The sequence below is a fragment of the Odocoileus virginianus genome, unplaced genomic scaffold (genome assembly GCF_023699985.2).
Source record: "Odocoileus virginianus isolate 20LAN1187 ecotype Illinois unplaced genomic scaffold, Ovbor_1.2 Unplaced_Scaffold_4, whole genome shotgun sequence".
NCBI lineage: Eukaryota > Metazoa > Chordata > Mammalia > Artiodactyla > Cervidae > Odocoileus > Odocoileus virginianus.
The window spans coordinates 1,288,589-1,360,677 of record NW_027224266.1 but is presented as its reverse complement, the minus strand read 5'-3'; positions in this window follow the sequence as shown (position 1 = coordinate 1,360,677).

Below are 72,089 nucleotides of genomic sequence, written 5' to 3'. Positions count from 1 at the left end.
CCCTCTCCAGCATTTATTGCTTGTAGACTTTTGGATAGCAGCCATCCTGACTGGTGTGTAATGGTACCTCGTTGTGGTTTTGATTTGCATTTCTCTGATGATGAGTGATGTTGAGCATCTTTTCATGTGTTTTTTTGCCATCTGTATGTCTTCCTTGGAGAAATGTCTGTTTAGTTCTTTGGCCCATTTTTTGATTGGGTCATTTATTTTTCTGGAGTTGAGCTGGAGGTGTTGCTTGTATATTTTTGAGATTAATCCTTTGTCTGTTGCTTCATTTGCTATTATTTTCTCCCAATCTGAGGGCTGTCTTTTCACCTTGCTTATAGTTTCCTTTGTTGTGCAAAAGCTTTTAAGTTTCATTAGGTCCCATTTGTTTATTTTTGCTTTTATTTCCAATATTCTTGGAGGTGGGTCATAGAGGATCCTGCTGTGATTCATGTGGAGACATTATTTATGGTACACGTTATCTTTTGATCACACATAAAATTAATACATACAGGGATAAAAGTCTGTCAAATCACTTGATTTCCTTTTAGCAACTATGATGTATTTAGGACAAATTAGGAAGGACTCCAATTGTCAGGTACATAATAATTTTTAGGATGCTAAAATCTTAGAGCTAGGCAAAAATCTTAAGAATATCTAGTACCAGTCTTTATTTGCAAATGAGGAGGCAAAGATTCAGGGAGGTTAAGAGACTCACCTCAGCTACACAATGTGTAGCTAACATTGTGGCTTATCAGGGTCTAGAATTCAGAGTTCCAAGCTACCCATTCAGTGATCTTTCTATCATATCACACTGTCCTGAGGTCACACTTGGTTCTACCACTACCTTTGTAACACAGAAATATTTCATGCCAAGCCACCAAAAGCATCAATACAGAGGTGCTCTGTGAACTTCTTTGAATCAGCCTGCAAGAGGTAAGACTTCAAGTTCATGTCAACTGCTTACACCGTCTCAGAATTATCAGTTCTTTCATCACCACTCAATAAAAGAATGCATAGGGAGCCCCATCATTTAAATTTGTACATCCCCTACAGTGTCCTGGGCTTGTTCACATTCTCAAACCCAATTCAGAGGTGCAGGCTTGGGCAAGAAGACCATCTACTGATCAAATAGCACTTAAGTAATTTTTAAAATTCAGCTCTCGAATATCTTTTAATAATCACTTATCTTTAGTGATTATATTTCTACAAGCTGCTTTCTACTTCTAAAACAACTTTATGTGATTAAGAAAAAGCTTTGACTGTATTTTGGCATTTATCTATATAGGACAAAGATGTGAACATGACTGTGAGGTGAACAAACTGAATTTGAGCAGCCTAAATGCAAATAGAGAGAAAAGTTACTCGGATCAGTTCAGTCACTCAGTTGTGTCCAACTCTTTGAGACCCCATGGACTGCAGCACACCAGGCTTCCCTGTCCATCACCAACTCCCAGAGCTTGCTCAAACTCATGTCCATCAAGTTGGTGATGCCATCCAACCATCTCATCCTCTGTCGTCCCCTTCTCCTCCCGCCTTCAATCTTTTCCCAGCATCAGGGTCTTTCCCAGTGAGTCAGTTCTTCGCATCAGGTGGCCAAAGTATTAGACCTTCAGCTTCAGCATCAGTCCTTCCAAAGAATATTCAGGACTGATTTCCTTTAGGATTGACTGGTTTGATCTCCTTGCAGTCCAAGGGACTCTCAAGAGTCTTCTCCAACACCACAGTTCAAAAGCATCAATTCTTTGGCGCTCAGCTTTCTTTATGGTCCAACTCTCACATCCATACATGACTACTGGAAAAACCATAGCTTTGACTAGATGGACCTTTGTCAGCAAAGTAATGTCTCTGCTTTTTAATATGCTGTCTAGGTTGGTCATAGCTTTTCTTCCAAGGAGCAAGCGTCTTTTAATTTCATGGCTGTAGTCACCATCTGCAGTGATTTTGGAGCCCCCAAAAATAAAGTTTCTCACTGTTTCCATTGTTTCCCCATCTATTTGCCATGAAGTGATGGGACTGGATGCCATGATCTTAGTTTTTTGAATGTTGAGTTTTAAGCCAGCTTTTTCACTCTTCTCTTTCACTTTTATCAAGAGGCTCTTCAGTTCCTCTTTGCTTTCTGCCAAAAGGGTGCTGTCATCTGCATATCTGAGGTTATTGAAGTCATCTTTAACAACGTCCAAAAGCTATGGCAAACTGAAGTGGGGTTTGGGCAGATAATGTGGATGCAGTCTAAGAGAAGTAAGACAGCAGAAATGGTGAGGTGGGGGAGATAAGAAGTGCAGAAGATTGTATCAGTGACCCCAGTTCTCCATTTCTACTTGTATCCACATCTTCTGTCATATACCTTTGCAGTCCTTTCCAACAGAGCTGGGACATGATTCCTTACCCCGGCTTTAGTTACAGTGACATGCTTTGACCAACGGGATTAGCAAATACGACAGAGTTGTGAAAAATACTTGCCGGATTTCTCTTCCTTGTTCTTGTGCTTATGCCTTCCCCGTGGGAAGGACACACCTAACTTTGAGGCTCCCGGGGTAGGATGAAAGACATGTGAATCAGAACTGCTGCAGCCAAGGTATTCTAGATTGTCCTGCCTAGAGCAAAGCTCATCCAACACAAGGATGTTTTTGTGTGACTAAATGAATGAATGAATCAGTGTAGGAAACTGAAGTCTAAAGCAAGATCAGACTAATGGCTAGGCCAAAGAAAAATCTGGAGCCGAAACTGTGAAAGCCAGGATATGAGTGTATGTGCAGTGAGGATAGAGGGCATGAAATTCGGGCAGCCTCTAGCAAGAGTAGGCACAAACCAGATGAAGGGTACATATCTGCAAGGAAACACTGCGGGTGAGGATTGTGTGGTAGAGTGGCAAGAGGGAACGTTTGAGAACTTTTTCTTCTATAGAGATTGTAGAATAAAGTAGACATAGCTGAGATCAAGCCTTATTTAGAACAAAGACAAATTTTCCTGGATTGGATTTGGAGATGTCTTAATTTTTGGCTCAAAGATTCCATGCCACCTGCACTTTCCATAAAGAGAAAGCCAGGGTTACTGAGAAGAAAGATAGCAGTTCTCTTGGAGGTATGCCTAGGGTCCATCTGCCCTTGGAAATATGATTACAAACTGTGGGCACTGTTCATGTATTCCTGTGTTCCTCCTGTATTCCTACAGGGAGATTATCCCTTCACCTCACCTTCCTGAGGAAAACAGGGGAGGGAGTCACTCTTGGTTACTCCTTCATTATTGAGAAAATGAATCAATATTTGGGTAGGTCTATAAGGAGGAGCTTTATCTTTATCATTTGTCACATTGTTCTGCTTCCTAAAGGTACTGAGCAGAGGTGAGACATGTAAGAGACAATGTCTCTTTAAAAATGTCTGACCATTCAAGTTCCCAGTTTTCACTTTCTGAAGCATATGGAAAGATGGATCCCTTCTATGCCAATAGATCTCAGAGAAAGTCTGCTAAATGGCTAGGATACTGCTCACTTGGAGCAGAGGTGCTCACAAGAAAGTGGTGAATGTGGATGTGATATAAGACTTCAGCTGTGAGTCAGATAGGAGCTGTGCTAAGTCTCCAAGGAGAGCTGGTTCCTTGGAGGTGATTCCTTCATCTACAGGGCTGTTGGAATCACCACGTGTCCACATCAAGTCTTTTGACAGTAGGATGAGTGCTCAGTGAACACCTACACAATGAGCTCAACCAACTTGCCATTGATAGACATGTAAAGGAATGACTTTTCTCTTTCACTGCTCCTTGTCTCAATACTGGAGGAGGTGTAACATGCTGAGAATACAAAAGTTGGCTCAAACAGACCATAGAACTTGCCCCTTCTACAAGCCTGCGAAAGAGTGGCTCTCAACTCTATCATATTTGATGCCCTTCTACCCAGGTTTGTGTTTGTGTTTGTGTGTGTCTGTATGTGTGTGTGGTATAACACACTTTACAAAAAATGTACTATTTCAACCATTTTTAAGCACACAGTTCAGTAATGTTAGCATTCACGTTGTTGTGCAGCCTATCTCCAGGATTCTGGCAAAACTGAAACTCTAAACCCACTAAACAATAACTCCCCATTACTCCTGTTCCAAAATCCTAGCAACCATCATTTTGCTTTCCATCACCCTAAAAGATATACCATACACATTAGCAGTCATTCCCTATTTCCCCCTAATCTCCCCTCTTCCCATGCCCCTGGAAGCGACTGATTTACTTTTGGTCTGTAGATTGGCCTGTTCTAGACATTTCATATAAATCAGTATCCGTCAGTATCAGTTCAGTCACTCAGTTGTGTCCAATTCTTTGTGACTCCATGGACTGCAGCACACCAGGCCTCCCTGTCCATCACCAACTCCCGGAGCTTGCTCAAACTCACGTCCATTGAGTCGGTGATAACATCTCACCTCTGTTGTCCTCTTCTCCTCTCGCCTTCAATCTTTCCCAGCATCAGGGTCTTTCCCAATGAGTCAGTTCTTCACATCAGGTGGCCAAAGGATTGGACCTTCAGCTTCAACATCAGTCCTTCCAATGAATATTCAGGACTGATTTCCTTTAGGATTGATTGGTTTGATCTCCTTGCAGTCCAAGGGACTCTCCAACACCACAGTCTTCTCCAACACCACAGTTCAAAAGCATCAATTCTTTGGCGCTCAACTTTCTTTATGGTCCAATTCTCACATCTTTACATGACTACTGGAAAAGCCATAGCTTTGACTAGATGGGCCTTTGTTGGCAAAGTAATGTCTCTGCTTTTTAATATGTTGTCTAGATTGGTCATCATTCCAAGGAGCAAGCGTCTTTTAATTTCATGGCTGCAGTCACCATCTGCAGTGATTTTGGAGCCCAGAAAAATAAAGTCTCTCACTGTTTCCATTGTTTCCCCATCTATTTGCCATGAAGTGATGGGACTGGATGCCATGATCTTAGTTTTCTGAATGTTGAGCTTTAAGCCAACTTTTTCACTCTCCTCTCTCAATTTCATAACAGGCTCTTCAATTCCTCTTCTCTTTCTGCCATAAGGGTTCTGTCATCTGAATATCTGAGGTTATTGATATTTCTCCCTGCAATCTTGATTCCAATTTGTGCTTCATCCAGCCCAGCATTTCTCATGATGTACTCTGCATATAAGTTAAATAAGCAGGGTGACAATATAAAGCCTTGACATACTCCTTTCCCAATTTGAACCAGTCTGTTGTTCCATGTCCGGTTCTAAGTGTTGCTTCTTGACCTGCATAGAGATTTCTCAGGAGACAAGTCATGTTGTCTGGTACTCCCATCTCTTGAAGAATTTTACAGTTTGTTGTGCCTGCACAAAGGCTTTGGCATAGTCAATGAATCTGAAGTAGATTTTTTTTTTCTAGAATTCTCTTGTTTTTTTCTATGATCCAATGCATGTTGGCAATTTGATCTCTGGTTCCTCTACCTTTTCTAAATTCAGCTTGAACATCTGGAATTTCTTGCAGGTTTGTCTTGTAGGATTTCTTGTAGGTTTTTCTTGTAGGATTTCTTGTAGGTTTTTCTCTTTCATCACTTAAGTATGTCCTGCCATTCCCTTATGGCCTGAAGAGTTTCTGTGGAAAGATCAGCTGTTATCCTTATGGGAATCCCCTTGTGTGTTATTTGTTGTTTTTCCCTTGCTGCTTTTAATATTTGTTCTTTGTGTTTGACCTTTGTTAATTTGATTAATATGTGTCTTGGGGTGTTTCACCTTGGGTTTATCCTGTTTGGGACTCTCTGGGTTTCTTGGACTTGGGTGGCTATTTCCTTCCCCATTTTAGGGAAAGTTTTCAACTATTATCTTCTCAAGTATTTTCTCATGGTCTTTCTTTTTGTCTTCTTCTTCTGGGACTCCTTGAATGTTGGGGTTATGACATTATCCCAGAGGTCTCTGAGGTTGTCCTCATTTCTTTTAATTCTTTTTTCTTTTTTCCTCTCTGCTTCATTAATTTCTACATTCTATCTTCCCTTCACTTATCCTATCTTCTGACTCAGTTATTCTACTGTTGGTTCCCTCCAGAGTGCTTTTGATCTCAGTTATTGCATTATTCATTATTGGTTGACTCTTTTTTTTTTTAATTTTTTCTAAGTCCTTGTTAAACTTTTCTTGCATCTTCTCAATCCTTGTCTCCAGACTATTTATCTGTAACTCCATTTTGTTTTCAAGATTTTGGATCATTTTTACTATCATTATTCTGAATTCTTTTTTAGGTAGACTCCCTATCTCCTCCTCTTTTGTTTGGTTTGGTGGGCATTTATCATGTTCCTTTACCTGCTGAATATTTCTCTGCCTTTTCATCTTGTTTAGATTGCTGTGCTTGGGGTGGCCTTTCTTTATGCTGGAAGTTTGTGGTTCCTCTCTGTTGTGGAGGTTCTTCCCTGTGGGTGGGGTTGGATGAGTGGCTTCTCAAGGTTTCCTGGTTAGGGAAGTTTGTGTCGTCCTCTCTTTGGAATGCAATGGGGTGTCCAGTAGTGAGTTTTGAGGTGTCTATGGGTTTGGTATGACTTTTGGCCACCTGTATTTTAATGCTCAGGGTTATGTTCCTGCGTTGTTGGAGAATTAGCTTGGTATGTCTTGCTCTGAAACTTGTTGGCTCTTGGGTGGAGCTTGGTTTCAGTGTAGGTATGGAGGCTTTTGGATGAGCTCTTGTCGAATAATGTTCCCTGGAGTCAGGAGTTCTCTGGTGTTTTCAAGTTTTGGATTTAAGTCTCCTGCCTTGGCTTTCAGTGTTATTTTACAGTAGCCTCAAGACTTCTCAATCCATACAGCACCAATGATAAAACATCCAAGTTAATGGTGAAAAGATTATCCATAGTGAGGAAACCCAGTGAGGTTCACTGAGTTACATGGAGAAGAGGAGGAGGGAGATAGAGGTGACCAGGAGGAGAAGAGGGGGAATCAAAAGGGGAGAGAGCAATCTAGCCAGTAATCAATTCCCTATGTGCTCTCCACAGTCTGGAACACTCAGAGAGGTTCATGGAGTTACATAGAGAAGAGAAGAGGGAGGAAGGAGATAGAGGTGACCAGGAGGAGAAGAGGGGGAGTCCAAAAGGAGAGAGACAGATCTAGCCAGTAATCAGTTCCCTAAGTGTTCTCCACAGCCCAGAACACCCAAAGAGATTCACAGAGTTGGGTAGAGAAGAGAAGGGGGAGGGAGGAGATAGAGGTGACCTGGGGGAGAAAAAGGAGAGTCAAAAGGGGAGAGAGCAATCAAGCCAGTAATCACACTCCTAAGTAAAAATGGGTACTGAAGATTGGATTCTTAAAGGTACAAAATTGATAACAAAACCAAAAAGTGAAGATTAAAAATATAGAATAGAGGTTAAACTCTCAAAAATACAATATTAAAGAAACAAAACAAAATCACAAAAATTATAAAAAATATATATATATGAAATTTGCTTTAAAAATAGGGTCTTTTTTTTTTTCAATCTATAGATTCAATGCAATCCCTATCAAACTACCAACGGTATTTTTCACAGAACTAGAACAAATAACTTCACAATTTGTATGGAAATACAAAAAACCTCGAATAGCCAAAGTCAATCCTGAGAAAGAAGAATGGAACTGGAGGAATCAACCTGCCTGACTTCAGACTATACTACAAAGCCACAGTCATCAAGACAGTATGGTACTGGCACAAAGACAGAAATATAGATCAATGGAACAGAATAGAAAGCCCAGAGATAAATCCACGAACCTATGGTCACCTTATCTTCGACAAAGGAGGCAAGGACATACAATGGAAAAAAGACAACCTCTTTAACAAGTGGTGCTGGGAAAACTGGTCAACCACCTGTAAAAGAATGAAACTAGAACACTTTCTAACACCATACACAAAAATAAACTAAAAATGGATTAAAGATCTAAATGTAAGGCCAGAAACTATAAAACTCCTAGAGGAGAACATAGGCAAAACACTCTCTGACATAAATCACAGCAGGATCCTCTATGACCCACATTCCAGAATTTTAGAAATAAAAGCAAAAATAAACAAATGGGACCTAATGAAACTTAAAAGCTTTTGCACAACAAAGGAAACTATAAGCAAGGTGAAAAGACAGCCCTCAGATTGGGAGAAAATAATAGCAAATGAAGCAACAGACAAAGGATTAATCTCAAAAATATACAAGCAACTCCTCCAGCTCAACTCCAGAAAAATAAATGACCCAATCAAAAAATGGGCCAAAGAACTCAACAGACATTTCTCCAAGGAAGACATACAGATGGCTAACAAACACATGAAAAGATGCTCAGCATCACTCATTATCCAAGAAATGCAAATCAAAACCACAATGAGGTACCATTATACGCCAGTAAGGATGGCTGCTATCCAAAAGTCTACAAGCAATAAATGCTGGAGAGGGTGTGGAGAAAAGGGAACCCTCTTACACTGTTGGTGGGAATGCAAATTAGTACAGCCACTATGGAAAACAGTGTGGAGATTTCTTAAAAAGCTGGAAATAGAACTGCCATATGACCCAGCAATACCACTTCTGGGCATACACACCAAGGAAACCAGATCTGAAAGAGACACGTGCACCCCAATGTTCATCGCAGCACTGTTTATCATAGCCAGGACATGGAAGCAACCTAGATGCCCATCAACAGACGAATGGATGAGGAAGCTGTGGTACATATACACCATGGAATATTACTCAGCCATTAAAAAGAATTCATTTGAATCAGTTCTAATGAGATGGATGAAACTGGAGCCCATTATACAGAGTGAAGTAAGCCAGAAAGATAAAGACCATTACAGTATACTAACACATATTTATGGAATTTAGAAAGATGGTAATGATAACCCTATATGCAAAACAGAAAAAGAGACTCAGATGTATAGAACAGACTTGTGGACTCTGGGAGAAGGCGAGGGTGGGATGTTTCAAGAGAACAGCATCGAAACATGTATATTATTTAGGGTGAAACAGATCACCAGCCCAGGTTGGATGCATGAGACAAGTGCTCAGGCCTGGTGCACTGGGAAGACCCAGAGGGATCGGGTGGAGAGGGAGGTGAGAGGGGGGACCGGGATGGGGAATACATGTAAATCCATGGCTAACTCATTTCAATGTATGACAAAAACCACTGCAATGATGTAAAGTAATTAGCCTCCAACTAATAAAAATAAATGGAAAAAAAATAAAATAAAGAAGCAAAATTAAAACTAATGTAAAAAAATATAGGGTCTTTTTTGCCAGGTAATTGTAGGTTATAAAAATGAAAATCAAAGGAGCAATAATGAACTGAAAGATAAAAAAATTTTTAAATGATAATAGTAAAATATATCTAGGAATTTCTCTGGAGCTGTTGAGGGCAGTGTGGGGTCAGTTCAGTTTCAGATAGTTCCTTGTTCCAGCTTATACTTCTTCTCAAGGTCTATAGGTCCCTTCCAATGTAGTCAATGCTAACTACAGGGTTTTAATCTGTTGTACCTGTCACTTCCAAAGCCGTTCCCTCTTCTTTGTTTATTTTGGCTTCCTCTGTTTGCAAGTCTCTTCAGTGTCTAATTTCTGCCCTGACACAAGGGGGAGAAGGTGGTCACTTATTTAGACTCACTTGTTCAGTCGTGCTGTGGGAGGGAGGAACACTGCAAACGAATATCACTGGTGTGTGGGGGGCATGCTTGCAGTGTCTGGGCCACACTGGGTTTGCCCCCGCTCATGGCGTGTGTGCTTTCCTGGTCTACACTGCTCAGGCTCCAGGTTGCTCTGCAGGGGAACTGTCTAAAGCAGGCCCTGGGTTGTGTGCACTTCCCAGGTCTAAGCTGCTCAGGTTCAGGTTCTTGGGTACTCCACAAAGGCACAGACTCTGTTGGGCCTGCGTTTTGTGCCCTTCCCAGATTTGAGCAGCTGAGGAGACCAGGGGTTTGGCAAGCACACTCTCCCAGCTGGGTGGTGCATATTATCACCTCCCTGGTCCCAGCGCTCAGTTTCCTGGGTTCACAGTGAGAGCACTGTCTCAGGTGTGCCATGTGTCTCCTCTGGGGAGCTGATCTCTGACTGTGACCCTCCTGGTGGATGTCAACCATCCAGGATCCCAGGAAGACTTGGTTAGCAACTGGGAGCCTGCTCACAGTTTGGTGGAGGATGCCATCTCTGGGGCCAAGATTGCCCCTTGCCTTCCAGCTCTGGCTGTCACCTGCCTGCCTCTCTGCCTCCAGCAGGGGGAGCGGGCCGTCCACAGCCGGCTAGCTCTCCTCTGGTGTTCGCTCAATGCTTTGTTCTGTGAGTGGACCAGGCTGCAGGAAAGTTCTCTCTCTCTCTTTTTTATTTCCCCTCTCTGGTTATCCCACAGTCTGGGTTGCTATCTCACGTTAGCTCCCTCAGATTGTCCTCAGGGCATTCAGGCCTGGTCCTTACTCTAAGCATGCAGCCCATGCCTCCCTGTTCAGCCCCCGCTCGCTGCTGGCGGACACAAGCATCTGGGCTACTTCTCCACTGGGAGTTGCATTTAGGCGCGTGATTTGTGTTTTTGTTTTTGTTTTCTTCCCAGTTTTGTTGCCCTCTCAGATTCCAAAGCTCCCCATAGACCTACCGGTGAGAGGGTTTCCTGGTGTTTGGAAACTTCTCCTCCTTCACGACTCCCTCCCCAGGATGGGTCTCCATCCCTAACTCTTTTGTCTCTCTTTTTATCTTTTATATTTTGTCCTACCTCCTTTCAAAGAGAATGGGCTGCCTTTCTGGGTGCCTGGTGTCCTCCGCCAGTGTTCAGAAGTTGTTTTGTGGAATTTGCTCAGCATTCAAATGATCTTTTGATGAATTTGTGGGGGAGAAAGTGGTCTCCCCATCCTATTCCTCCACCATCTTAGGACCACTCCTTGCCACATTTTCTTAATCTCTTCTGCTTCTGTTAGCTCCACACCATTTCTGTCCTTTATTGTACCCATCTTTGCATGAAGTTTTCCCTTGGTATCTCTAATTTTCTTGAAGAGATCTCTATCTTTCCCATTGTATTGTTTTCCTCTATTTCTTTGTATTGATAACTGAGGAAGGCTTTCTTATCTCTCCTTGCTATTCTTTGGAACTTTGTGTTCAGATGGATATATCTTTTGTTTTCTCCTTTGCCTTTAGCTTCTCTTCTTTTCTCAGCTATTTGTAAGGCCTCCTCAGACAACCATTTTGCCTTTTTGCATTTCTTTTTCTTGAGGATGGTTTTGATCACAGCCTCCTGTACAATGTTAAGAAACTCCATCCATAGATCTTCAGGTCCTGTCTATCAGATCTAATACCCTGAATTTATTTGTCACTTCCATTGTATAATCCTAAGTGTTTTGATTTAGGTCATACCTGAATATAACTGAAAGTTTTTCTCTTTTGACCAACATTTCATTTCTTCCAACCCTGTCAACCGCCACTCTAATCTGGGTCTTTGAGATCAACTTTTTTAGATTCTATATCAGATTGTATACCTTAACAAAAAACACATTCTACAACCTAAACATATGCAGTTTTAATTTATCAATCATATCTCAATAAAGCTGGAAAATGTTTTTTAAAAAATGGAAAAATTAAAAAAGAAGGAGAAATATTTTATATCATCCTCTGTGCTCCACTGAGATGAATTTCAAGGGTAATATAACCTAACTTCTTAGTAATTTTTTAAAATCTATATAATATCTTAAGATCTAAAGGAGAAAAAAAAAGAAGGTAATTTATAATATAAAATACATTTTAAGTAAATGTTTGGGCACAATCATACTGCCGTGAGTCAGATGCTTACTTCTACTTATAATAAATGAATTTGGATTTAAAAAAATAAGAAGTTTTAAATGCATATTGCTGAGTGAAACAAGCCTATTTGAAATGGCTATGTTCAGTATGTGTTAAGGGTTCTAATTCCAACTGTGTGACATTCTGAAAAAGGCAAAACCATGGAGACTGTAAAAAGATCAGTGATTGCCAGAGGTTAGAAGGGAGAGAGGGATGAATAGTGGAAAGAAGGATTTTTAGAGCAGTGAAACTTTTCTGTATGATACTGTAATGGTGGATACATGTCATTATACATTTGTCAAAATCCATAGAACAATGTGCATCACCATGAATCTTAATATAAATCAAGCATTTAGGGTGATAATGATGTGTCGATTTAGGTTCATCAATTATAACAAATGTACCATTCTAATGTTGGGTTTTGATAGTAGGGAGGAGGAGGTATATGAGAATTCTCTGCATTTTCTGCTCAGCTTTACTGTGAACCTGAAACTGGTCTAAAAAATAATGTTGATAGTTAGCAACAATAATATCCAAGAGCCCAAACCAGATAATTTTCAATTAAAATAAAGAAATTGGACAATAAGCAATTGAATGTTGCTGGAACTTTTAAAATTTTTGTTATTTTAAAATAAAGGCAAAACAGTTACGTTTGTGTATATAACTGGGATCTCAATAGTGGGGACAGGTTCATAATGTAGACTGATTTAGATGTGTTGTGTTGGTCACTCATATATAAGTGACATTGCCATTGATGGCATGATTTTCCAGATTGGTAAACACTTTATGATAGAATTAAAAAAAAAAAAAGAGTAAGTTCACTCTTTCTTCAGTGTTTATGGTAGAAACATTTACATTCCTAGAAAATACAGTTATTAAAGTTGTATAAATTATTTTTAAATTAAAAAATGGAATTATGCTGTACATTTAATAATTGTCAACAGGTTTCTGCCACGATGAATGTCCAGTGGGACATTTAAAATAGTGCAGGAAGAAAGACAATTTTTCATGAGTTAGGTGTATCCCACACACTGTCTATCAATTCTGACCTCCTCCTACTACATGTCAATAATGCTCCCCCCAAAACCCTGGGACCGTACACCCACAAATTTCCTTAAAAATAGCAGCTGTCTGAAGTGATGTCATTTACGAATAATCAAACTAAAAGTTCCTTTAAAACATGATACTTAGATAAAACATTTCCATTATTAATGTTCCTCAAAATGGGACACATTGAATTAAGCTAAAGAACCAAACCAAAAATTCCCACACAACAATAGTAAGAAATATTTGCAGTATCCACCGAATAAGTATGTAAGCTTGATCTCTGAAACCGACACCAATGAATTGCATTTCAAATCCAACAGATTTTAGATAAATTTTGCATAATTTAAAACAGGTAATAATTTTTTGCCGTTCTTTGACACTGCTAAGAATTTTTGTTAATGGTAATAATTTCATTGCATACGAGATGAAAGCAAGAGGAGACAAGACTTTTGAGACTACTGATCCTTAATGCTGAGTATAGAGAATATCTTTTCAAAGTTCTTAAAAATATCTTTTTAAAAAACTTTCTATTTGGAAGTAACTTCAGCTTACATAAGAGGTTGCAACCTTGCAACCTTGCATAAATAGTATGAAAAAGTCTCATGTACTCTTTATCCAGATTTATTAGTTGTTAATATTCTTCTCCATTTGTTTTATCATTTTCTCTGCCTCTGGATGGGTTGATGGAAGGATAGATAGATGTTGTTATATTTTTTCTGAATTATTTCAGAGTCTGTTGCAGAAATACTGCCCATTTACTCCTACATATATAAATCTATATTCCCCAAGAGCAAGAATATTATCTTACATAATCATATTACCAAAATCAGGAAATTTTACATGAATACAGTACTACTATTTAATCTCTAATCCACAATTCAATCTTGCCAATTGAATAATGCCCTTTATAGCAATTCTTTTAAAATTTAGGATTCTGTCCAAGGTCTCACATAACATTTAATCGTCTTATTGCTTTAGTCTCCTTTAATCCAAAACAGTTCTGTTGCCTTTCTTTGTCTTTTATAACATTGACATTTTCAAAGAATTATTGAATGACCCTTTGTTTGGATTTGTCTGATGTTTTCTAATGATCATGTTCAGATTATGTGTTTTTGATAGTAATACCCAAAAGGTAGTGTTGGATTCTTCTCAGAACACCCCATCAGGAAGTGTATGTTGTTGTTTTGTCTAATTTTAAAGTGATTAGAGAGTATCTTCACTAGAGAAAAGATGTAGTAAAAGAAAGTTTATTTACCAATAAAATATGCTGCTCAATTTGGTGCTTTTTCATATGTAAGCAAAAAAGTAAGATGATCTAGCCTAAATGTAGTATTTTCTTTGAAAAACAAAAGTCAGTCCCTAATCAACATAACTTATTTAACACCACCTTTATTGACATGAGCTGAGAGTTTTGATTTCAGATTTAAATTCTGGTGACAGTTAATATGCAGCTTCCCTGATAGCTCAGTTGGTAAAGAATCCACCTGCAATTCAGGAGATCCTGGTTCTATTCCTGGGTCAGATCCTTTGAACAAACTAAAGAAGAAGAAGAAGAAAAGACTAGAAAAAGAAAACAGGTAATTATCTAAATCCTTTTCCTGTCACAATAAAAAAAGGACAAGTTAGTAAGAAAAGTCACTAGGCCAGTGGAATCTAAACATGTACAATAGATGAGCTAATGTAGATCAAATTGCCATTATCGCTACTGTAAAAATGATAGACGGTGTTTAAATGAACACAACATGATAAATATGAGTGATAGTTAGCAATTAAAAAAAAAAACCTTTTGGGGGCTTCCCTGATAGCTCCACTGGTAAAGAATCCAGCTGTAATGCAGGAGACCCCGGTTCGATTCCTGGGTGGGGAAGATCCCCTGGAGAAGGGATAGGCTACCTACTCCAGTATTCTTGGGCTTTCCTGGTGGCTCAGCTGGTAAAGAATCCACCTGCAGTGTGGGAGATCTGGGTTCGATCCCTGGGTTGGGAAGATCCCCTGGAGAAGGGAAAGGCTACCCACTCCAGTATTCTGGCCTAGAGAATTCCATGGACTGTATAGTCCATGGGGTCACAAAGAGTTGGACACAACTGAGTGACTTTCACTTTCACTAATATGCATGATGATATGTCCTGTCAAAAGCCTAGATGGAACTTGGCTATTTGTCAAAGGATATTGCTTTACAGGATATTACATGCATCAGAGGGAAAGGAGACGACTTCATGAGACTATGTATTGGGTCTTTGTGAAGGGTAGCTGCAAAGTGCTTTCTGCAGCTCAATGAAATGAAAAGGATGAGAATCATTTTTCTCTTATTTTGCTTCCATCTGATTCTGTTCTGCTAGCAAAGTACTTGAAGGAAAGCATCTATTAATCTTGGAACAACCACTGAATTTAATTACCATGTCTAATGTTAGCTTGTACAAAGTGTTATAGGGATATGTTTTCTTCCATAAGAAGTACAGTACAATATGTTCTTCTATTTCAAATCCATTTCACTTAATTCCAGTGCTCTGACAGGAAAAAGCAACACTGCTGCCGACCTTCATATTCAGGCTGCTCTCACTCACTGAACTACACACCTGAGAAAAATCACATCCCATTTGCCTTCATCTCAACATGCTGCTATATAGCACTATTTCCATTTGTTCTCCTCCTTCCCCCAAAAAAATCAGAATGAGGAGCGCATGAATAATCATTGAATTGCAAGAGACCATGATGAATTTTATTAGTGTACAAAGCATATTGCATGAATTTACCAGGGGTCTTTATTCTGAGCTCACATATGCTCTACAAAGCTGTTATTTTAAACTGCTCATAGAGTGGTGCTGAGTGGCTCATTCCACTTCCTTGTATGGCTATTTGCTTTTGCGGCTGGGGTGGTGGGTGGGTATTAAACTCCACATGCTGTGATGAGAATCTATACAAAGTTTATGCTTTTCTGCACATTTTTAGGAGATGCAAGTGGAAATGAAAACAGAAAGCCATATTGATTCTCTCTGGGAGCCTCTCGAATTAAGAAGCTATTTAAAACTGGAAGGTTATTCGATGGTATGTTTGGTATTTGGGTACAGGGTCAACATGTACTTTGAAAACAAGAATATTAACAGTTGTGAAATGGTGACCTCTCATCTTCCGGAGGAGTGAAGGAAAGAAAGTTAACTATAATCACAATCACATCTTCAGAACTTATTCTTCTTCTAATTTCATGTTTGTACCCTTTGACCAACATCTTTGTACCCACTGGCCTGAGCCAACTCCACCTCAGGCTGGCCCACCAAAAGCACCCAGCACACAGTCTATAGAGGGGACATTCCTACACAAGGACACTCCTTCAAGACTGGGAAAGGTAGCTATTTCACCTAATTCATAAAAACTAACACAGAAAGTCAAAAAATGAGGAGACAGAGGAATATGCTCCAAATGAAAAAGCAAGACAAAACCCAGAAAAAACCCTAAATAAGTTATTTACCAGTTAAAATTTCAAAGTAGTGACAATAAAGATGCTTACTAAACTTAGGAGAAGAATGGAGGGACACAGTGAAAACTTCAACAAAAAGTTAGAAAATATAAGAAAGAACCAATCAAAGCTGAGGAATATAATAACTGAAATGAAAACTACACTAAAGGAAATCAGTAGTAGATAGGATGATATGGAAGACTGGATTAGCCATCTGTGGTGGTTTAGTCGCTAAGTCGTGTCCGACTCTTGTAACCCCAATGGACAGTAGCCAGCCATGCTCCACTGTCGGTGGAATTTACCAGGCAAGAATACTGGAATGGGTTGCCACTTTCCTACTGCAGGGAATCTTCCCAACCCAGGGATTGAACCTGGATCTCCTGTATTGCAGGTGGATTCTTTACCTACTGAGCTGCTAGGGAGGCTCAGATTAGCCATCTGGAAGACAGAATAATGGAAATATACAAAAAGAAGTCATACAACAAATGAACAAATATAACAGAATTGTCACCTGCTCATAGACATATAGAACAAGCTGAGGGTTGCCACAGAGGAGGGAGGGGGTAAGTGATATAGGTGAAGGATTTTTAGAGGTACCTATTTCCAGTTATAAAATAGAGTTGTCTTTTAGTCTCCATAGGAAATTGGTTCTGGGAACCCCTGCAGAAACCAAAGCTGGTGGAAAGTTCAAGTCTTGTATATAAAATAATATAGTGCAGTTGTCTCTCCATATTCACAGGCCCCTCATCCAAGGGTTAAACCAATGGCAGATTTCAGTTTGTGGTTGGTTGGGTCATTGGTTGTGGGATCCACAGATCACAGCCTACAGATCTGGAGGGTCAACTGTAAAGAAGTCACAGGGATGTAATGTACAACATAAGGAATATAGTTGATAATATTATAACTTTATGATTACAGATGGTAACTAGACTTATGCTGATCATTTCATAATGTAAAAAATATCTAATTACCATGTCATATACCTGAAACTAATATAGTATTGTAAGTCAATTATACTCCAATAAAAATAGTGCCTACTTCATAGGGTTGAATGGATAAATTATAATCCTCATAAGCAGATATCACCTCTACCCAAAGTGATCTCAGATTTAGTGCAATCCCTATCAAAATCCAATAATGTTTTTTGCAAAAATAGAAAAGCCCATTCTAAAATTCATATGAAATTTCAAAGAAACAAAAAAACCAAACCAATTTTGAAAAAGAACAACAAAGTTGGAAGTTTCACACTTTTTGCTTTCCAAACTTACTATAAAAGCTACAATAATCATAATAGTGTGGTACTGGCATAATGACAAACATATAGTCTACTGTAATAAAATAGAAAGCTCAAGAATAAACTCTCATATGCAAATTCAAGTGATTTTTGACAAGAGTGTCCAAGATCATTCAATGGAGAGAGGACACTCTTTTCAAGAAATGGAGCTGAGAAAATGAAATCTACAGATTAAAAAAATATAAGTCCAACCCATTATCTTACACCACATAGAAAAATTAACTTAAGATGGATCAATGACCTAAACATGAGAGCTAAAACTATAGAATACTTAAATAATAATATAGGAACAGTAAAGCAATTAATGTCCAGCTAAAAATTAAAAAAAACTTTTAAATAATAATTTAGGGGAAATCTTTATAGTGTTAGATTTGGCAATGATCTTTTAGATATGACAATGAAAGTAAAAATAGATAAATAGGAATACATCATAATTAAAAACTTTTGTGTATCACAGGGTACAATCAACAGAATAAAATGGCAACACACAGAATTGGAAAGTTATATATCTGATAAGAGGCTAATATCCAAAATATACAAAGAACTCCTACAACTTAGGAAAAAACAAACAACTAAATTTTAAAATGGGTAAAAGAATAAACTAGACATTTCTCCAAAGAAGATACACAATTGCAAATAAATTGCACATTAAAGGATGTGCAGCATCATTAACTGTTTGTGAAATGCAAATCAAAATCACAATGCTATACCAAGCAACACCAAAATAAAAAAGAAAACCCTGTAGCTTTTTTCAATCAAAATTGAGTACTTTGCCTTCTGGGTCAAATTCATAGCATCGATACGATCTTTACTTGGATTGTTAGTTTCCTTTTTGTCTGAAGAAGTTTAATTTGGTCTTAATATACAGTAATATGACATGGTTTTAATATTGAAAGGTACTTTGTCATTATATCTTTGTATGATCAAGAAGAAAAATTGTTAATATGGTACATATTATTAAGATACTCTATATTTTTTAGAGAAAAAGCAAAAAACCAAAAACATTATGAATCATTTATTTCTAAAATTTTCTATTTAATATTTTCAGATTGTGTTTAATGTGGGTAAGTGAAAAGCATGGAAAGTGAAGCCATGAATGAAGGGGGAATACCATAATTTAGTAGTATATGATAGCTCTTTAGCTACTAGAATAGTAAACAGTAAATGTCCTGTGAGCAGGTATAGTGTCTTACTCTTCTATCTCCTGAATCATTCAATGTAATAATACCTTTCACTTAGTATGTACTCAGCATGTACTTAGTGTACAAGTGCATGAGTGAATGAAGAATGGATGAATAAACAAACAAAGGAATAAAGAAATTAGTTGGAGAGATTAAAGAACAGGATATCAGTGACACAGTCAACCTGGAAATTGTAACTCAAGGAATTATGCCATTCCACTATTTCATTAGAAGAAGATTTTGATATTTGGTCAGCATGACTAATATTGTTATAATTAATTAAGCTCAGACTTGTCAGTGATCCAAAAATAAAAACTGATGACTTTTTTGGTAAAATCTTTCTTTCCCTACACATAGAGGGAAAGAGATTATGACTATTTAAGAAAAGATAAGAAATAGAAACAAGCAAAACCTCTAACACACACCAAGGACTTCCAAGAGATTTTATCTGATGCCATACCTGAAATGTATAACTGTAGAACCAAAATAAATTATATAATTACCATTTCCCCAAATAAGGGTTGAATATGTAAGTTTTATTTTATTAGCTGCAAATGATAGTGGGAAATGTGGAGGGAACGAGGCATGAAGATTTTCCTGTAGAGAAAGTACTTCTTCCTCCCTAACCAATTTGTCTGTGTTCAAAGTCACGTTAACAGTCTTCCTACCCTTCATGGTTGCCCAGTCATTTGAAAACATATGAGCAATCTTGCCCTAGTTCACTGTTAAAATCAAGTCTCCCAAGATATTTATTAACTACAAAGGGAATGATGGCACCTTTAAAGTGGATAAATCTAACAGACCCCATTTTAGCTAAGCGGTCAAAATTAACATCACCAGTAATGGGACGTACTGACACCATGAACCCTTTGATATAAAACAAAGAAGAACACAACATCACTCTGTGGCATTCTTGCCAAAAATGCTAACTTCAATCTCATCAGGAGAAAACACCAGACAAACACAAATTGAGAGACATTCTAGAAAATTACTGATCAGTCCTCTTCAAAAGTGTCAAGATCGTGAAAGGGAAGGAAAGACTGAGGACTGTCACAGATTAAAGGAGACCAAGGAGACATAACAATTTAATGATATTTGTGATCTTGGATTGAATCCTAGACCATAAAAAGGATTTTAATGGAAAATTTTGTGAAATCTGAATGAAGTCTGCAGTTTAAAGTATTGTACCAGTGTTAATTTCCTGGTTTTGATAATTGTACCATGGTTATGAAAGATGCTAACACTAAGAAAAGCTGGGTAAGGTTTATGTGGAAACACACTGTATTAGTTTTGCTAGTAAATCCAAAATTAGCTTTTACGAAAGTCTAAAATTAGCTCAAAATAAGCTAAAAAAATCAGATGCCACCTCAATATTAATGGATATCTTTCAGAGATAAGTAAGTAGAGACACATTGTAAAGTGGCCAAAATAGAAGTCAAGACAATGTGACTTACATTGGAATCACCTCTAATTTCCCTTTATCCACTCTTACCTAATGGAATCTATTATTAGTATTACTTTTTTTATCTATCCAATCAGTCTGCTAGGTGCTATAGTGCTCACTATCATTATACCGTTTGATTTTAGTTATTTTAATTGGTTACATTACACAAGTTTGAAAAAGGCAAAGAAAAAGCTCAAAAAGTTTTGAAAGCACTGCCATCTGCTCCTAAGAGTGTTATATTTCCCTTTTTTCCCTGATTTTCACTGTCTACCAGACCAAAAATATGTTTGCCATCATCATGTCATTCTAACTTCAGTGGTAAGGAAGCTTACCACTTATTTTTAAAATGCTCCAATATTTTTGGTATTTTAAGTGTGAGATATCAGTCAGTCTGACTCCATATACAAACAAACAAAAAATATACCTCCTAAGCACGCTTCCCCCAATTTTTCTTATCTCCATTCTCTGGCAATAGAATTTTTAGAAACAGTCTTCACCACAATATGGAAAATACTTCTGGTTTCCAATTATCAGTTGCCAGAGAGTTGAGGACTTATTCTGTATGAACTGTCTCAGTTTTTACAAAAGCAATTAGGACTTTTCCAGCTTGAGAATAACCGTCTTCAGAGTGATTCAGATGCCAAAGCTGAAGTGAAATTCACCCTAGACAAGAAGTTATTTTTGTCTGGAATACTGTTAAATGGAGTTAAATAATAAAACGTATATGAAAATTCACAACTGTTTAAAACTAAAATTAGGTTTTAGTTTTATACATATTTATATACTACATATACAACCAACTATTGTATGTATATATATGTATATATACAACAGTGTATAGAGAGTATATACTATATACATAAATAGCACACACTGAACATAGTATAGAACATATATAATATATACAATATATAATATATACAATATATATTATATACCATACATATAAATAGTATATAAATAATATCATTGTTCTTGTTTAGTCACTCAGTCATGTCCAACTCCTTGTGACCCCATGGACTGTAGCCCGCCAGGCTCCTCTGTCCATGGGATTCTCCAGGCAAGAATACTGGAGTGGGTATATATATCCTCACTGTATATACTATCTATAAGCATATTTATATACTATATATGCAATCAACTATTTTGTGTATATATATGTATATACACAATAGTATATATAAAGTATATACAATATATATACTAAATATATTATAATATATATAATATATGATATATATTATGTACCACATATATGGTATACAGATAATATACTATATATATTTATACACTATATATAATATACTCACACACACACACACACAATAGTTGCAGTTATAAGGAGCCAAACATCACCTTATCTTGGGCAATGTGAGTCTCTATTTTTTAGTAGGGAATTATACAGCCTTAGTTATGAATCTGTTCTCTTTGGTTGGCTTTGGTATGTCAGAATTCCTTGAGCCATAGCCTAATATGTAAGTTGGGAAGTGAACGATAGGGAGGAAATAAAGTTATGAGATATAGAATAGCTTTCAAGAGACTTACTAAATAGACATGGCAGAGAGAAAGACTAATGGTTCTGGAATGAGGAACTAGCTGATGAATATGGAGGAGCCTTGAGGGGAGATAAGAGGGAGACACATGGAAAGTAAGCCTTCACTCCCTTAGCAAAGAGGCACAAACCTTCTGTCTCCAAAGTGCAAGGGAGCGAAGAAGTTGAAGGAGGCTAATGATGCAGAGAAAATGTGGGATGGAATGGAGGGAAGCTGAAGAAGCTGGCAATGTATGATTTCTATTGCTTCCTAACAAAGTCAGATAAGAGTGTGTTGGGGAGACCGGGGAAGCGAAGAGGAGTTCAGGACTTTAGGAGAATGAACTCAGCACCATGGAGACTGGCACTGACACCAGTGAAAGTCTTGCTGGAAAACAAACCCAAAAAATTGCATCCCACATCAATTTGCAACAGAATCATTGTCTAAACTTTGAAATTCTCTCTAGCCACTCTGCTATTATTTATGGCTTTCCTACAATTCACTTATTTCTTTTCAAATGAATTTTAAGCAAGTTTAGATTGCTCTAAGAAATAACCCTTGGCATTTCCTCAGCAAAATCTAAATGCATTTGTTCCAGTCCAGTTTGCAACCTTCCCTATCTTTGTGCTTACTCTAGTTTCACAGCTGTTGGCTATACCTCTCAATCTCTTCCCTGCCAAGAATTGCATTAATGCACTTTTCAGCCTTGTTCTATTCATTCATAAAAACAGTAAAGTTTTCTTCTTCCCTATAAATAGCATATAGACTATCCTATAATTTTAAAGGCTGTGTTTAAGTGTGAATTTTGTTCATTGAAGACTTAGAAATGTAACCTGGAAATGAGTGTTGAAGGTGGAGTAGGCTAGGGCAAAGGGATAGATGAATAGTCATATATGAAGAAATTCAATTTGATTTGGTCTTTCATTTCACTTCACTGTATTTCTTCTCTGGTCCTTTGCTTTACACTCTCCTCATTGAGGTCACCATCCTTGTTGATGATTCTCCTATTAGACTGGCCTCTGTCATACTGATTTCCTAAATCCCAATGACCTCCAATTCCATTGCATTTTAGTCACTCATTATGCTTCCAAAATTTTCATTTCTCTCAAATTCCTCCTCTGGCTCTACAATCCCCTCTCCAATATCCCCACACATAATTAGCCAGAGCTTTAATCTTCTCATGACTACTTCCTGGTCTTCTATGCTTTCTAATTCTTTTACTTTGTCACCTTAATTTTTAGTTAACAACTTTAATTGAGTATGTCTTATGAGCCACTTCCCTGGTGGCTCAGATGGTAAAGCGTCTGCCTACAATGTGGGAGACCCGGGTTCGATCCCTGGGTCAGGAAGATCCCCTGGAGAAGGAAATGGCAACCCACTTCCAGTACTCTTGCCTGGAGAATCCCATGGATGGAGGAGCCTGGTGGGCTACAGTCCATGGGGTCGCAAAGAGTCGGACACGACTGAGCAACTTCACTTCACTTCACTATGTGCAAAACCCCAAGATGTATAATGCCTTTCGTCTTTAATATCTGTATTTTCTCATTTTCCCACTCCCTTGACTGTATTGCTAAAAGCTCAACACTTTCTCAGTTGGGCCCACCACAATTCGTGACATCTAGTCTAAGATAAACCTTAACTGCTGTCTACAAGCTCTTTTATTTTCTGTTCATATGAGAGGTTCTAAAGTGCCTCTACAAAGCTCCTGTCCTACCCTACTTCCACTCACACTAGGAATCATATTGTGAGACTACAAAGGCCAATGTCTTTGAGCACAGCATACCAACTTCACCTCTCCCCACTTCAAGCTTTCTCAACTTCTCTTTTTTCTTTTTTCCGAAGAAGAAATATCTCGGCTTGCTACCACTCTCACCATGCTCCAGTCCATCATGGGAAAAGATAATCTGCCTACAGAACACCACTAATCCACTGACTTTGAAGTAGGGTCCAAACACATTAACCTGCCACTGAAGGTCTTCAACAAGATGATCCAAATTTACCATCCCATAATAGTGTCCTATCATCTCCCTACGTGATGTTTCCTAAACTGCCTTCAAACTGAACTAATTGTTCTTCCCCAAAGGTGCCTTGCATTCCATGCCTACATGCCAGATAGAGTCAAGGTATGATCTTCCATTTATGTAATCTGAGTTTAAATTCTAACTTAGCCTCTTGCCAGCTGGTTGACCTTAGTCAGGGATGTAGAATCAGTGATCCTTGGTTTCTTCCCTAGCTATTATACTTGTGAGAATCAAATAAAACAGCGATTATTGCAGTGCTTGAAAAACTGCATAATGCTATTAAAATGGAAAGTATTCTTTCATTCAATAAATATTCATTTAGCACCCACTACTTGCCAGGCATCAGTACTGCTGCCACTCACTTCTCAAATGAACATTATATACTTAAGGACACGGAACCAATCTGCATCCACTGATCAGCATAAACAAAAGCAACCAGCAGAATCAAGACATAAAGAAAATTCATATAAACTTGAAGTTTGGCTAATACTGTTTTGGGGAAATATTATTTGTGGACAGGTTGATGGCCAGTTTAATTTTCCTTTAGATTTTACATCTTTGTTGCTGCTTTTCTGGACACCAAAATCAATTCAGATCAATAACCTAAATAAAGGAATTGTGAAAGCTTAATAGAAGCAGGAGTAGAATCTATTCCTTTTATTTCTCAGAATGTGAATCTCTGATTTTAAAAACTATATATTGCTTTAAGTAAGCCCATGTCTTGAATCTCTTCCTTCCATGCCAGATGGAATGTTCATGAGCAGATTGTACAAGCAAGCTTGCAAGGGAACATGGTCTTGTAAATATAGCTTCTCTTGGTGATGGCTGTGACTCTACTTGGTAAAGAGAAGACCTTACTGAAAGGGTTTTTTCACTAAAGTCACCAATACAAAAAGCACACACCAAAAAGTACACACCAAAAAGTACATTCTCTCCAGTACTGACAGACTTGTTGTACTAGTGCCAGTAAAATGATTGCTGATTTCTAGAGTGGGGGGTTGGGGAAGCGGGTGGACAGAAAGCTATCCAGTGAACAAGCTGTTTCTCTTTCTCACTCCTCACCCCTCCTTTTTAAAAAATCCAAAATAGAAATTTCAAAGCTTGAAAAACTTCAAGGCAATTTAATTTAAGTTGCTTCCATGACTTTAAACACTGAATGTTCACACCTACGTCAGTACTACATTGAGAACCTCCCACTCAGAGACTGTATTTAGGAAAGAAAGGATGCTGTGGTCTGAGATGAGGCCTAGATTTGAGTGATCTTGAGTTCTTAGATGAGTTCTTCAGCAAGACTCCAGAGTTCAGCAGATTTAATTCTTACTCCTCAGTGAGGTTGGGTCAGTTTTCAGGAAGTTTTCCTTTAGTGGTAATTACTAGAGATAAAAATATTTATTACAAGGTAAATAAAATCCTTATATGACCTGCTTCATCATTTACAATATATCGTGCTTCACACAATAAGCTTTTTTCCTAAGAATCTGGATACATATTGAGTTTTAGCCTTCAGAACTCTCCTGATATGAACCTGAATGGGCAGGCATTGCTACTTCTCCCCACACTTAAGTAGTGACAACAACCCATGCTCCACTTTCTTTAACAGTGTTTGCACCTTTATTAGTTTTCAATATATAGTATGGATTTACTGATCATCCTTTTCTTGGGGAAGTAAAATTTGGCTTTAGTGTTTAAGCCAAGTTGCATATCTGGCACATTATTTTACACCCCACCATTTTCATGTTTTTTTAGCTTAAGCCAAGCCAGGTGAGTAGGCGTCATCCAAGATAAAATCTTGCTGACTTTTTTTTTCCCTAAAGAAAAGCTAGCGAACAGGAGGTGATAAACGCTATGCTTCCTACTCAGACTCTGTCACATAAGATGTCATTTTTTATTTTAATTATATTCTTTGCCAACTCAAAGAGGCAAGTAATTTTACTGCATATTATCCTACCTTTGTTAGAGTTCCTCGCAAGCATCAGTGGAAGGTCTTTCATTTGTTGTGCCAGAGCTGGTTTTAATAGCCAATTCCAAACCAATCTCTTGGCATCTTGGAAAAAGAAACAGATTATTTGTTGTCAAAAAAGCAGAGCAGACAATTGCTAAAATGTAAGCCAAGTATGAAAAATGAAACACTTTTCTGAAACAATATAGCAATTGGAGAGAGTTTTTATTTTCTTTTTAAGAACAAAAGTCATATACGTCATTCCTCTCAAGTAGTAGCATTGACCAAAAGGGCTGACGTATACAGACATTATCAGAAAAATGCTGAAAACGAAGGATAAATCAAAAGCTCATATCTTAGTTGGATTTCCAAGAATCAGAGCCTGCCATGAGGATTCTATTGCCAGTTGTGTATTTGGGAGTCAAAGGACCAGTGATAAAGTGAAAGGAATATGGGAAAAGATAGGCAGCCCTTTCAAGGAGAAAGTCTATTTATTATTAAGTCAACTACCACAGTGAGCATCCTGAGAGAAGACTCAAGAAATGCTATAAAATGTATGCTTCAGAATTATCATACCCAGGGACCAAGGGGGCTGGGGCCTTTATACCCCAACTTCTGGCAGTCATTGGTTGAAGCCTACTGAGGTGGTCGAGAGGCAGTAACTATTTCAACAGTGTCTCTGATTTGCCTTTCCAGTTTCAGAAAGAGCACGCAGGCCTAGAGATGCAGACATTGGTAGCTGGAAGTGGGCTGGAGCATGCTAGCTAGTTAGGTCCGAAGGAGAGAGCAGCAGACCGACAGCATCTGCAGTAGTTCCCCTTGTACTGAACCACGACAGAGCAGACAGAGCGTGTTGTATTGGTCTCTGTCATGGGGCCTCCAGCTAGGGTCCCCAGATTGAGCCAATAAAAATACAGGATGCCTAGTTTAATTTAACTTCAGATAAACAACAAATCATTCGTTAGTATACATTTTGTATTCTTTTATGAGATGGCCGGTCAGGTGTGGCTACAAGAGAGGACAGGAGGCATTTATTATATTCACAGATTCTGGAGACAGGAGACATGGTACACTGGTCAAGGCCACATAGGAAAGATATCAGAGTGGTCAGAAGGCAAAAGTCAGGAGCAAAGGAAAGGTTTAGGTCACGGTCTTTATTGGGGTTTCCACAGGAAAGGCAAACCGGGGCAGAGTGAACAGTTTAGGATTGGCTAGATTGAAAAATTTTGTTGGGCTTTGAGCTATAGAAGTAGTATCTAGTTGCCTGGCATCTGGCCTGGGCTGATTAAGGCAGAGGAAATGTGGTCCTGTGGTGTGTACAGGCAAGATATGGGAGTGGTGGCTCTGTATTGCTTAGTTTATACATCAAAAACATGCTCTGCCTAGGTCCTTTGCAATGTCTAAGAAATGGCTAGCCGGGAAACGGGCAACCTCTTCCCAGCCAGAAAGGCTTTTTATTAGGATGTCAAAACATCATAATATACATAAAATTAAAAATATTTGCCATACAGTATAAGTATGTCCATGACAACAAATGATTTGTTATTTATTAAAATTCAAATTGAACTCATCCTACTGTATTTTATCTGGCTACTCCATCTACAGAAAGATATGACAGAGGCAACAAACTCAGCATGTCTAGGAGGAGCAGTGGTCCACTTGCACTCCTCTCTCCCCTCCTTTCCTGTATTTCCCACTTGTCATTGACTCAGGTGAAACACCTTTGCCTTCTATGTGAAAAATGGAGGTGGTAAGAATCTGTTGAGTTTAATAGTGGAGGAATGAGGGACAGATATTTGGTCCTAGAGGCAAACAGATGTCTCTTTCATGATGATGAGGACATCTACATCCAAAGCTTATGCTGCTGCTGCTGCTTAGTTGCTCAGTCGTGTCTGATTCTGTGACTCTATGGACTGTAGCCCACCAGGCTCCTCTGTCCGTGGGATTCTCTAGGCAAGAATACTGGAGTGGGTTGCCATGCCCTCCTCCAGGGGGTCTTCCCAACCCAGGGATCAAACCCAGGTCTCCTGCATTGCAAGTGGATTCTTTATCACTGAGCCACCAGGGAAGCCCATAAAGGCTATGGACACCAGTAAATAATAAAAGATGCTCACAGTTATTGAAACTTCTTTTTCATGTGAGACACTATTCTACATGATTTGCACATATTGTTCAATTAATTTCACAACAACATTATGAGGTAGGTACTATTAAATTATCCTTGATTTTCAGATAAGAACATAAGACAGAAAAATTAAGTAGCCTGCCTAAAGCTATATAGCTAGATACTATATCTCCAGAAATCATCCTCTTTGTTTTTTTTTTTTTTTTTTTTTTTTTTTTGGTATGGCCTTAGACCAGAAACCATACTCTTAACCACAATGTTAGAGAGAGAAAGAGGAAATAGTTGATGGGAAACAGGATAAGAGATTCACCAAGGAAATGAATGTGAGAAATATTGTAAGGAAAATGGAAGAGGAAATCTGAGCAGTGGATTCAACCTGAGGATTCCAGATCCTTTGAACAAACTAAAGAAGAAGAAAAAAAGACTAGAAAAAGAAAACTAGTAATTATCTAAATCCTTTTCCTGCCACAATAAAAAAAGGACAAGTTAGTAAGAAAAGTCACTAGGCCAGTGGAATCTAAACATGTACAATAGATGAGCTAATGTAGATCAAATTGCCATTATCGCTACTGTAAAAATGACAGACGGTGTTTAAATGAACACAACATGATAAATATGAGTGATAGTTAGCAATTAAAAAAAACCTTTTGGGGGCTTCCCTGATAGCTCAGCTGGTAAAGAATCCACCTGCAATGCAGGAGACCCCGGTTCGATTCCTGGGTCGGGAAGATCCGCTGGAGAAGGGATAGGCTACCCACTCCAGTATTCTTGGGCTTCCCTTGTGGCTCAGCTGGTATAAGAATCCACCTGCAATGCAGGAGACCTGGGTTTGATCCCTGGGTTGGGAAGATCTCCTGGAGAAGGGAAAGGCTACCCACTCCAGTATTCTGGTCTGGAGAATCCCATGGACTGTATAGTCCACAGGGTCACAAAGAGTCAGACACGACTGAGTGACTTTCACTCTCACTCTCACCTTTTTTGGGTAATGAATTTTCAAATGCACACAAGATGTCTACAAAAAACAGAAACAAAAGCAAGATAAGGTGAAGCTGGAAAAGATGTAGTTTTATAAGAGAACCCTTGAGAACAATAAAGTTGTATCTTGCCTGTGAACAGAAAACAATTCTGGCTAGAAGGTAATGAAAGTCCCACATCTTTCAAATAGCCAAACTATGTCCTTAAAATATGATGTTCTCTTAGCAACTAGGGATATGGAACAGCGAGATGGCACAGGGTGTTGTTTGGTATCCAGCCCTAGCCTGGATGTGAAATGGGGGCAAATAATAGCATCTGAAAAAGTCAGCCTGGAAACAGTCATTTAAGTCTTCTCTGGAATCAAAGATGGGTGTCAGAAAATCTGGAAGAGATGGAGGTTAGATTGCAGATAGCAGCATCTTCCAATGGCCAACAGAGAGGAGAGCTCAGAAAGGACGCAGAATAGGAGGCACAGCTGTAAATTCAATTCTTTTGACTCTCCATCAGAGTGATGAAAATGGAAATATCAAAATCAGTTCATTATTTAAAAAAAAAAAACTCTTTTCTGGCTCTGTCCAGTGAAGGAGTCTGGAGATAATGACACCACACAGAGTGGCATTGAACTTATCTGATATTCAAATTTGGTATCTAAATGTCATTTTTCTCTGAGAAGGAACAGGGTTCTTTAGAGAAAAGGCTGGTTATAGGTCTGTAGCAAGAAGAGTATGGGAGTGAACCTGAACTATTTTGCTGTGCTAGAAAGCAAGAAAACACTCAAAGAGTACTGTAAGGACGCAAGAGGCAATTTGAAGGAGCTCCTACTGGGTAAATCTGAGACAATTTGAGCATCAAAAAGAATAATGGCCATAAATTATTATAATGCTAAATAAATAGAAATCAATGTGCCAAAGTGATGCTCAAGGAAAAGAAAGAGGGAAGGAAATTCTCTTTTTTGCTGAAAAATGTAAGCTAATAAATATAGAATGACTGACGAAAAGAGAAAATCACCCTTATGCAGTCATAATGTGATAATTGGTTTATATAAGAATTATAAAGTCATTGAATAAAGGATTATTGGGGAACAGGATGTTTGCATGGTGTAAAAGTATGATCTTTGGATTATTCAGTAATTGCAGAGAAAGATTTTATTTTTTTATTGGAGTATAATTGCTTTACAATGTTGTGTTCATTTCTGCTGTACATAGCTTTCCTTTCTATTGGAGAGATCTGGTGGATCCAAGGAAGCACTCATCTATAAAATGGACATGATAATAGTAACTACTTCAGAGAGTGGTGTAGAGATTAAATAAACCAATCCATGCAAAACACATACTACTGAACCACAGAGTTAGGGCACAGAAGCTAACACTACTATAACAGAAATAATTCTTATTCATATTATTTTATCTAAGTGAAGTGAAAGTCATTCAGATGGGTCCGACTTTTTGTGTGTCCAGGCCAGAATACTGGAGTGGGTAGCCTTTCCCTTCTGCAGGGTATCTTCCCAACCCAAGGATCGAACCCAGGTCTCCCGCATTACAGGTGGATTCTTTACCAGCTGAGCCACAAGGGAAGCCCATTTTATCTAAGCTAAAGGCCAACTCAAGGCCTAGAGTCAAAGCTGGTCAAATGGTTTACTTTTCTTTATTTTCCACAAAGACACTAGCCAAATCACGAACCTTAGTAACTGGATGGCTAGTATCCAAAAGTGGCGAGCTCAAAAGCATAGATCCAGAAGCAGAGTGCCCCAGTGTCTAGAGAAATATGTATAGACAGTTTACTTCAGACCTTTCCAGAGTGGGGATACTCTTCAGTTTTTTCTAGAGAGAGATACAAACTTTTCACCCTCCTCTCTTGCCCACAGGCAGGAAAGAGTAAAGAGGTTCAAAGAGAGAAAAAGATGGCTGAGACTTTCCTCAAGTGGCAGCATCCTTAGTACCCATCACCACTCTTCCTCTAAGGAAGAAAATGCTTTTGAAGAGCTGATACAGGTACCCAAAAAGAATATAATGGTTGAGATTCCCCCTAAAAGAAATACAGCCCCAATTCACTTGTGCCAAGATACCTGTAAGATGATTATTTTAAAACATGATGGACATATTATTCCAATTCCAGTTAATTTATTTCCCTCCTTCTAAGGCTTCATCCCCTAGAAAAATGTGTCTGACTGAGAAATTATGACTCTTGAAGTTCATCAGTCCTCAGCACACTCCTTTACTTTGAGGAAAGGTGAGGTGATAGTGATGGAAATAGTAGGAATTTCCTGTGAGCTTCTCTTGGCTAAAGCCTCTCCAGATTAGCAGGTATCCTTGGGCCTTACACTTTCAGTGCAGTCCTCCCTGAATGAATTCTATTACCAGCATCTGCATCTCTTTGCCAGAGAGCTTTCTCTAGCAACTTTGGCCAGCTCTGCCTACTGCCCAGCAGGTCAGAAGTGCTAGAGAATTAATATCCTTGAAACAGTCCTCAGTCCATGACAAACAGGACTTGGAGGATTTAGTCCCCAGATCTCTAAATCCTTGTGTGAGATAACTCTAAGGTATGCATTCTGCACTGGTTTCCAGAGTTCTCCAATGGGATGACGCACTAGTTTTGCACAATGGTGTCCTACTTGATAAAACACACCTTACTGGTTGCCTTTCCTTCCTTCTAATAACATATGCCTTTCTATAATATATATGCCTTTCTTCCTTCTAATAACATATGCCTTTCTATAATATATATGCCTTTCTTCCTTTCCTCCCTACTCGTTTACTGTTGTCCTCTGGGACCACCTCCCTAATAAAGTATTTGTGCCAGAATCCTTGTTCTTCTGGAGGAACACCAGATATGATGCCTGACTAAACCAAAATTACCACTTTTAGAGTCACAAATGCACTATGTGATCAAATCAATAATGGAGACTAATATAAAAAGCTACATCGAAAGTGATCATCTGTAATCTGAGAGCATCAGGATGGGGAAACTTGTGAGAAATCTCCTGGAGCTTCTTCTTGCTATATATGTTTGCCTGAGTGGCTAAGGGTTGTTCATCGTCTATCTTAAGCAATGTTAATTTCCTAATATAGGACAATACTCAAAATGTGTGCAAACTGCAATCACATAAACCCTGAAGTAGGGTCCTAAAAGATGTCAGAAACAGTGGGACCAAAGCAGTTGTAGAAGGAGCAACTGCCCAGAGTTGGTTTCTGAGCCATGGTCATTTGCTAACCAGCAGTAGTAATATTTCACTATTTTAGCAATCAGCACAGCCATACTAGTGAATACTGATTGAATATCAGTCCTATGCTAAGGTACTGACTTTTTATGACATTGGTTAAATGGTAGATTCCCAAGGTTAAAAAAAATAAGATCCTTATTATCAGATCCTCAAGAATAACTGGAGAAGGCAATGGCAACCCACTCCAGTACTCTTGCCTGGAAAATCCCATGGACAGAGGAGCCTGGTGGGCTGCAGTCCATGGGGTCGCTAAGAGTTGGACACGACTGAGCGACTTCACTTTCACTTTTCACTTTCATGCACTGGAGAAGGAAATGGCAACCCACTCCAGTGTTCTTGCCTGGAGAATCCCAGGATGGCAGACCTGGTGGGCTGCAGTCTATGGGGTCGCACAGAGTTGGACACGGCTGAAGCAACTTAGCAGCAGCAGCAAGAATAACTACAAATGATAATGCCATACAATCTCTGGCTAGAGTGTGATTTGAGACTTCCCTGGTGGTGCAGTGGATGAGAATCTGCCTGCCAGTGCAGGGGGCACGGGTTTGATCCCTGGCCAGAGATGAGCACCTAAGTCTGTGCACCACGACTACCGAGCCCCGCGCTCTAACCCCACGAGCTGAAACTCCTGAAGCCCACATGCCTAGAGCCTGTGTTCTGCAACAAGAGAAGCCACTGCAATGAGAAACCTGCATACTGCAACAAAGTGTAGCTCTGCTAACTGCAACTAGAGAAAACCCGCGCAAAGCCACGACACAGACCCAGCGCAGCCAGAAAAAAAAAATTGTTAATTGAAAAAAAAAAAGGAGTTTTGGCATAATAATCACTTCATGGGGCAATAAATTTTAAAAGAATTATTCTGTAACAAAATACACAGAGTACTAAAAGCAAAATAACATGTTTTGATTTTTTTTTCTTCAAAATGACCTCAGGGTCATTATTACAAATACCAATTTTCACAGTTTTGTAGATATGTTGGAAAAAGAACTGTAGAACACATGACAACATACTATACACCCCAGTTTTTGCAAATTAATTATAATGAAACTTTCATATAACTTAGAAAGGCATTTTTGAATGCATTTCCTTTCCTTAGAATAGTTGCAACAATAAGGGAATTTTTTTTTCAAATTTGAAAAATATGTTTTAAAGACATCTCTTACAGGGTTACCAATAAGTATATAAATTCAATTAGAGATGCTATTTCTGTTATAGGGAAATGTCAGAGTGCAGGATATAGGATAAACCTGGTCTAGACTATATGAGAGATTATTTTACGAATGCTTGCTCTATATAGAAGAGGCCTCAAAAAGCATACCTACAGCTTCAGGTAACAATTGGGTCCTGACGAATCCTTTTAAAATAAACCAGCTTTCAAAAAAAATAATAATAAGGTTAAAATGTAAAGGTTTATCTTCCAATCCTTTCCTTTCAAATTGAATATGATGGGTATTCAGGGAAAAAATACCAATAAATATCAAATAACTATGATAAGGAATATCAATAACCTCAGATATGCAGATGACACCACCCTTATGGCAGAAAGTAAAGAGGAACTAAAAAGCCTCTTGATGAAAGTGAAAGAGGAGAGTGAAAAAGTTGGCTTAAAATCTCAACATTCAGAAAACTAAGATCATGGCATCCGGTCCCATCACTTCATGGCAAATAGATGGGGAGACAGTGGAAACAGTGTCAGACTTTATTTTTGGGGGCTCCAAAATCACTGCAGATGGTGATTGCAGCCATGAAATTAAAAGACGCTTACTCCTTGGAAGGAAAGTTATGACCAACCTAGACAGCATATTAAAAAGCAGAGACATTACTTTGCCAACAAAGGTCCGTCTAGTCAAGGCTATGGTTTTTCCAGTGATCATGTATGGATGTGAGAGTTGGACTGTGAAGAAAGCTGAGCGCTGAAAAATTGATGGGTTTGAACTATGGTGTTGAAGAAGACTCTTGAGAGTCCCTTGGAACTGCAAGGAGATCTAACCAGTCCATCCTAAAAGAGATCCGTCCTGGGTGTTCATTGGAAGGACTGATGCTGAAGCTGAAACTCCAGTACTTTGGCCACCTGATGCAAAGAGTTGAACTCATTGGAAAAGACCCTGATGCTGGGGAGGGATTGGGGGCAGGAGGAGAAGGGGACAACAGAGGATGAGATGGTTGGATGGCATCACCAACTCAATGGACATGGGTTTGAGTAACTCCAGGAGTTGGTGATGGACAGGGAGGCCTGGCGTGCTGCGATTCATGGGATTGCAAAGAGTCAGGCATGACTGAGCGACTGAACTGAACTGAATAAGGAAGAAAAGTTATGATCAACCTAGACACCTCATTAAAAAGCAGAGACATTACTTTGCCAATAAAGATCCATCTAGTCAAAGCTATGGTTTTTCCAGTAGTCATGTATGGATGTAAGAGTTGGATTATAAAGAAAGCTGAGTGCCGAAGAATTGATGCTTTTAAACTGTGGTGTTGGAGAAGACTCTTGAGAGTCCCTTGGACTGCAAGGAGATCCAACCAGTCCATCCTAAAGGAAATCAGCCCTGAATATTCACTGGAAGGACTGATGCTGAAGCTGAAACTCCAATATTTTGGCCACCTGATGCGAAGAAGAAGCTGACTCATTTGAAAAGACCCTGATGCTGGGAAAGATTGAAGGTGGGAGGAGAAGGGGACAACAGAGGATGAGATGGTTGGATGGCATCACCGACTCGATGGACATGAGTTTGAGTAAACTCCGGGAGTTGGTGATGGACAGGGAAGCCTGGTGTGCTGCAGTCCATGGGGTTGCAAAGAGTTGGACATGACTGAGTGACTGAACTGAACTGAATAATTATACAACTATACAAACATTCTAGAGATACTGTGAGATTAACAAATATTTTTTTCAAAAGAATAAAGTTGCATCAGAGATTTTCACCAAAAGCAAGCTCTGCTTCCAGAAAAGATGGTGACATGAACCTTAATGTCTAATCCTTCCTTTTGTTTCTTATATATTCCATATATCTTATGTTTTTCTCTCCTTCTTGCCTTCTTTCATATTGAGTATTTTTCTTTTTTCTTTTATTGTTCTTCAGCAGCATTAGCCTTATTCTCATACTCTATTATTGTTTATCCTAGAAGTTACAACATACATCCTTGACTTATTACAGTCTAATGAAAAGCGGTACCACTTCCCAGAAAATAAGACCATGAAATTGTTTTACTCCATTTACCCCTTTCCCAGCTTTTGTGTTATTATATATTTTAATTCGAATTATATTTTGAATCACATCAAACATCATGTTTTCATAGACTTTGGTTTTCAGCAGGTTTACTATTATATGCCTCAGAATGATTTCTTTGTACTTTTCCAGCTTTGCACTTCTAGAGTTTCTTGAATATACAATCTGATGCCTTTTATCCATTTTCAGAAATTGTCTTCTCCAATGTCACTTCTGTCTTCTCTCTCATCTCCTTCTAGAACTTCAATCATATTTATTGATTGAAAATGAAATCAATGAAAAGTCTGATTGTTTCATTGTGTTCCATATATCTCTTATGCTCTTGTCTATTTTCCATCCTTCTGTTCTATGTGCTTCAGTTTAGGTATTTTCTTTTCTATCTTCCAGTTTATTATTCTGTTTTCAGCTGTTTCTAACATGCTACTAGATCCATATCTTAGTTTCAGATATTTCATTTTCAATTTCTTCAATTTCCATTGATTATATTTTATATTTTCCAGTACCCTGTTAAAATTCATGTTGCCATTTAAATCCTTGAAAATATTAATCACAACTATTTTAATGTCCAGGCTTGGTAACTACTTTTTTTCAATATTAATATATATTTATGTTTCTATTATTCTTTGGTCAATTTATGTTGGGTGCATAACTGGTTATTTTTTCATTGAATGCTAAGCATTATGTATGAAACATTTAGAGATAATTTGAGGCTTTAGATGATGTTATGTTTATCCAGAGAGAATTTAGTCTTGCTTCTGGTAATCTAAAAAGACCACTTTAATCCAATCGAAGATTTATTCAATATCCGATTGATAGTTGGACTTTTGACTTTGTAAGAGCTGCTCTATTTCTAACATACCCTAACTCTTAGGTAGTCATTTGTGGTCAGAACATAAGGTCAAACTGTTTACCTGGGCTATACCTCCATTGGATTTCTAAAACTCTGTTTTTTTGTCCACCAAACTACCACAACCTCTATTTTCCCTCTCTGGGCCTATTTTCTCTCTGGTATATTAGCTCTATACATTCTTTCTGTCTTGGTGACTCAGATGCCTTAAAAAAATGTTTCTCTCATGTTTCATCCAGTTTTGCTAGATCTTCTCTTCAGGTTGATTGTTCTGAAACAAACTAGTAAATTATTTCTAGAAACAGAACTCCTCCCAACTGGTTTTTTGGTTTCCCCTCTGGAAAATGAATTGACAATAAAAAATATAGCCAATTCTGAAAAGAATTTGAATTTGAAAATAAAAATATCAAGTTGTACATCTTAAATACATAAAATTTAAATTTATCAATTATACTTCAATAAGGCTGGAAAGATGTGCTAAGGAAGTTTAATATCCACGTGGAAAAAATAATGAAATTGGATCTCCTGTTCATAGTCCTTTCCAGATAGCTTAAAAATTTAAAACTGAAAGGCCAAACTTTTACAGGAAAAAATAAAAGAATATTTAGGAAAAAAATTAGAATTTAAATATGGAAGAGAGAGACCAAAACCAAAGAGAAAAAATGCAACCCCCAAAACCATACACTATGCAAATAGAATTTCAACAAACTGTCATAATATCCTAGAAAAATTAGAGAAGATTTCATACCCATGAAATAAGAAAGAATGATACATGAAATAATACATGAAATATGAAAGAATGATACAAAAATTATTTATAAAAGAGTCAATTATAAAATGTCACTTATAAAAATAATTATAATTATATATTAAGTGTCAATTTGTAGAATGAGAAGATTTTAAAAGGAAGTAAAATGAAGTAAAGGAAGTAAATTCACTTGCAGTATTTTTTCAAATCAAGATTTTGGAAACCTTCAAAAATGCTTTCGTCATGTACAGATGTGAGAGTTGGACCATAAAGAAGGCTGAATGCTGAAGAATTGATGCTTTCAAACTGTGGTGCTGGAGAAGACTCTTGAGAGTCCCTTGGACAGCAAGGAGATCAAACCAGTCAGTCCTAAAGGAAATCAACTCTGAATATTCATTGGAAGAACTGATGCTGAAGCTGAAGCTCCAATAATTTGGCCACCTGATGTGAAGAACTGACTTATTGGAAAAGACCTTGATGCTGGAAAAGATTGAGGGCATGAGGAAAAGGGGATTGCAGAGGATGAGATGATTAGATGGCATCACCAACTCAATGAATATGAGTTTGAGCAAACTCCAGGAGACAGTGAAGGACAGGGAAGCCTGGTGTGCTGCAGTCCATGGGTCGCAAAGAATCAGACATGACTTAGTGACTGAACAACAACAAAAAAAGCAGAGTCAAATGCATGTATATGTCTGGAAGTCATCTAACTCAATGAAAATGTTCACATTGTATTGATTTTTACAGCCTTTTCAGGGAGAGTTAGGATAAAAAAACTAAGCAATAGATTTTAGGGACTAATGATTAATGATTAAGATATCAAAGCTTGTTCAGATATAAATTTATGATATTTGAGTACTTTATTAAATATTAACTCTTGCTATTTGGATTTTAGAAACTATATTTTTATAAAAGGCACAAATATATAAAGTATATGATCTAATATAGCAATCTAGTTATCAAGGTGACTGAAAATCTGACCCTTTGAATATTGCTATACTAGAGGGACATTACTTCTTATGACAGCTTATCCAAATTTTGGTCATTCTGGTGTCTAAGAAGATACTACAGCAGCATAAATAGTAACCTTTAGAGCCCTATCCTATAAAGACAAATTCCAGAAACTGTACTAATGATTTGTATTCAGTCAGATAGTTTTTAGTCTAATACTGTTTTGATCACAGGCAAACAAAATGTAAGCTGCCATTCTCAAAATCTCTTAAGAGACTTTAAAACCAATATTTTCCTTTTTCATTTCAGCTTTGGCTATTAATCACAGAACCTGTAGTGCTAAAAAAACAATGCAAGGAAACTACTATCTGAAACATATCCTTAACATATAACATTGTGAAACCATGACATAATATGATAATTAGTAAATGTATATTCTGAGCTCTTTGGCAAATCTATGCTCAGGAATTACATTATCTCAAATTTATGTGCCATATCATATCATAATATGTTCCTTTTACAAATGCAAAAAGGAAGAGGAATTTTGTTATCATCTTCATGTACTGCCACCCTCGACAGCCTGTAATCAGCTTCTTCGAGACTCTCCTCCTCCTTCACTACATAACAATGACTCACCTAGAGCTAATATAACACTCACTTCCTAGGAATCCCTTATTTTCTCCTTAATCTCAAAAGTGCTTATTGCTTAAAGCAAAAAAGTTTTAAGGAAATATTCAAGACACAGCAAAAAGAAGAGGGAATTCAGTTGTTCAAAGGAACAAATGAGTTCTCTATATACTAATGTGAAAAGATCTCTAAGAACAGTGTTTTTAGTATACTCCAATTTATGATTTTTTTTAAAAAAGATAAAGACTTTTACTAATTTTTTTGCATAAGATATCTCTAGAATTAAACATACAAAAAAAATCTGGTGATAGCTGTTGCTTCTTGAGAAAGGAACTAAGCAGGAAAACATGAGTTTAGAGAAACTTCCTTTTCATTTTACCCTTTAGAACATTTAAAAAAAATTTTTTTACTCCACCATGTGGCACATGGGATTAGTTCCCCAACCAAGGATCAAACCCGTGTGCCCTGAATTGGAAACATAGAGTCTTAACTACTGGACCACCAGAGAATTCCCCTGTTTTGAACTTTGAAAATATCATTCATATGTGTGTATTACCTATTCAAAATTACAAAAACAAATAAAAGGAATGTTTTTCATGGTAATTAGCAAAAAGAAGATGGCAAATAACCTTAGTGCTGGCTGCTTCAGAGACATGGTAGGCGTAGTAACCATTTTGTAATGGACTAAAGAGTAACACTGAAGTGAACAGAGACATCCTAGTGAGAGTAACTTTGAAAACTCTTTGGTCCTGAATGACAGAAGAGTAATAGAACAGTAGCCATAGGTAGACTTATGGTGATGAAATGAGGGGCTAAATATCCACGTGGATATTAAGGTCACTCAACAGAGTAGAATACAGTGGGTAACATGTAAACAGTCTCTAACTTTTATGCATCTCCATTTAAATAAGGGCTAATGGCATAACCAGTGCTTTGTAGGATCCAAGAATCATTGTTGTAGATTCTTTACTGGAATCTGACAAATTGTCTTCTGTCTCTACTAAGCTGTGTAAGCTTAGGAAATTATTTCATTTCCTTGTACCTCATTTCCTCGTGTGCCCATTTCAAACAGATCCCATGAGGATTAAATGAGCTCAGTTCAGTCCAGTCGCTCAGTCATGTCTGACTGTTTGCTACCCCATGGACTACAGCATGCCAGGCCTCCCTGTCCATCACTAACTCCCAGAGCTTAGTCAAACTCATATCCATCAAGTGGGTGATGACATCCAACCATCTCATCCTCTGTCATCCCCTTCTGCTCCTGCCTTCTATCTTGCCCAGCATCAGGGTCTTTTCCAATGAGTCACCTCTTCGCATTAGGTGGCCAAAGTATTGGAGTTTCAGCTTCAGCATCAGTCCTTCCAATGAATATTCAAGACTGATTTCCTTTAGGACTGACTGGTTGGATCTCCTTGCATGTCCAAGGGACTCTCAAGAGTCTTCTCCAACACCACAGTTCAAAAGCATCAATTCTTTGGCGCTCAGCTTTCTTTATAGTACAACTCTCAATGTAGGTAAAACACTTGGAACCATGCCTGGTACACAGTAAACACTGTGTGTACAAACAGCAAACACTGTGTGGCTTGTATGACAGAATATATTTTCTCACAGTCCTGGAAGCTACAAATCTGAAATCAAGGGATAAGCAGGATGGGTTCTGCTGAGCTTTTACTCCTTGGCTTGTAAATAGCTGTCTTCTCCCTGTGTCTTCACATGATTTTCTATGTGTGTCTATGTCCTAATCTCCTTTCCCTATAAAGATACCACATTGCTTTAGGACCCACCATAATGATCTCATTTCATCTTAATTACCTCTTTAAAGACCCTGTTTTCACATACAGTCACATTGTGAGGTACTGGGGGTTAAGACTTTAACATGAATTTTGGGTGAAGACAATTTAGCCTGTAACACCTCTTGTTTGTGGCTGAGGTACTATTCAGGATAATGGCAGATACTTGGGTACATAGGAAATGAGTCATAATTGTATTAATACCTGAAAAGGATTAAAAGGAGGACCAGGGGTTTGGTAGATTATAGCAATGAGGAAAGGAAAAGAGTGGTTTAGTCTTTGGAAATTTAAAAGAGTAATTATTACATTAACTTGATTCAGCTTGTATAATAAAATTATACATGGGCTTAAAGTTCTTAATGGAGAACTTTAAGTAAAAAAAACTGTGGACCCAAGTAATGTATGCAGACGATGCACTAGGTTAGCCATTAGTTTTTATTTAGACAAAAGTTTGGGGGAAGAGTTACATACCAACTAGCATAAGTAAAGTGAAAGTCATTCAGTCGTGTCCAACTCTGTGACCTCATGGACTATACAGTCCATAGGATTCTCCAGGCCAGAATACTGGAGTGGGTAGCCTTTCCCTTCTCCAGAGAATCTTCCCAACCCAGGGATTAAACCCAGGTCTCCCACACTGCAGGCAGCTTCTTTACCAGTGGAGTCACAAGGGAAGCTAGCATAAAATTTGAGTCAAATCAATATTTATGCAATATATTCTCATCACGAAGTTAAATTTCTGTCTAGTTCTAATTATTAAAAATGACAGAGAAGTTTCCTATAACACTGAGAGATTTTTAAAAAGTAGTTATCAAACTACTACACAATTGCACTCATCTCACACTCTAGTAAAGTAATGCTCAAAATTCTCCAAGCCAGGCTTCAGCAATACATGAACCATGAACTTCCAGATATTCAAGCTGGTTTTAGAAAAGGCAGAGGAACCAGAGATCAAATTGCCAACATCGCTGGATCATTGAAAAAGCAAGAGAGTTCCAGAAAAACATCTATTTCTGCTTTATTGACTATGCCAAAGCCTTTGACTGTGTGGATCACAATAAACTGGAAAATTCTGAAAGAGATGGGAATACCAGACCACCTGACCTGCCTCTTGAGAAACCTGTATGCAGGTCAGGAAGCAACAGTTAGAACTGGACATGGAACAACAGACTGGTTCCAAATAGGAAAAGGAGTATGTCAAGGCTGTATATTGTCACCCTGCTTATTTAACTTATATGCAGAGTACATCATGAGAAACACTGGGCTGGAGGAAGCACAAGCTGGAATCAAGATTGCCAGGAGAAATATCAATAACCTCAGATACGCAGATGATACCACCCTTATGGCAGAAAGTGAAGAAGAACTAAAGAACTTCTTGATGAAAGTGAAAGAGGAGAGTGAAAAAGTTGGCTTAAAGCTCAACATTCAGTAAAACTAAGATCATGGCATCCGGTCCCATCACTTCATGGCAAATAGATAGGGAAACAGTGGAAACAGTGGCTGACTATTTTTCTGGGCTCCAAAATCACTGTAGATGGTGACTGCAGCCATGAAATTAAAAGATGCTTATTCCTTGGAAAGAAAGTTATGACCAACCTAGACAGCATATTAAAAAGCAGAGACATTACTTTGCCAACAAAGGTCCATCTAGTCAAGGCTATGGTTTTTCCAGTGGTCATGTATGGATATGAGAGTTGGACTATAAAGAAAGCTGAGCACCAAAGAATTGATGCTTTTGAACTGTGGTGTTGGAGAAGACTCTTGAGAGTCCCTTGGACTGCAAGGAGATCCATCGTATAGGAGATCAGTCCTGGGTGTTCACTGGAAGGACTGATGTTGAAGCTGAAACTCCAGTACTTTGGCCACCTGATGCAAAGAGCTGACTCATTTGAAAAGACCCTGATGCCGGGAAAGATTGAGGGCAGGAGGAGAAAGGGATGACAGAGGATGAGATGGTTGGATAGCATCACCGACTCGATGGACATGGGTTTGGGTGAACTCCCAAAGTTGGTGATGGACAGGGAGGCCTGGCATGCTGTAGACCATGGGGTCGCAAAGAGTCAGACATGACTGAGCGACTGAAGAACAGTTTACTTTTAACCTTGAGACAATCGATGTTTATTATCAAAAACTACATTTGTTAAGATGTTTGCATAGAAAGCAAGATTTGTTCACTCAAAGTTGTGAACTCTGGAGGTTGAATTGCTGTGAACTATGGAGGCTGCTTTAACATTGAATAACCACTGGAAGTTGAATTTACTCATCATCCTTGGAATAATTAACGTGCTTACCATCACTGTACTGATCTAGCTTTACTTACTTAGCCAGTATAAAAGTCTATGCAGATTCTCTTAAGTTAGGGACATGTCTGAAGAGTCCTTGTGTAAAAGTTAGTTTCTGTGTAAAATGGATGACAGTACAGAATAACTGAAAACAAGGCTGAATTCCCTTCAATATTGCATAACAAGCCAATGGCATAAACATCTTTTTTCTCCAAGAAGATGGAAAAACAATGTCCTGAAAGCAGCAGAGGAAACTGAAGAGGTGTAGGGAAAAGAGTAACCCTCACTTAAGAGGGTTTTTGGTGAAGCTGAGCTTTGTGGGGGAATCTCTTGCTTTCAGTTTCAAAAAGGAGATGAAGGGAATCTCCAAGCAGAGGAGGTGAAAATGGAAAGGTTGTAACTGAGAAATAAAATATTACCTGCCTTATCAGTAAACAAAGGATGTCACAGTCCATAGCAGTGAGCCCTGAGGGAATGCAGGAAGGAAATAAAGAATCCCTGCAATCTAGCAGCCATCAGCCTGTCACATCCCATGGTGAACCCTGAGGGAACTCAGGATGAGAAAATGTTAGATACTGGCCCCAGATAGCTGAAAGGAAAAAGGAAAGTAAAGTCGCTCAGTCGTGTCCAACTCTTTGCAGCCCCATGGACTGTAGCCTGCCAGGCTCCTTTGTCCATGGGATTTTCCAGGCAAGAATACTGGAGTGGGTTGCCATTTCCTTCTCTAGGAGATCTTCCCTACCCAGGGATTGAACTTGGGTCTCCCACATTGTAGGCAGATGCTTTACCATCTGAGCCACCAGGAAAGTCCAAGATAGCTGAGTCCAGATAGCTGAGGTGCATATCAAAGGAATGATTTCAGTGAGCCCAGACTCTTGCATCTTCCCATACATAGAAAAGCACTAAATTCCTTAACTTGAGATATCTGGTTTTCTTTTATTAACAGTAATCTTTTGTTCCTACTACCTGCCCTTTGTTGCAAAACTCCTCTCACCTCCTCAGAGCAGTTTTCTCTGGGTTACTTGAAATGCCACTTCCCAGGCTTGAAGTCCTTACAATGTCCACTAACTAAAACATACCTCTCAACTTTTAGGTTGTGCATATTTTTTTAGTTGACATAACCATAGAAAAGGGAGTTCTTGAAAGCTAAGGGGAAAGTTTTTGGAAGGTGCGAATCAGTGGGAGTTTGGAATGGGAGTGAGAAGACAGAAAATTCTGGAAATGTGAATGTGGCAGAAGATGGTCAGAAAACTTAAGGCTTCATATATTGGGAAGGTGACCAAGGATAATAGGGATAAAGAGATATGTGGATGTAGCTGTCCATAATTCTGTCAAGTTAATCATTCCACTGGGGGATGGGATGAACATCCAAGCCTCAATCAAGATGCAGAGACAATTCAAGTCAATGGGGGAAGATTCCAGCTTCTGGAGGTTTAAGCTGAGGTCTGCATTGATTATGAAGAGTACAGGAGAGGATCTAGGTTCTAGGCTGTTGGCTCCTTGGGAGTGGGTAGAAGTCAAGCCAATGAATCAGAGGACCTATGAGTTGTGAATGCTTATTATCGAACTCAAGTTCAGTATCTTCTCATTAACCTTGAATACTCCTGGTATACTATGCAGATGCAGGGCCTTATTTACCAGTGTAGCAGAAAGGTTAGATGAAATATGAAAAGCATGAGAGAAAATAAGTTCTGGAAGGAAGAACTTGTTGATTTGTGAGTATGCTGAGTTTGAGAGTGAATGTGGATCACTCGTGTGTAACCGAGCAGCGCACTGTTGTAAGTGTAGCCTAGAGAGAAAAAGGGAGGTTAGGGAAATTCAAAAGCTTGCCAAGAAAAATAGCTTCCACATGTCTTGGTCCATAATGTGCCTGGAATGTTGGTGGCAGGTTGTATGCTGGCTCTCCTATTCTTTCTTCTGCTTCCTGCCTCACTCATTTCTATTTCTCCTTTATCCTCTCTTCAGTTTCTGCCTTCTTTTCCACTTGACCCTTACTTTATCTATCAAAGTTGCTTACTTTTTTATTTCCTAAACAAATCTTTCCAAGTTCAGGTTCTTATGCAAGCTACTGCCCCACCCACCCACGCATTCTTATTTCAAAGTAAGAGGTATATTTAATGCCTACACTTTATATCTATCCTTCTACTTCTCATCTTCCTGCAGTCTGGCTTTCATAACTCTGTGGGAAATGGTCCTTAATTCTCTCTAAGGATATCCTCACTTCCAACTCTAGTAGTCACATCCAAGTGTTTATCCTGCTGACCTCTTGGCAGCAGTATTCAGAGTTGTTCTTCCTAGCCCTTGGCTTTTCTTCTTTCCTCATTTCTCATTTTTCCCCCATCTCTTCTCTTTAGGCTTCGCTGGAGCCTCTCCTCTGGTTTTATCTTAAAGTTAGCTGTTCTGTATGTTCTGTCTGTTGGATGCTGCTTCAACCCAGAGTTGTGGGGAGAGGGGCTACCTGAAAGCCTTGGGAAGCTCAGGAACACATTCAGCCATTGCCACCATAAATGCCACTTTAAGGACTCACTACCATCACCTGCTGCCACAACTGTTCATTGGAAGAGAAGCAGGAAGGTTTTTATGTGGGTTTTTAATCCCATAATCAAATGACTAATAATATATTACTAAAATACAAGAATGGCAGGAATGCTACCTGCTGCTGAACATTCTGCAACTCAGTTTCAAGCTCCCAAGGTTGGTTAAATATGCCACTTTTACTGCCCTGTGTTGTGATCTCGACAACATTCCTTCAAGCCAAAGGTGGCTCCTGACAGGGTGTTGAAAATTGGCACCAATTAGTTAATCATCAAACCTACCCTCCTTTGTCCCTCTTGTATGTTATCAGTTATAAGTAGCATGTAAGTCTGCAAGACTAAGACAGGAGGGCACTTTGGGGTTTATGAAAGTGAGCAGGTCATATTTTTAGTGTTTAGAAGCTTTACACATTTTTTCTGAACGCTCAAGCTTGGTACAAGCTATTAGTTCTGAGTTCCCAGGTGTTGCACTACCTTTAGCACTTTTTTTTTCACTCCTACTCTGCTTATTTTCTCAGGCCACCTAATCTTCATCTCTAGCTCTGATTCCAGTGCTGATCACTTTCCTGTGTTCCAAATCCATACCTCCAAGTGCTGGTTTAGAACTCAGTATAGATTCCCTGCAGGCAGCTTCACCTCATCTGTAACTGAACCAGTTTTTTGGCCCCTTGACTCTTCATTCACTTTGCCCAATAAAAAACACTCATGGTCTTTACCTTGGCAAATGGCAACCATCTTCAACTCTTCCTTGTCTCTCTCCAATCCCACCACACATTTCCATTTCTCCAGTCTGTCTTCTACATAGTTGTGAAAAATGTGTTCCTTAAAAAATAAATATATTCAGACCCTGGTTAAAAATCTCTATTGAAGGCCTGTTGCATGCAAAATAAAGTCTAAAGTCATTAACCTGGCTTGCAAGATTGATCATTATCTGGCCCTAAAATAATTTTCCCTTAGAGATTTTTTTTAAATTGGGGTAAAATTTACACACAGCGAGATGCACAGATTTTAAAGGTACAATTTAGTTTTGACAAATGTACACACCCATGTAACTAATGCCTCAATCAAAATATAAAACATTTCCATCACTTTAGAAACTTCCCTGATGCCCCTTTTCAATCAATTTCTACATTCCCATAGACAAGCACTGTTCTAATTTTGATCATTCTTGATTAATTTTATCTGTTATCAACATAAAGAATGTATTCTTTTCTCACTCAACATAATGATTTTCATATTCATTCACACTGTTTTATGTTCACGATTTCTTATTGCTGAGGAATATTGTATGATGATGCCACCAATTGGAAGTGTTTCCAGTTTGAGGCCATGATAAATAAAGCATCTATAAACATTCTTGTACAAATGGTTTTTGTGGAGTTATATTTTCATTTCTGTCAGTTATGAGTGGGAGTGGGATTGCTGGATCACATAGCAGATGTATAGTATGAAAGATCATATCATTTTCCACTTTATCAGCAATATATGAGTTGCTCCATATCCTCAACAAAATTTGGTGTTGGCAGTCATTTTAATTTTAGTCATTCTAGTGGTTGAATTGCAATCTTAACTGCTCATTGTGATTTTAGTTTCTATTTCCATGAGAATTAATACATTTGAGCCCTTTCCTCTGTGCTTATTGGGCATTTATATGTCTTCCTTTCTTAGGTGTCTCTTCAAGTATTTTCACCATTTTTAATTGAGTTGATTGCCTTTATATTGTTGCATTGAATGCATTGTTTGTATACCTTTCCTGTAAAACCTTTATCAGATATCTATATTGTGAATACTTTTTGCTAGTCTCTGGCTTGCCTTTGCATTTTCTTACCTGTCTACTTTAATAAGCAAAAGTTTTAAATTTTGATGAAGTTATAAATTTTTTTATGCTTATTGATTTCTGTGCTCTATTTTAAAAATCTCTGCCTGCTGTTAGATAACAAAGATATTCTCTAGGAGCATTTTTCTAGACATTTTATTGTTTTAGCTTTTATGTTCACATCTGTGACACAATTTGAGTTACTGTTTGCATATGGCCTAATTATTGATGAGACTTGGATGAGCCTACCATCTTGCTGGTTTTTTTTTTTAAATTGTTCAGTCTGCTTTTTGTTTCTCTATTCCTCCCTTCCTGACTTCTTTTGGATTAATGAATATCTTTTATAATTCCATTTTAATTCTTGTATAATACCTCTTTGTATCTTTCTTAGTGCTTGTCTTAGAGCAGGATTTCTGTACTTACTGTATGTCTGAGGAGGTTTTGTTTGTGGGGGTGGAGATGGAGATTGTATGCTATTAATAAATATTGTAAATGATAAATTGTAGAGTCTAGATTACATCGTCTTATTTTAAAGAACAACGTTGAGTGTTGTTCCAGAAAATCCTTTGAATTACTAGTGAAATCTCTAGGTCCTGTTGGACTTAGTTTTATTCTGTTAGAGTGGGTCTTAACTTCCTGTCCCTTATCTAGGACATGGTCCTTTCTCCTGAGGTGTGGGCTTCTCAACTGAATGCCTGAGGTCCTCGGTGGGATCTCTTCTCTGCAGCCAGAATGCCAATATCTTTTACAGTACATAACCTCTGGTGTCTCCATCTAGCAATCAACCCAATAATATGCAATCTCTGATAAGCCTAGTAGAGACAATCCCTGCCTATGTGCAGCCAGCCCTGAACCTCCGACCATGTAAACTTCTTGAAAACTCCATTTTCTCTGGTATTCAGTTCCACACATTTCAGTCTCTTCAACAGCCCAGAACCCCAATTTCTGGCTTTTTAAGAAAGATGTTCTACTTGGGCTTTATCTCCCAGTATGAGGCAAAGAAGTACTCTTAGGCAAAAAGCTGGCATGATTGTGGGGTTCATTTTGTATATTTTCATTTCCTCAAGGATTATTACAGTACTACACAGCCTATTACTCATTGCCTGAGAATAGTTGCCACATAATATTTTGTCTAATTTTTACTTGTTACTGACAGGAGACTAAGTCAAGGGTCAGTGACTTTGTAATGGCTTGAAGTGGAAAGGCTTTTTTCTTTTTCTTTACTGTTTAATTAAAATTGAAAACATATCATTTCTCTCTTGACATTAGAAACTGAACTAAAGTCATTATATTGGGAGAAATGGAGAGGGTGGTATGATTTTGAAATTATGTTAAGACATTTAATAGATAAAATTAATTCTAAACCTGAAGATTCTAGCTCCAAATTTGTAGTTATTTAGAATTTAATAGATAAGACACAGCAATTATCAGAGAGGGATCTCCTTGTCTATCTCATGCCTCTGATCTCTTCTTACCTATTATCATTTGCACCTTAAAACAGCAAATGGTTCTTTGAGGCTCTTTGAACAAATGTAAACATCAGGTAGTTGCATCCAGCCTGCCCCCATGGAATTGCCTCATTAGCTGGCTGCTCTTTGCTGCAATAAAGTCTTCTTTCTTCCTGCTCCTGGCCTCTGGTTCTCCCCTTTTTCTGAACTTCTGCACAAGATGTCAGTATATGAAGCAGGACCTTTCCTTTGTGTCTCCCATGTTATATTTGAGGGCTCAGATTGTCCAGAAATTTTTTCCTGAACAGTCTCCCAAGAAGCCTATTTATGTCTTCTTCTCTTAGCCTCAGCTGCTGAAAAGTCTAACATGCAAATAATAAAGGCTTTTGTTTCATTCTATTCCCCCTCTTAGATTACAGGGACCCCAATCTATCAGGCTTATCTATTTGACCCTTTTTACAAGTCGCACACACCTCCTCCATAGCTGTTTCTTCTGGGATGACTATTTTAGGATGCACTCCAGGCCACTGCCCCTGGAGTCTATTACTGGTCTTTAAAAAAAATCCCCGAGTTTAAGAGCCAGTTTGATTTTTGCAGTGTCTTCTTTTGAGGAAATTAAGAATGCGTGGTTCAACGTTGAAGAAGCTTTCAGTAATGGCATGCACGCTCAGTTGCTTCAGTCATGTCTGACTCTTTGCAAACCCTATGGACTGTAGCCTGCCAGGCCCCCTGTCCATGGGATTCTCCAGGCAAGAATACTGGAGTAGGTCACCGTGCCCTCCTCCAGGGTATCTTCCCGACCCAGGGATCAAACCCACGTCTCTTTACGTCTTCTGCTTTGGTAGGCGGGCTCATTACCACTAGTGCTGGCCCTACTTAGAAGAAACCAGAGTTAAGCCCCTAAGCAGCAAATGCTTGAGCACGTTTCTTAGATAATCCCAAGAGTCTCTCTGCAGGAACACCATGTCAATTATTGCCTCCTGGGGAATTTCTTGATCTAAATATATGCTGGGTGTGTGTAAAGATATGGCTAACAGAACCCCTTTGTGACTTCAACGCTCATGTAAATTGTGCCCCTACGTTATATCTCGAGAAGCCCTGGATTCCGCAAAATAAAGATATAAACTGGTCTTAAAAATGATCCTAGATTATGTGTTTAAATCTGTATTTCTGTGTTTTTCTGTATGAACTTTGAAAATAAGCTTCTGTCTACTATCTTGCAATTTCCTTGAGGACAGTGATGGAATTTACTCTTTAACAGATTTCTGTCCTCTCTGTCAGCCTACTGGGTCCCTGATGTAAAGTTATACACCTGAGGCAATGTAATTTGCTCAGCTCTGAACTGAATGATTTCTCTATGATTACTGTAAACCATTAGAAAAGCAGCACAGTCATTCAAATTAGCTTTCTAGACCAAAAATGGTTTTTAAAATGAAAACATGGCCTGCAGAACTATATTCTTTAGGATTGCATCCATCATTATAAAAGGAAACCTAAAGTTCCTCTGAGAAATACAGATGCCAGGAGGAAAAAGGTTTCCAGTGATTAACTGACTGTGGAGTAGAAATGGGCATTCAAGCATAAGGGTAGGGTTTAACTATTCCCATGTAGGTTTGAATCCCAGGTTTATGTCTTATTAGCTAGGTGTCATTGGGAATGATAAGAATGTCTAGAACCTCTCCATTTCCCGACTCTCAAAATGAGGATAATAATGCTTAATTTTCAGGTTTGTTTTGAGGATTAATAAGATGTGCCTCAAATATTGTACATAATCTTCAATCAGATTATAAGCCTCTAATAGAGTATGTCACCTACAATCAACAGATTCAGGTAGTTGACATTAGAAAATGTGAACTAGAGGCAGAAAAGTGGAGAGGATGGTATGATTTTGATATTATGTCTACAAGACTGGTTTAATAGGTAAAATAAATTATAAACCTGAAGATTCTAGGTATTGGAGATACCTTTGATTTAAAAATCATTCACGAGTTCTAGTTTTTAAATTAGGAAAAAAGATTAATAGAATAATTGAATGAATTTAAAAGGTAATTTTGGAAAACTGGGCTTCACCAAGGTTTGTAAAGGTAAATTCCTTTTTTCAAAAAATTCTGATTTCAAGGTTCAGAGCTCACACTTACCTTCCTTATCAATTAGTGTTAGCAAGAGCAACTCTCTCTTCTTGCCAAAGCTAATGGAAATGAATCCAGTAATCATGAAGAGTTAGCATTGCAATGGCATTGTGTGAAGTAATTCAAATTTCTAGGCTGAAACCAACTGTAAAACATCAGACAGAGAAGATAAACCTCTGAAGTCTTGATAAAGAACATAGTAATTTGTAAATGTGTTTATGACTATACATTTTATTATTCCACTCAAGGAAAGCTGCATTAACACAATTACCTCCAATGTTCAAAAGATGGAAAATTAACACTCAGAGGTTTCACTCTAAAATAGGATTCTCTCAGTTGAACTAAAACAGTAGAAGTTATTTTATCGTCCATGTATATTAGCATTTCTGAGCTGGAAGGAATATACAAAATTTAACAAATTCTAAACCTCTTGTGTAAATCCCATCTACTGAGTTCGTAACTTCAATGTTTATATTTTTCAGTTTTAAAATTTCTGATTGATTCTTACAGCTTCCAGTTTTCTGCTGAAATTTCTCTTCTTGTCTTGTAATTTATCAAACGTATTAATCAGTTATTTTAAACCTATGGCTAATAACCCAATATCTGGGTCTCTAGTATGTCTGTTTCTATTTCCTGATTTTTCCCCTTTTTAAGTATTAATAAATTGTTGTCTTTTGTCATACTTATTGGGGGCTTTCCAAATGGTTCTAGCAGTAAAGAATTCACCTGCATGGTATAAACATGAACCCCAAACAACAAAATAAATGGCAACGGGACCATACCTTTCAATACTTACCTTAAATGTAAATGGGTTGAATGCCCCAACCAAAAGACAAAGGCTGGCTGAATGGATTCAAAAGCAAGACCCCTATATATGCTGTCTACAAGAGACCCACCTCAAAACAAGGGACACATACAGACTAAAAGTGAAGGTCTGGAAAAAAAAATTCCACGCAAACGGAGACCAAAAGAAAGCAGGAGTCGCAATACTCATATCAGATAAAATAGACTTTCAAATAAAGGCTGTGAAAAGAAACAAAGATGGACACTACATAATGATCAAAGGATCAATCCAAGAAGAAGATATAACAATTATAAATATATATGCACCCAACATAGGAGCACCGCAATACGTAAGGCAAATGCTAACAAGTATGAAAGAGGAAATTAATAGTAACACAGTAATAGTAGGAGACTTTAATACCCCACTCACAACTATGGATAGATCAACTAAACAGAAAATGAACAAGGAAACACAAACTTTAAAGGACACAATGGACCAGCTAGACCTAATTGACATCTATACGACGTTTCACCCCAAAACAATCAACTTCACCTTTTTCTCAAGTGCACACGGAACCTTCTCCAGAATAGATCACATCCTGGGCCATAAATCTAGTCTTGGTAAATTCAAAAAAACTGAAATCATTCCAATCATCTTTTCTGACCACAGTGCAGTAAGATTAGATCTCAATTACAGGAAAAAAAATTATTAAAAATTCAAACATATGGAGGCTAAACAACACGCTTCTGAATAACCAACAAATCATAGAAGAAATCAAAAAAGAAATCAAAATATGCATAGAAACAAATGAAAATGAAAACACAACAACCCAAAACCTATGGGACACTGTAAAAGCAGTGCTAAGGGGAAGATTCATAGCATTACAGGCCTACCTCAAGAAATAAGAAAAAAGTCAAATAAATAACCTAACTCTACACCTAAAGCAACTAGAGAAGGAAGAAATGAAGAACCCCAGGGTTAGTAGAAGGAAATAAATCTTAAAAATTAGGGCAGAAATAAATGCAAAAGAAACTAAAGAGACCATAGCAAAAATCAACAAAGCTAAAAGCTGGTTTTTTGAAAAAATAAACAAAATTGACAAACCATTAGCAAGACTCATTAAGAAACAAAGGGAGAAGAACCAAATCAACAAAATTAGAAATGAAAATGGAGAGATCACAACAGACAACACTGAAATACAAAGGATCATAAGAGACTACTACCAGCAGCTCTATGCCAATAAAATGGACAACTTGGAAGAAATGGACAAGTTCTTAGAGAAGTATAGCTTTCCAAAACTGAACCAGGAAGAAATAGAAGATCTTAACAAACCCATCACAAGCAAGGAAATCGAAACTGTAATCAGAAATCTTCCAGCAAACAAAAGCCCAGGACCAGATAGCTTCACAGCTGAATTCTACCAAAAATTTAGAGAAGAGCTAACACCTATCTTACTCAAACTCTTCCAGAAAATTGCAGAAGAAGGTAAACTTCCAAACTCATTCTATGAGGCCACCATCACCCTAATTCCAAAACCAGACAAGGATGCCACAAAAAAAGAAAACTATAGGCCAATATCACTGATGAACATAGATGCAAAAATCGTTAACAAAATCCTAGCAAACAGAATCCAACAACATATTAAAAAAATCATTCATCATGACCAAGTGGGCTTTATCCCAGGAATGCAAGGATTCTTTAATATCCGCAAATCAATCAATGTAATACACCACATTAACAGATTGAAAGATAAAAACCATATGATTATCTCAATAGATGCAGAAAAAGCCTTTGACAAAATTCAACATCCATTTATGATTAAAACTCTCCAGAAAGCAGGAATAGAAGGAACATACCTCAACATAATAAAAGCTATATATGACAAACCCACAGCAAGCATCACCCTCAATGGTGAAAAATTGAAAGCATTTCCCCTGAAATCAGGAACAAGACAAGGGTGCCCACTCTCACCACTACTATTCAACATAGTTTTGGAAGTGTTGGCCACAGCAATCAGGGCAGAAAAAGAAGTAAAAGGAATCCAGATAGGAAAAGAAGAAGTGAAACTCTCGCTGTTTGCAGATGACATGATCCTCTACATAGAAAACCCTAAAGACTCCACCAGAAAACTACTAGAGCTAATCAATGAATACAGTAAAGTTGCAGGATATAAAATTAACACACAGAAATCTCTTGCATTCCTATACACTAACAATGAGAAAACAGAAAGAGAAATTAAGGAATCAATACCATTCACCATTGCAACAAAAAGAATAAAATACTTAGGAGTATATCTACCTAAAGAAACAAAAGACCTATACATAGAAAACTATAAAACACTGATGAAAGAAATCAAAGAGGACACAAACAGATGGAGAAATATACCGTGTTCTTGGATTGGAAGAATCAATATTGTCAAAATGGCTATACTACCCAAAAGCAATCTATAGATTCAATGCAATCCCTATCAAACTACCAACGGTATTTTTCACAGAACTAGAACAAATAATGTCACAATTTGTATGGAAATACAAAAAACCTCGAATAGCCAAAGGAATCCTGAGAAAGAAGAATGGAACTGGAGGAATCAACCTGCCTGACTTCAGACTATACTACAAAGCCACAGTCATCAAGACAGTATGATACTGGCACAAAGACAGAAATATAGATCTATGGAACAGAATAGAAAGCCCAGAGATAAATCCACGAACCTATGGTCACCTTATCTTCGACAAAGGCAACAAGGATATACAATGGAAAAAAGACAACCTCTTTAACAAGTGGTGCTGGGAAAACTGGTCAACCACCTGTAAAAGAATGAAACTAGAACACTTTCTAACACCATACACAAAAATAAACTCAAAATGGATCAAAGATCTAAACATAAGACCAGAAACTCTAAAACTCCTAGAGGAGAACATAGGCAAAACACTCTCCGACATAAATCACAGCAGGATCCTCTATGACCCACATCCCAGAATTTTAGAAACAAAAGCAAAAATAAACAAATGGGACCTAATGAAACTTAAAAGCTTTTGCACAACAAAGGAAACTATAAGCAAGGTGAAAAGACAGCCCTCAGATTGGGAGAAAATAATAGCAAATGAAGCAACAGACAAAGGATTAATCTCAAAAATATACAAGCAACTCCTTCAGCTCAACTCCAGAAAAATAAATGACCCAATCAAAAAATGGGCCAAAGAACTCAACAGACATTTCTCCAAGGAAGACATACAGATGGCTAACAAACACATGAAAAGATGCTCAGCATCACTCATTATCAGAGAAATGCAAATCAAAACCACAATGAGGTACCATTATACGCCAGTCAGGATGGCTGCTATCCAAAAGTCTACAAGCAATAAATGCTGGAGAGGGTGTGGAGAAAAGGGAACCCTCTTACACTGTTGGTGGGAATGCAAATTAGTACAGCCACTATCGGAAAACAGTGTGGAGATTTCTTAAAAAGCTGGAAATAGAACTGCCATATGACCCAGCAATCCCACTTCTGGGCATACACACCAAGGAAACCAGATCTGAAAGAGACACATGCACCCCAATGTTCATCGCAGCACTGTTTATAATAGCCAGGACATGGAAGCAACCTAGATGCCCATCAGCAGATGAATGGATGAGGAAGCTGTGGTACATATACACCATGGAATATTACTCAGCCATTAAAAAGAATTCATTTGAATCAGTTCTAATGAGATGGATGAAACTGGAGCCCATTATACAGAGTGAAGTAAGCCAGAAGATAAAGACCATTATAGCATACTAACACATATATATGGAATTTAGAAAGATGGTAATGATAACCCTATATGCAAAACAGAAAAAGAGACTCAGATGTATAGAACAGACTTGTGGACTCTGGGAGAAGGCGAGGGTGGGATGTTTCAAGAGAACAGCATCGAAACATGTATATTATCTAGGGTGAAACAGATCACCAGCCCAGGTTGGATGCATGAGACAAGTGCTCGGGCCTGGTGCACTGGGAAGACCCAGAGGGATCGGGTGGAGAGGGAGGTGGGAGGGGGGACCGGGATGGGGAATACATGTAAATCCAAGGCTAATTCATTTCAATGTATGACAAAAACCACTGCAATGATGTAAAGTAATTAGCCTCCAACTAATAAAAATAAATGGAAAAAAAAAAAAGAATCCACCTGCAATGCAGGAGACTCAAGTTCGATCTCTGGGCCAGGAAGATCCCTTGGAGGAGGAATTGGTAACTGCTTCCAATATCCTTGCCTGGAAAATCCCATGGACAGAACAGCCTGGTGTGCTACAATCCATAAGGTCACAAGGGTTGAACACGACTGAGCATAGGATGAATGGATGGATGGTCATACTTAGTTGCAGTTTTACTAATTGAACACTGAGTATTGTATTTTTAAAATGGTAGAAGATACTTTGAGGCTTTAAAATGTTATCTTCCTCCAGAAATGATCTCCTTTTGCTTCTGACAAGAAGTTAGGATAGGGGCAGATTGTCTTACTTTTGTCTGGGATTAAGCTGATTTGAAGCTTGGTTTAAACTGTAGTGAGAGCTGGTGCATTAACAGTTTACCTTTTTTTTATTGTGGCAAAAGACATGTAATATAAAACTCACTATATTAACTGTTTTAAAATACATGAGGGGGGATCGGGATGGGGAACACATGTAAATCCATGGCTGATTCATGTCAAAGTATGACAAAAACCACTACAATATTGTAAAGTAATTAGCCTCCAACTAATAAAAATAAATGGAAAAAAAAAAGCAAATAAAATAAAATAAAATAAAATATATGGTCCAGTGGTATTACATGAATTCATACTGTCATGCAACCATCCTCACCAGCCATCACTAATCACTAGTAAGTATTCTTTGCATCTTTCAAAAATGAAACTCTATACCAAGTAAATAATAACTCCCCATGACACCGTCTCTCCAGCTCCTGGCAATCACCATTTTACTTCTACTTTCTTTCTTCTTTTTAAAAAATCTCCTTTTTTCCCACATGCGCCATCCTCTGGTAACCGCTATTCTACTGTCCATACTATGAGTTTTTTTAAATTCCATGCAACATTTGTCTTTCTATGTCTGCCTTATTTCACATATCATAATATCCTACATGCATATCATGCATATCATGTGTATTAGGTTGTGTATCATGCATACTATCACAAATGGCAGGATGGATGTGTGTATATGTGTATGCATGTGTGTATCACATTTCCTTCATCCGTTCATTTGTTGACAGACATTTAAGTTGTTTCCATGTCTTGCCTATTTGTGAATAATACTACAATGAGCATAGGAGTTCAAGTATCTCTTCAAGATAGGGATTTTATTTCCTTTGAACACATTCTCACAAGCACTTGTTATCTTTTGACTTTTTGAGAATAGGCAACTTAGCAGGAATGGGGTGATATCTCTTTGTGGTTTGGATTTTCATATCCCTGATGATTAGTGATGTTTAACAACTTTTCATGTACCTATTGGCCATTTGTATGTCTTTGCAAAAATGTCAATTCAGGTCTGCTGTCCATTTTTTATTTAGATTGAGTTGTATGAGTATTTTGTACATTATTGATATTAGGCCCCTTATCAGATAGATGGTTTGCAAATAGTTTTTCCTATTTTGTATGTTGTGTTTTCATGTTTAAAATTCTATCTTTTGTTGTACAGAAGCTTTAGAGTTTGATGTGCTCCTACTTATGTATTTCTGCTTTGCTTTTGTCATTTGTGCTTTTGGTATGATGGTCAAAAAATAATTGCCAAGATCAACGTCAAGGAAATTACTTTTTTTCTAAAAGTTTTACAGTCTCAGGTCTTACATTTAAGTCTTTATTTTATTTCAAGTTAAATTTTTGAGTGGTGCAAGACAGGAATCTAGTTTCACTCTTCTACATGTGATTACCAGTTTCCCCAGAACCATTTATTGAAAAAATATCTTTTCCACATTGAGGATTATTGGTTCTGTTATGAAATATTAGTTGACTGTATATTCATGGGTTCATTTCTGGGCTCCTGATTCTATTCCATTGGTCTTATATCTGTTTTATGCCAATACCATATTGTTTTGATTACTATAGCTTTGCAATATAGTTTGAAACAAGAAAGTCTGATGCCTCCAGCTCTACTCTTCTTGTTAATGATTGCTTTAGCTATTTGGGGACTTTTGTGGTTCCATGTGAATTTTAGGATTTTTTTCTATTTCTTTGAAAAATGACATTGGAATTTTGGTAAGAATCACATTGAATCTAGAGATCACTTTGGGTAGTATGACCATTTTAATATTAATTCCTCCAATTCATGAACTCAGGATATCTTTCCATTTATTTATCTTCTTTAATTTCTTTCATCAACATTTTATAGTTTTCAGTGTCCAGATATTTCACCTCCTTGGTTAAATTTAATCCAAACTACTTTATTCTTTTTGACACTATTGAAAATGAGGTTCTTTTTCTTAATTTTTTTGTATAGCTTATCATTAGTGTTTACAAACACAACTGATTTATGTATGTTGATTTTATATCCTGTAACTTACTGAATTCATTTATCAGTTCTTACAATATCTCAGTAAAATCTTTAGTGTCTATGTAAGATTATGTCATCTGCAAAAAGAGAGATTTTTAGTTCTTCCTTTTAGTTGTGCCTTTCATTTCTTTTTCTTGTCTAATTGTTCTGGCTAGAAATGCCAGTACTCTGCTGAATAATAGCAGTGAGAATGTTCATCCTTGTCTTATTCCTGATCTTAGATGAAAAGCTTTCTGCTTTCCACCACTGAATATTATGTTTGCTGTGGACTTGTCATATTGATATACATTCCTTCTGTATCTAATTTGTTGAAAGTTTTTATAATGAAAGGATGGTGAATTTTGTCAAATGCTTTTTCTGTATCTATATAATCATATAATTTTTATTCTTCATTTTATTAATGTGTATATCACATTGATTGATTTTTGTATGTTGAATTATCCACACTTTCCAGGGATTAATCCCACTTGATCATGGTGTGCAGTTTAATGTGCTGTTGAATTTGATTTGCTAACATTTTGTTGAGGAGTGTTGTACCTATGTTTATCAGTAATATTAGCCTGTAGTTTTCTTATAGAGTCTTTTTTTGGCTTTGATACCAAAGTAATGCTGACCTAATAAAATGAGTTTGGAAAAATTCCTTTCTCTTCCATTCTTTGGGAGAGTTTGAGAAAGATTGAATTAGATCTTCTTCAAATGTTTGGTATATTTTACCAGTGAAGCCATCTAATCCTGAACTTCTGTTTGTTGGGAAAACTTTAAACTACCGATTCAATATAACTCATAATTGGTGTGTTTAGATTTTGTGTTTCTTCAGGATTCAGTCTTGGTAGGTTGTATGTTTCTAAAAACTTATTCATTTTTTCTAAGTTATCCAACATATTGGCATATAATTGTTCATGATATTCTTTTATGATCCCTTGTATGTCTGTGGTATCAGTTGTTTTTCTAGTTCCTTGAGGTGTAAAGTTAGATTGTTTATTTGAGATCATTCTTTTTTCATAATGTAGGCTTTCATCACCATAAAATTCTCTGTTAGCACTGCTTTTGGTGTATCCCATAAGTTTTGGTATGCTGTGGTTTCATTTTCGTTTGTCTCAAGATATTTTTTATTTCCCTTTTGCTTTCTTCTTTCATTCATTGGTTGTTCAGGAGTTTGTAGTTTAATTTCCACACATTCTTCAATTTTCCAGCTTTTCTCCTTTTGTTGATTTCTAGTTTCATACTATTGTGGTCAGAAAAGATTATTGACATGATTTCAATGTTAAATTTGTTAAGACTTGATGTTTGGTCTAATATATGATTTACCCTGGAGAATGTTTTGTGTGCACTTGAGAAGAACATGTATTCTGCTGCCATTGGATGGAATTGTTCATATATGCCTGTTAAGGCCATTTGATTTAAAGTGTAGTTCATATCCTACATTTTCTTACTGATTCCTCTGTCTGGATGACCTATCCATTGTTGAAAATGGAGTCCTAAAGTTCCTTATTGTTGTTTTGTTGTCTATTTCTCCTTTCAGGTATATTTTATTTGCTTTATGTATTTAAGTGCACTAATGTTGGGTGCATAAATGTTTATAATTGCTATATCCTCTTGAATAGACCCCTCTTTCATTTTATAGTGACCTTCTTTGTTTCTTGTAATAGTTTTTGACTTAAAGTTTATTTTGTCAGATATAAGTATAGCTACCCTTGCTCTCTATTGGTTTGCATTTGCATGAAATATCTTTTTCATGTCTTTATTTTCAATCTATATGTGTCCTTAAAGCTAAAGTGAGTCTCTTGTAGGCAGCATATAGTTGTGTTTTACTTTTTGTTTTTAATTCCTTGACTTTCTATATTGGTTTCTGTACAGTAGATAAAATAGTCACCTCTCCCAGTCTTAGCAGACTGGTCTTGTGTAGGAGATGAACTTTGCCAATCAACACAGCCCAAAATTCTGAGTGCCTGTCAAACCCTTCTGATTGTCAAACCTATACCACCATCTTTGTTCTTAGTGCTTCCATGAGATTAGGGGGTGCTAGGTCTCATCCAGTCCCATCACTTCATGGCAAATAGATGGGGAAATGATGGAAACAGTGGCAGACTTTATTTTCTTGGGCTCCAAAATCACTGCAGATGGTGACTGCAGCCATGAAATTAAAAGATGCTTGTTCCTTGGAAGAAAAGCTATGACCAACCTAGACAGCATATTAAAAAGCAGAGACATTGCTGACAAAGGTCTGTCTAGTCAAAGCTATGGTTTTTCCAGTAGTCATGTATGGATGTGAGAGTTGGACCATAAAGAAAGCTGAGCGCTGAAGAATTGATGCTTTTGAACTGTGGTGTTGGAGAAGACTCTTGAGAGTCCCTCGGACTGCAAGGAGATCAAACCAGTCCATCCTAAAGGAAATCAGGATAAATTTCATTGGAATATTCATTGAAGGACTGAATATTCATTGGAAGGACTGATGCTGAAGCTGAAGCTCCAATACTTTGGCCACCTGATGAGAAGAACTGACTCATTTGAAAAGACCCTGATGCTGGGAAAGATTGAAGGCAGGAGAAGAAGGGGATGACAGAGGATGAGATGGTTGGATGGCATCACCGACTCGATGGACATGAGTTTGAGCAAGCTCCAGGAGTTGGTGATGGACAGGAAGCCTGGCATGCTGCAGTCCATGGGGTCGCAAAGAGTCAGACACAACTGAGCGACTGAACTGAACTGAACTGAATCTTACCTACTGAGTCTGTACTGATCCAAGGGAAATAGCTGCTACTTGTTGTTGTTGTTGTTTAGTCATTAACTCATGTCCAACTCTTTGCGACCCCATGGACTGTAGCCCACCAGGTTCCTCTGTCCGTGGGATTTCCCACTGGAGTGGGTTGCCACTTCCTCCTCCAGGGGATCTTCCCGACCCAGAGATTGAACCCTCATCTCCTGCACTGGCAGGCATATTCTTTACCACTGAGCCACCTGGGAAACTATATAAAACTTGTTCTCTGTGGTGCCGGGGGAATCACAAATGCTGAGCCCTGTCAGCTCCCAGAGCTAGGTAATTTAGGAGACAGTCTTCAGATAAAATTTGTAAAAGCTCGGGTGCTAGATGTACAGACAAGTTCCTTCCAGGGAAAAACTAGAGACTTGGTTTTATTGTTAGAGTGACGAGGACCAGGTAGAAGATGTATCCCTTTCAGACTCCAAGTGGAGTCTAGCCAGCTCCCAGATGCAGGCTGTTTAGAGACCTGACCCTCAGCCAGCAGATGGGGAAAATATGCAGTCAAACCCTTTCCAGGGAGAAACTGAAGCTGGGCATTTTTGCCTGCTCCCTCTGCACTGAGCCCAGGGGAATAGCTGCCGAAAGTGCTCGTGCACCCATTTAAAAACTGCTTCTTTCTTTTCTGCGGTCCTGGGGGACATGTGAATGGCAAGCCCTTTTGGATCTCTGAGTTAGGTGTTTTAGGAGCCTGTCCCTTGGGTTGAAGCTGTAAAAGAGCATTAGAAATGTAAAGAAGTTCCTCCCAGGCAGAAGCTGGAAAGGTGCTTTTATTGTTGTGGCAAGCTAGGGAGAGAAGACAAGGGAAGTGCCCGCAAGCCCTTTCAAGCTCCAGAAAGAGTACAGTCAGCTCTCAGATGCAAGCTAATTAGAAGTCTGAATCTTGGACAGCAGCTGGAAAAATGTGCAGTCAAATCCCTTCTAGGGAAAAACAGAGCTAGGCTTTTTCGCCTGTTCCCTTTGTGCTGACTTCCCTGTAGCTCAAATGGTAAAGAATCTGCCTGCAATGCCAGAGACCAGGGTTTGATCCCTGGGTCAGAAAGATCCTCTGGAAAGGGGGCAGTCCACTCCAGTATTCTTGCCTGGGGAATCCCATGGACAGAGAAGCCTGGTGAGCTACAGTCCATGGGGTCGCAGAGTCAGACACGACTGAGCAACAAATTCACACATAGACTCTGTGCTGAGCCCGGGGGGATACCTGTGAGAAATGCCCATGTACCCACTGAAAAACCACTTGTTTGTTTTCTGTCATGATGGGGGACTTGTGAATGCCAAGTCCTTTTGGCTCTTCAAGCTAGGTTATTTGGAAGCCAGTCCCTCCAGTGGCAACTATAAATGTTGGGATGCCAGATGTATAGTCAAAACCTTTCTCTCCTCAGGGAGAATCTGGGAGTTGGGGCTTCCCTCCCAATTGTAAGGCACTGTCTCAAGAGTGGGGTTTATGGCGTCAGTGTCTCAGTTCTTCCTACTTGTTTTGATGTGAGTATTTTTTCAGTCCTCTGATGGGGAGGAGTTATTTAGTTTCTGGATTTCTCTCAGAGAGAATTGATCCATCTGTAGCTATATATTCAGTGCATCCATGGGAGGACAGAAACTTAGGAGCCTCCTCTTCCACCATCGTGCTGATAGACCAGTTCACTCTTTTCCCTAAAGTACAATATTTCGAGAGTTTCAGCTGAAACTCATCAGTGTCTACAAGGACTCCTCCTCCTTGTAGAGCTCTGAACTCAAGTTTTTAACCTCCAAATGCATGAGATTCCTAAAACCTCTGTTCAGTTTCTCAGCCTCTCAACTCTTGCCTTCAAATTGGCAAATGCTTTAGGGGCGCTTGATGAACCACAGTTCCTTACCTATAAAGTGGGACTAATACCATAGACCTTGCAATATTGTTGGAACACTTGCCTGAAACAACTTTTGTAAAACAAATAACGCAATACTTTGTACTTAATAACTGCTCAATCCATGTCATTTTTCTCTCATTTTTTTGTGGATCTAAACCTTCCTTGCAAAATGTTCAAGGAAAAACTACAATGACAGCCATATGGCAGTTTTTCTAGACAGGATTTGAAGGGAGGGAAAGCATTATTTCAACTGTCTTTTCACAGCATCTGAAGCACAAGTACCTTATGCCTATCTTGTATGTGGAATCCAGCATCACTGTTCATCTTTTTTTTTAAAATAAGCCATAAAAAAGCACAAGTTATTTAGAGTGAAGTACCTAATTCAGAATGCAATATTTATGAGCTAATTTGAATTTCATATGAGGAAGAATTCTAACATTTTGCTTAGCCTTGGAAAAATAAAAATTTGTAGCGTATGCATAAATATTTTTAGAGGTCAAAGGACACACATGGGCTTAGTGACACTTGTAATCAGTTCCTCCCCTCCATGAGCGCAGGAAAAGGTATGAAAATACAAATACTTGGCACTGCTTTATAGAACTGTGGATCACATCACACAGAAAATGTCTTTTTTGTTTTCTTGTTTACTTTGAGAGATAAATCTTCCTGCCCCTTCAGAAGCTGGAGACTTCTTTACAGCAGGTATCTGAAAAGAAATGCCATAATGCAAAGAACTTCCGTTCTTACCTCAGTAAAATTGGCAACCTCAGCCTACATGGGGGTAGCAGTGGCCCTGCCACAGTTTACCATCATCATGGATTGGGATATGAGATCAATGCTAGGCTCTTGGAGATAGTTCTTTAAATACAGTTCTATTGAGTTATTATTTGCATGCAATAAACCACTCCCATTTAAAGTGTACATTTCCATGAATTTTTATATATGTGTGAAGGTACCACCATAATGAAGATATTGGACATTTCCACTTCCCCACCCAGAGATTCTTGTGACCATCTGTAGTCCATCTCTCCTTCTACCCTCAGTCCCAGGTACCCACTGATATGCTGTCTCAATAGATCAATTTGCATTCCTATATTAGTTTATATTTTCTAGAATTTTATATAAATGTAATCATACAGTGTAAGTATTTTTTTGTCTAGCTTCTCTCACTCACCGTAATGTATTTGAGGTTCATCATACTATTGCATATATCAGTAATTCATTCCTATGTATTACTGAGTAGTAATCCATTGTATAAATACACTACAATTTGTTTTATATTTTCACTTATTGATGGACATTTGTACTGTTTCCAGCTTTCACTATTACAAACAAAAGTGCTGTTGACATTTGCATATGAGTCATTTTGTGGATATGTGTTTTTATTTCTCTTGAGTAAATACCTGGAGTGGAACGTCTAGATCATATGGTAGGTTTATGTTTAACTTTATTAGAAATTGACAAATCATTTTCCAGAGTGATTGTACTACCTTATATCCCCACCAGCAATGTGTGAGAGTTCTAGTTTTGGGGATACTACTTAACATGCATTATATTTATTTAAAGAAATTAACTCAGAACAACTAGCCTATAGTAGGTATATAGTAAGGTTTGGCATTGAGTTCTTCATTTATCCTCTATGAGTCTCTTTCTGCATCTGAAAAAATAAAATAATAATAGAATCTACCTACTAGACTGCTTTGATGTTCACATGAGATATAAAGATCTTAACACATGGTGAAAGAAAGAAAGAAAGAAAGAAAGTGAAGTTGTTCAGTCATGTCCGACTCTTTGCAACTCCATGAACTGTAGCCTACCAGGCTCCTCTGTCCATGGGATTTTCCAGGCAAGAATACTGGAGTGGGTTGCCATTGCCTTCTCCAGGGGATCTTCCCAACCCAGGGATCGAACCCAGGTCTCCTGCATTGCAGACAGATGCTTTACCCTCTGAGCCACCAGGGAAGCCCTAACACATGGTAAGTTATCAATAAATGCTGTCTATTATTATTATCATCAGCTATGTGTTATTAAGGCTATATGCCAAGGACTTAATAAAATTTACATATTTATCATCTTATTTACTCTTCCCAAGACTTTGAAATAAAGATATTTATTATATATACTTTGTAGAGAAAGAAACTGTAATTCAGAAAAGTTAAATGACTTGCTCAAAAATCTCATGACAAATGAGTGACTATCTGAAATTCAAACCCAGACAATGTAATTAGAAAGCTCAAGCATTTAAGCATTATGTTGGCTGGGCTTGCATTCTAACAGGATTAAGAGTGAATATGGGTGCATTGCTTTCATCCTTCCATGCAGGTTGTCACAATTTATATGTTATTACTTGCTCTTTCCAGTGGTCATGTATGGATGTGAGAGTTGGACTGTGAAGAAAGCTGAGCACTGAAAAATTGATGCTTTTGAACTGTGGTGTTGGAGAAGACTCTTGAGCATCCCTTGGACTGCAAGGAGATCCAACCAGTCCATCCTAAAGGAGATCAGTCCTGGGTGTTCATTGGAAGGACTGATGCTGAAGCTGAAGCTCCAATACTTTGGCCACCTGATGCGAAGAGTTGACTCATTGGAAAAGACCCTGATGCTGGGAGGGATTGGGGGCAGGACGGAGAAGGGGACGACAGAGGATGAGATGGCTGGATGGCATCACTGACTTGATGGACATGAGTTTGAGTAAACTCCAGGAGTTGGTGATGGACAGGGAGGCCTGGTGTGCTGCAATTCATGGGGTCACAAAGGGTCAGACACAACTGAGCAACTGAACTGAACTGATACAACAGATAATTCACAGCAATGAAAATCAATACATTATAACTATATGCAAAAGTACATGACACATATGTGCAAAAATACACATAAACATAATACTGAGTGAAAGAAACCAGACCTAGAAGAATACATACAATATGATTCCATTTATATAACGTTTTAAAATAGGCAAAAATAGTCTATGGTATTTAAAGTCAGATAAATGGTTATCCTTCTTGGTGAGCATAGCAGGGGTGTGGTCTGATATAAGTGACTAGAAGGGAACATAAGGAAGGCCTCTGAGAGTACTGGTAATGTTCTGTGTATATGGATGTTGGTTAAATTATTAATGTTTAATTTGTGAAAATTAATTAAGCTGCATACTTTTTTGTACTTGCATATGTCATATTTCAATTCAAAATTCAAAAGCAATTAACCCCTTACTCTGTCTCACTGCCCCCCCACCTCCAAATCCAAAACCATTTGCAAGGCTGCTGATAGCACCATTTTCTTTCATTAACTGTGCTCTGAAGCATCTACTTAAAGATTACTTCAAGAGAAACTGGGATAAGACCAGTTTTTTCAACAATAAGACTTTAACAAAATTCCCTCTCCCACAACCAAATGTGTATCTCCCTTCCTCCCTGTTCCTCCATATGAAGACAGAAAAACAAAAATTGAAAATATAAATGAGAGATTTGAACTCAATAAAGTCTTTAGGTAGAAATGAATATGTCCAGCAAATTAATCCTAAGGGACAGTCTTGGAGAATGAACCACTCAACAAGTCATGGAGTCAGCATAAAACAAAGAAGCAAGCAATGAGGATATTAAAAGAATTTTTGTTTTATACTTCAATTTGCTAAGGGAAAAAAATCATTGATCTTGGCTTGCCTCCACTAAGAAGTAGGGCTCTCCATATTGAACTACAGCTTTCAAAAACCAGCAGCCACCACAGCTATCAGAACTGCCTGTAAATTTAGACACAATGAAACTAGAGACCAGCTGCTTAAAATAGTTTGAAATGTGTTGGTCTTTGGGTACATGTGCATGCTTATTAATTAAGCATCTTAAATCATAAGAGAGGAGAATAGCCAGCTGAAGTTTTCCTCTTTGTATGCTTTCTGCCATTGATTTCTGTGCTTTACATGGAAAAGTTGTCCCTTGTAGGATTGTAACCCACCCATCATTTTTTATCATTCAGTTTTATTATTGGCTGAATTTCATTTGTACGACAAAAGCTACAGAAATCTGTGAAATTCCTTTGGTTATGCTTATCAGAAGAAATACATCTATTGTTTTTGTCTTCCTTAGATATATTTGAATTCTGCCTCTAAAGTGAGCTATCTAATCTCAGAGCAGAGAGTAATTGGCTATTAACAGAGGAAATACTTCTTCTTGTTTTGTAGCTTAGTTGTGTCTGACTCTTTTGCAACCCCATGAACTGTAGCCCTCCATGCTCCTCTGTCCATGGGATTTCCCAGGCAAGAGTACTGGAGTGGGTAGCCATTCTGTTCTCCAGGGGATCTTCCCAACCCAGGGATCGAACCCATGTCTCCTGCATTACAGGCAGATTCTTTACCGCTTAACCACCAGGGAAGTACTTAGCCACCTGAGGAAATACTTAGTGCCTGACTCATGAAAGTATGATTCTTGGATAGCAAAGTTGAAATTGCCCAAGAGATTGTTAGAAATACAGACTCCCAGGCCCCAGAATCTGCATTTTAATCAAGTTCCCACATGATGCCTATACATGTTCATGTTTGATAAGCCCTGCTGCAAAGTATACAGAAAACACTGAGTAGTAGATATATTTTTTCTCATTTTGTATTAAACATAACATGTTTTTTCTTACAGCATGTAAAATAGGTACCAGTTTTGATATTGTGGCCCAACTCTTATAATATAAGTAGAAAAAGCCTATTAAAATTCCCTATGAGGCTGGGAGCCTTATCTGTTTAGATCTGTGTTTATGTCAAAAGGACAAAATGAATTGCTTAGAGGGAAACCAGGAGCTCTGGGACTTGTGGATACAGATGGTCAGTATAGACAACCCATAAGCCCAGGGCAGAAGATGATGCCAGAAGTGCACGTCATTCTGAGCACCTGTCTGTCTGTGGAAGACTGGTACTTTGTGAGCAGGGGAAGCACTGTAATGCTGCAGGGAATCACACTATTCCTCCTCATGGCAAAGACTAATTATCATCCTCCAGGATCCATTATCCCTTTTATCCTTTTCACAATAGCCTCCCTCCACACACATGAAGTTTTATCAGGGCATATCTAGCTAGAGACTACATTTATCATCCTGCCTTGCAGGTAAGTGTGGCCACAATACTAAATTATCCCGATAGAATGTGAGCAAGAAGATGTATATACCTCTCATCCTTAAAAGGAAACTATTTGGCCCACCCTCCTTTTTCTCTCTTTCCCAGCAGATATGGTGCTGGGAAAACAGCTTTGACCATTAAGGGCAATACCCAAGTGCAGAAAGATGCAACTAAATATATATATAGAGAGATGCCAACAAAAAACAACCTAATTTGCCCTATATGACCCCAGAAAGGCTGAGAAATAGGAGGCACAAATACCTCAGAAGGTAGAGTGAAATATAGGAAAACTGACTGAGAGTGTATTAAGGAAAGTTAGACCCCCAGTTCCTCTCTGTAACCAATCCCAGCCAGCCACCACCACTTCACAACCCAGCATAGCCAGGAGATCTCATCCCTGGAACAATTCAGCCTGAGAGCCTCCAGAGTCTGGCACAGTAAAAGGTATGGGAGAGAAGCAGGCAAAATTTTAAAACTTCCTTTCCTTTTTTTTTACTTCTAGAACCTTTAGTCAGGCTTCTAATCCTCCAGGTAGAATTTTGGAAGCATCTTTTCTGAAGAAACAATTCCAAGTGAAAAAAACCTTATCAATGCTCAAATTTGAGGAGTCCCTAGCAAAATGGCTGGGCCACACTCAATCATACAGAGTTTTTTGTTAGCTTTCCATTGTTTTATATTGTACTTGGCATTGGTGAGTTCTTGCACTCTAACTCATTTCCTTAATATCTGGGAAATGTTCTGTCATTACCTCTTTTATAATTTCTTAACCTCCTTTCAGGAGAAGGCAATGGCACCCCACTCCAGTACTCTTGTCTGGAAAATCCCATGGACGGAGGAGCCTGGTAGGCTGCAGTCCACGGGGTCGCTAAGAGTCGGGCACGACTGAGCGACTTCACTTTCACTTTTCACTTTCATGCATTGGAGAAGGAAGTGGCAACCCACTCCAGTGTTCTTGCCTGGAGAATCCCAGGGACGGGGGAGCCTGGTGGGCTGCCGTCTATGGGGTCGCACAGAATCGGACACGACTAAAGCAACTTAGCAGCAGCAGCAGCAACCTCCTTTCAACTTTTTTTGAAAACAAGAGCTACACATCAATAAAACACATCTTTTTAAGTGCCAGAATAACAGGAATAAACAGGAAACCCCTAAAAACTCCCAAAGGAGAAATGAAGTTTGCTCACAAAGAATTAGGAATCAATTTGTAATCATATTTCCCAGTAGTAACACTGAAAGCTGGAGCAGTGCTCACAAAATTCTGACTAAAGATTATTTTCATTCTGGAATTCTATATCCATACAAACTAACATTTAAGAGTGAACGGGAAAGAACATTTTCAGGCATGAAAAAGTTCTGAAATGTATTTCCAGAGTGCTACTCCAGGATGTGCTTCACCATCACAAAGGAATAAACCTACAAAGTGGAAGACTTAGGATACAGGGATCAGGGAATTCAACACAGAGAAGAGAAAGGAGAATTCCTTTATTAACAGAGGAGATTGTGACAGAACAGCTATGCAGTTGATCTAAAGAACAACCAGTACAGATTGAATCAGAACAACAGGAGACTCTAGGACAGATGTCTTATGGGGGAGAGGAGATGAAACTGATAGACTACTGGAGGTGTTTGATAGTATTGAGAAGCACCTGTTACTCTATGGAGGAGTTGGGAAAGAATTAGCAGATAATATATATAAAACTAAGCAAAGAAAGAAAAGGCAATTATTACCTACAAAAAAATGTACAGTAAAGAAATGGAATTATTGTATGATATATGCCTCAACTGTGAACAATTTTACATAATCATCATCATTTTAACACATAGAATTCATTTAACCAAAAGTTATGATATGACTTATTGGAAAGATGGGAAGGACAATATGCAGTGTGTAAGGGTACTAAATTCTGATCTTTTATTATAGGAAGTAAATAGACAATATACAAAATGGATAAACAAGAAATCATACAATAAATATGAAACTTTGTGTATGTAGATAAATAGAAGAAATAGCTAAAACAGTAGACAGTAGTTTTCTCTGAAGAGTGATTCTCAGGCCTAGGGAGGAGTTAAGCAGTAGCTATATTTTCTTACAAGCTTTTTAGTGCTATTTGTGTTTTTAAAAATTAAGTACATCTATTAATTTGGTAAAAATAAAAATACAGGTAAGTCAATAACAAACTGCTTTTCTGGAAAGTATTCTATGGTAATTTGAATTTTCACTCTGTCTCTCTCTCTCTCTAATGGTAGCATGAAATGATTTATTTCTTGTTAAGAAGTGTCAGGTGTCAGGAAGCAAGTGAGCACTATATATTTGTGGTGATCCCAGAATCCCTGAGATCACATCACAGCATTCTGCTCATACGAGGAGTGGCCCTAGTGGACCATTAGTATATGCACCTGGTAATATTGCAACAGTAATTTTTAAATAAGGTCAGCATTCTTGAGCAAACAGATATGACAGCATGATTAAATGATGAAAATCAAACCCAAGGGCATTTTAACAGGAGTCATAGTCCTGAAAGCAAAATGAGGATTAGAAGGCCTGGACAACGGAGTGTCAGATGTGAACTTAGGCCTCAATGTCCTGAGCATTCAGGAATCTTGCTTTCTTAGCCAAGAATCATCATCAGTTTCATCTGACACGAGAGTCTGTCTTCCTCCTGGCAATGCCAGATAGATGACGCAGAATGGCACAGATCCAGAGCAGAGCCACGCAGGGCCAATAACCGCCTGGGCATAAGGGAAGTCAGGCCTAAAAGAGACCTTCAGTTTTTATTACTCATTATTCTGACTTAGTGCCTCCTCAGCCATCTTTGTGACAGCCAGGAGCAGTGACCAGTGGAGCATTCAGTCAACAAATGTTATCATCACTGCAATAATAATCATGTCATCACCCATCATAATGGTGTTTGCTCTGAGAGAAGACACAGAGGCTTAGGGCTTCCATTTGGGAAAAGCCAAGAAGGAAAAAGGTGATATAAGCAGGACAGGTTTGCCAACAGGGGTGGAATAGAAGAGGGCATGTGGAATTGAGAATGAAATAAAGGGATAAAAGACAAGTGGCAGCGAGGAAAGTGGCACCATAAGAGCTACACAATAACAGCTAGAAATAAACTGGTCTCACAATAGTGTTGAGAGCAAGGTACAGATAATTTTCTGCCACAGTCACATTGTATCCACCGTGCAGTGTGTTCACTAGTCAGATATACCATTGGTAATATTTCCAGTTAGGTAGGAGATGCTCTTAGTGCTCCTCCCACATCCTCTCTGATCTCCTACCAGGTCCATCTTACCAGCCTGACCTCCAGTGGCTGGTCCATACATCTTTGCTGGAAGGCTGACTTGGGACTGCTGGAACCAACTTCTCCCCCACACACAACAGTGCCTGGGAACCAACTTTGAACAGATGTCTGATGAGTATGGAGGTAAACATACCTCAGATATCTGGCTCCTTCCGTGGATTATGCTGAGATGTCTGTTTTCCATTTCCAAGGTTTCCCGATGGAAATAAACTTCAGTTGCTCACTGTGGTAGCTGATCTTTTTAAAGCACCTTCTATTGACTGTCTCCCCTTCCCCATATCCCTTCCACATTCCCAACCAGTGTTCCGTGCCTCCCTAAAACACTTTGTATGTTCTTTTTTTTTTTAATTGACTATGCCCTGCAGCTTGCTGGATCTTAGTTCCCCCACCGTGGATTGAACCTGTGTCCCTAGCAGTGAAAGCACATTGGTCCTAACCACTGAACCACCAGGTACTTCTGTACATTCAATTCTTACCTAACATTCTGCCTCTGAAGAAAACCCAACCAGGACAAACATGGGCAGCATTGAAGGTAGATCTATAGAGTTATGCCTGCTACTGCAGTATGGTCAAGGGCATCCCAGAGAACAAAGGATGACTACTAACTACAGCTCCTTCCCTGGCTGCACCTCTGCCATGAAAAGAATCCTTTTTCTATCTAATGGGGACAATCAGCCTAGGGTAAACAATGGAAAGAATTCAGTCCAAAGAAGAGGATTTTTAAATATAATATCTCCAAGGCAGACTGTGTATTTATAAGAGTCTTAGGCTGGTAGAAAGAAAGTGAAAGTGAAAGTTGCTCAGTCATGTCCAACTCTTTGGGACCCCATGGACTATAGCCTGCCAGGTTCCTCTGTCCATGGAATTCTGCAGGCCAGAATACTGGAGTGGGTAGCCGGTCCCTTCTCCAAGGGATCTTCCCAACCCAGGAATCAAACCCAGGTCTCTCGCATTGCAGGCAGATTCTTTACCATCTGAGCCACCAGGGAAGCCCAAGAATACTGGAGTGGGTAGCCTGTCCCTTCTCCAGGGGATCTTCCCCACCCAGGAATCGAACCCGGGTCTCCTGCATTGCAGGCGGATTCTTTACCAGCTGAGCTACCAGGGAAGCTCTAGGTAGACTGGCAGGGGCAATGTCATTCATTTTAAATTCTAAGATTATATTCCTCTCACACAGTTCAAAACAATGTACTGCCTGCCAATCAGGATATGGTTTTGGTCACATTACATGCAAGAACGATCATAGGAATAACACTGGCCCTACTCTATAGAAGATTAACATTATTATTTGTATTAAGAAGACCTATAATACAGATTTGTCTGTGATAATAGTTAATATCACAGTTCTGTGACATATAATCACTCTCATGTAGGTAGTTGCATTAAATGTCTCAAGTTGTAGCAGAGAGGGCTACTTGGAAGTAAGCTCCTGAAGATCTTGACGGCAGGGCAATGGCTG